Consider the following 71,535-nt stretch of genomic DNA (forward strand, 5'->3'; position numbering starts at 1 on the left):
TGATTTTTTTAATGTCCGATTTTAAAGCAGCTTGATCTTGCAAGAGACATAGGGCCCCCATCCTCAAGGATAAGAATCAGGCCTTTTTAGGCACAGTTTAAGCCCTGCAAAACAGAGGAACCTCAAGAAGTCTCGACATCAGGGTTCTGAGTTAGGGTTGGGAGGTGGTTTTTTTGCAAGTTTCTGCTACAGGTTCTTAAGAAAACAGCTATGAAGATTGTCCCACCAGTTAGTGCATCTGCATCATCTCAACCAAAAAAAGTAGACAGACTCTCTAATATATGCATCATTTCAAGACATCAGCACCACTCACACACTATTCACAACTGGTTAGAAAGAGCACGGACTATGGCTCATCTCTCACCTGTTCCTCAAGGATCTTAACCACCAAGAGAATTTAACCACAAAGACAGACAAACCACAGAATGAAGTGCCCTTACAATAGAAACTAGGACTTTGAGATAATGAATAGGGATAGCTACACATCAGCCTGGGGAGGAGGGGGGAACAGAGGAGGTCAGACTGCAATGGAAACAAATTCCGTTAAACGAAATAATACTGGAGATTGTCATTATAGTGCAGCTAAGACTTGGCAAATGAAATACTTAGAGCATACACTTGCAGGGCAGCCCTGTTTCTGCCACATGAATAAATATCTAACAGTGTTTAAAAACAGTATACAAAAAAAGACGTCGGGATTTTCAGAAACGGTGCATGTTCCATCCCCTGTAACTGCATAGTAGGTTCCCTCACGTGAGGTATTTCAGCATCACCGCAAACAAAAACAATACTTCTGCACTCCTCTTCCACAAGCGCAGTCTAATTTGAGCTGAGGCCGTATGACGATTATGCAGTGACGCGGGATGCAAGCGTTCTGCTCTACCCTTGTCTCTCCAGACCACAGTGATCACACCGTGCTGTGCGGGATGAAAACGTGCAGTCAGAGCGGTAAAGGCTCAATTCAGTACCCACTGTGCGACCAGATACAGGCACGGACCTCTTATTTCAGCCACTGCACATCTCCGTTTTTGTTTTGGCTTTTTTTTTTTTTTTTTAAAAAGACATGTTCACACGGAGTCTTCCAAAAAGAAGTTTAGTTCATGTGGCCAGGTCAGATTACTAACCTCAAATTAACTTCAGAATATTTCCTTGGCTATCTGTTGATATATAGGTTGTCCAGCAAAATAAATGCATGTTTTCCCATCATCAATGGCAACCTGTATATTTGTTTTTGCATTACCAGCAGAGCTGTATGGGACAGGCATCTCTCCTATCAAATTATACATTTCAAAGGCTGCTAACCATCCCATACTTTTTTCCAAGGAAAGTTATTTTCTTGTGTTGCATATATGTATTTAACTGTAGTCATTAAATACAGGATGTTGGCTTCACATCCCATCTGGCCTTTTTAGAAGCATCCTTTGTCATTCTTCAAAGAAAATAACAGCATCTTATTAGTGAAACCCAGGATCACAACTTCTTCTGGTGATGTGCAACAGTCAATAGTGGATCTTACCAAAGGGGTATCATTAGTACCGCTGCAGCATTTGACTGTCTCTCCTCCAAAACGTGGATGTGACCAAAAGAAAGAGCAAACCCAGAAGAAACTGGTGTCTTCTACCATCTTCAAGAAGACGTTTCTCCTCTTACATTCCATCTTTGCTGCAAAATCACTGTAGCTTTGTTAGCAGGGTTTGTTTTGGGAGGGCTATTTTGTTTAAGAATAATCATATCCCCTGCAAATTCTGCTACGTAATGATAATTGCTGCTTGTTGTCAACACCCCTGTTGGCATGTAGGCTCGCGTACTCTCACAGCCAGCTGTCATGGAAGTAGTAAATAAAGCTGTTTTTCCTTCAAAGACTCAAGCATTGTCCAGTCTGTGACTATACCAAGAACATCTCTATAGCTTTTCCATGCCTTCCAAAAACTTCCACCAAATTCTTCGTTTTGCTCATGCTTTCCTTAGAACATCCGAGGATAAGATGGGTTTTGCTTAATTATCCACTCAGCATGAGGATTGATGTGGTACAAGTCTAAGAGGTAAGTGTCTGGGTCCAGGCAATGTTCACCTACCAAAACAAGAGATTGAGAAAAAAGGCATTTCTTACATCCTTAGTTCTATGGTTGCTAGAGCTTTGGTTTTTTGTGTGTTCCTCCCCCCCCCCCCCCCCCCGGTATTTGTTCACATTAATTTCAATATTACAACCATTCAGAAGTGTTTCCACAAATCTGGAAAAGTTTAGTTATTTATGTTAAAATGAAGGTATGTTTCTTTATACTAAGCCCAAGCTTTGACCTTTGTGGAAAGGTACTTTAACTTTAATACCCAATAACTTCAGCACTTGAAAACCATCATGGAATATGTTAGTGATCAAATCCAGAGACTGAATTATTTCCAATGACAGAGCTTTTCTTCTACAGATGCTACTAAGAGAAATACTAAGAGAAATACTAAGAAGCAGCCAAAGCACTCCAGTAACCGACAGAAGCAGCTGTAACAGGGCATAAGAATTCCTTCCCATTTTCAGACACCCCTAATCTGCTGTTGCAATCATATTATTTAAGCCTCCTCTCCATCTGATGACATTACCCTATTGACAAGTGGAAATCAGTGACTACTGAACATCAGTAACTTGTTTTAACTATATGGTTTGAGAAACTCCCACCCAAGTTAGTACAGATTCTTTTGTCAGAAAGTTGATGAAGGCAGGCGGAATTCACACCTGGAGCTGGCCGTCATCAGTACAGATGCCATATGCCAGCATACCACACTTAATTAAAGCCCAGATAAGAAGCACACAATTAGAAGCCTATAGTTGCATAGGATGAAGCTGCCCTTTACTTAGATGAATGTAGTTTATGGTTTTAAGTTCCACACTTAATTCCAAACATGAACCTTTATTGTTGAGGGAAGAGGGAATTTAACATGGTACTTTTGTTTGTTTTTAAGATGGACAAAGTTGTGCCCGTCTCTGTCCTCAAGACTTTTGGGCTCTTGAGTTTCCACCTTTCTTGACAGGCAGCTTCTGAATAAGATCCATTACTGTTAAGTATTTTTGGAAGTCCAGGCTTCAACCTTCCCACATACTGGCGCTATAAAGGCTTTGCAGTGATGGCTGGAAGACACGTGAGCTTTGACAGGTCCTCTTTGCTGTGGGCGAGGTTAACCCACACTTGTTCATTTGTCTTTTAACTTTTGGAGCCCTCTCCAAATCTCATCCTTTTTTTAACTCCCTGATAAGAGAAGTTAAGCATGAAAAACTGGATATTAGTCCTTATTTTCAGTTATCACCCAGACTTACCAATATTGCCTCCCACTTCATACAGGAGCAAGTTTGTGCACTCCATTGAATTGTTACTGCAGAAAGAAAAACACAGTGAAGTTAAAGCTCTGCAGAAGGCAAGTTATATAGTTTAGTAACGTTTCTTCCCCAAAATTGCTTATGGTTCAGAGGCCAGCAATGGTCAAGGAAGCTACAGACCATAGCACAGAGACCTTGCTGATCCTCCTGAACAGTGCCGCTGTTGAAAAGGACACCCAAAAATCAGAAAAAAGAAAACAAGGGAGATATTTCTTGCTGGCAGCGAGAAGCACACTATACGCAAACACTAACTTTTCAATAGGAAGACAACAGGCATAAACACCAAAGTTCACTGGCAGCATTCCTCTAGCACTCATGGCCTGTTCAAGATAAGCTCATCTGCAGGAAGACTTCAGCAGCTGTAGTAGCTTGGTAGTGAGATACTAGTTCCCAGCTGACCCGTATTCAGCCAACTTCCCATCCACCCTCCTTGTCTAGACATCTTCTGCCCAGGGACACACTCAGGAGATGCACTAACACTTTACCTACTAAATACAGGCTGCAGGCATGCTGGCAGAGCGGGGCAGGAATTCTTTTGTTCATTTTTTGGGTTATTTCAGCAATTCACCACTGGACCACAGGAGGGAACTGCAGAACTTACGTTAGGAAGCCCCTACATTAATATATGCATGTTGCAAATACTACTCCAGGCAAGTAATTTCCACAGGTGATGTTTTTCTCCAGGAGAGCTAGAGAGGGTTTGTTTTGCAGGGTCAATGTTATTGCACTGTCCCTTCCCTCCAGCAAGGCTGCTAAAGTCCAGCAAACCAGAGGGGACTACCTGACCTCCTGCACACAGTGATGGAATCACTCAGTTGATCTAACATTTGCTTTGCCCCACCCAACACGCTATTTCCAAAACTTAAAATACAGGAGCAGAGAACGGTCTCCTAAGAGCTCACTGTGCCACCACATCAGCTCTGCCAGAAGACAGAAAACAGCAACTACACCACCTGCTACTTCTTTCTTTCTTTCTTTTTTTTTTTTTAAAGCAGAGAAAAAGCCATTTACCACTTGAGGAGGTTGACAGTGTTAACAATATTCCAGCCATTCTGGCACAGGTTCTTTTGAAACTGCCTCAAGACATCAGCAACTCTGGTTGCATTGTTCAAGTGCACCTCTAGCGAATCCTTCAGGAGAAGCGAAGAGTGGACTTTCACAATCTTGGAAGGCTGAACAAGGCAGGCAAAAAGAAGAAAGTGCTTAAAGAAAGACTTCGTTATCAGCTAAAACATCAAGTTTCAAAATAGATCAGAGAGAGTGAAGAAATAAGCCTATCCAGCCAGCTGTTCAGAGAATTTAGATTTGTTTCATACCCTATACATAGTACTGACTGGAAGCTTATAGAAGCATCAAGGTGAGTGTTATAAACAAATCATCTGTGCTTCGGTCTTGTGGCTGGGGAGAAAAGCACCGCTCTCCTCTCTGTCAGCGTGCGCTGGTGCTCTCTGCTGTTCAAATACAGCACTGGCACTAGAAGCGACACAAGCTTTGATGAAAATAGGATTTGTCAGGATAAATTTTGACAAACTGGTTTGCGCAAGTCTGATAGACTTCTCTGGAATTAAACTACTGGAAAAGGAGTTTAGACAGTTGAATCGCAGACTACTGAATTGCAGAAAGGTAGTTTCAAAAAAAGGAAGCGCCGAGACATCACAGAGCAGAGTTCAAGTGCTATTTTCTCAAGATTGTTTTCATCAACTCCTTCACGAAGTAACTTCTCGGAACTTTTGTGGAGAACGTTGAACTGTTCTAACGGGGTCTGATCCGCAGCAAGTTAATTCTGCAATCCCAAATCTTTTGCAAAAACAGCGCCGAACACTGAGACCATTCGGAAGTAGCATTAGCACTGTTCTAAGCATTGGGTCATCTGTTTGCCTGCCTAAACAGCAGCTGCCCTCTCTGAAATGAGAGCACCTTCAACAGTGACACGGAGCCTTAAGAAGCCAAATTTTAGGCAGACGTCATCTCAGTATCCTAACTCATATAGAAAGGCGGGGGACATACTGGCTTGTGAGAACACAAACTCTTCTTCAGTTCTACAGATTTAAGCTTTCAACGTATTACTTCTATCTGCAGACTCCATCTAGCTCGTGTCCTTAGAGCATCCCAGTTGCACCACTGCTGCTATGCACTACTTAAAATCCAGCACTGCATGATGTAACTTGGCTGCCACAGACCTACACGAACGCCGACAAACTGAAACAGGCAGAATGACTGCAAGGACCTTTTCCCAACTTCAGTACACAAATAGATCTGATAGTAACATCTGTTTAAAAAAATCTCAGTCTGCACCAACACAAGGCGTAGAGCCATTTCATTTATCATGGAAGTTAATTCTCTCCTTTTAAGCAGAAAGAAACTCGTCCTCAAACCCTCCCATACAGATCAGCAGCATTATGGAGCAAAAAGAAAATGAGATACAAAAATGTGCTTTTACACTACTGTAATAGCCTAAATTTTTGCTTTAAGTTCATGAAAATAAGTCTGCCTTTATCATGGCAGACATATCTGTCTAAACGTGAGGCATCTAAAGCCATGTGAATTCTGCTCTTCACGTGAGGTAGAGACCAGCATTTCTGCTTCTGGTCTCTTCTCCCTTCTCCTGCAACAATGCAGCATCTTAACCAAGTGGTTTGTAGCCTGAAATTTATTTAGTGCACTTGCTGTTGGGATTGGTGTTTGCCACAACCTGGCCAAAACAGTCTGGGAAGCTGTTTCTTACGGTTCTGCAGATTTTTCTCCCTCTTGCTCTGTAAAGAGCATCACTCCTCACAGTCTTCCAAGTTCTCATAAAAGCACTTACAAAGAGAAAGTATTTGACACTGTTAAGAAAGAGCCCAGTTTTTCCAAGTCCTAACTCACCTCTGCCTGGTTCTTTTCCACCTTGTCTTTATCAGCATGAATCTTGCGCAACAAATTTTTAATTCGCTTGTCACAAAACTGGTACCTTCTGCTATTGCTCTCATTCAGCTTTCTCACTTGAGCTACCAGAAAAGAGGAGACCTGGGAAGGGAAGAAGGAAGAAGACAGGAATTAAATCAAGCAGAGATGAGGATGCCATTTAAGAACCTAAACATCACTTCATGAAGCTCCTTAAATAGAAAAAAATACCCATATACCTTGAAAACATACCTCATTGGAACAGACTGCCCAGGGAAGTGGTACAATCCCAGTCTCTGGAAGTATTCAAAAAACTTGTGGATGTAGTGCTTAGGGACATGGTTTAGAGGTGGACTAGGCAATTAAGTTAACGGTTGGACTCGATGATCTCAGAGGTCCTTTCCAAACTTAATGATTCTATGATTCTAAAACAAGTAGTCTTGGAACTCAGCCAGAGGTTTTGCCTACAGACATTTAGCTCCTCTGAAATTTCCAAGACTATCCCTTCCCCTATTCCAGTTCCAGGCAGACCAAGACACTGCTACACCATACCACAAAAGACACCTGCGCAACTTACTGTCCAGAGCAAATCCTGGTAATGGATCATCATCCGCACAACATCAGCCGCCCCCTCTGCCAGCTGTTTCTCCTTCCCTTCGGGGATCTTGTTTGGCAGCCCCTTGTGCATGAAGAGGTTTGGGGCCATGACTGTGGAAACGTTCCAGAGGTTCATTTTGTTGTTGTTCTCCCTGGCAACCACTTTGCTGAGAAATTCAAGTAGAGCCTAAACAGAGAGGAAGAGACTTAAAACATCCATTACTAATAGTCCTCAAGAAACTACTGTGGCAATTGCTGGAGAGATCATTTAATTCGCATTTTTTCTTGATATCCATGAGCAAATCCTATTTCTCCCGTCAGGAAGTTCAGTGACCAATTTCTAATACTGGGATAGCAACAAATAACCATACTAAGCAGAGAGATAGTTTGTTCAGCATTCATGAATCAGGAGAGACAGTCTGTGTGGGAAGTAGATGAGCTCTTACTCCTTGGCAGGTGGCAATTTGCAAAGTCCAGTCGTAAAAGTTACAGAATCCAAAGATGACCCCCTCTTCCCCCAGTATGTCCTTCAAAGCTATTCCCAGATATGGAAAAATAAACCTTTTTGGATCATCTCTTCTGCCTCACACCTCCACCAAAGCCATGGCGCATGACAGATCACCTACGTCAGCCTTGCCTTTATTACCTGGAAGCTGAACTACTCAGGTGGAGGAAAAACACTGCAGCAGCAACAACCACCACAGTTCTTACAAAACACAGAAAGGCAGAGGTTGTGCACTGCCTGCAAAGCTGATCCCATCATCATTTAATCTTTCAAAAAGCAGTGGTGAAAGGATTTGAAATGCCTCCTCATCAGAAAAGGGTAGGAAGCTATAAGCTTAGTAGCTTTTTTTATATTTTTTTTTAAATTGAAACTATCCTTCATAGATGATGACAATACCACAAACCATGAATCAAAAGACTGAATTTCTTTCCCTATATCTTAGCATGCCCACAGACAACATAAAACCTGTACATCTTTCACTCCATAGCAAAGTGCTTTAACTCACTAAAGAGGAAGAGCACGTTTCTGAACAGGCTGCTCCAAGACCCCATGGATTCCTGCTGCTCTTAAGTTTGTACCCAAAAGGCAGACTGTGCTTACAAGCTTACGTTCAGCCTTGAGGTTTGCCCGCTGCCCCCATCGTGAGTTTCCATTCTCAAGTCAGTGAAATGAAATCAAATAGCATGATATATGTTATTTACATAAGCTGACAGAGTTCCTCGACTAAAAACCTGGAACGAGATCATGTTTTTCTGGTTAAATCCAGAACAGGTAGTTACCTTTAGAGTGTTTCTGTTGGGCTCTGGCAGAATCAGGATCAGGAGGTTTAGAGCTTGCAATCTTTGCTTCAGGTCTGGAATATCTAGAGAGGGAGAGTGACAACAGGACAAAGGATTCAGGCTCACGACACTGCTCTTTTTGAGCATGGGAATCCCCCAAGGAATAAGGCAATTACTTATTGTAGTGTTTGTCATCTAGGATTTGAGACCTTGTTTTACAGAAGTAAATCAAGCTCATACAGCCCTTATGAAGTGAACTACCTATGTTTTAGAAGACTGGCTGATTTGTTTCAGAGTACACAGTCTACCAGCAAGTCTGATGCCCTTGAAGGACATCAAAAGACCCCATTATTCCCCATTTCTTGTAGAAAAAAAGTTGTGCACTTGGACAGTTAGCTTAACACATTCAAGCCATCTATTGAGGTACAAACCTCAAAATAAGGCGCTTGCGGAACACTGCATTACCTGCAGACAAGCCAAGACTGGGCACCCTGGCCAGCTGCCACGGCTCAGCCTGCACCTCATTATTTATCAAGTTGTCCCAATTCATGGTAGCAACCTTGCAGCCTCAAATGACACGACATAATTTAAGACTCCAGGACAGTGTTCCTACACAAAGATGTATGCAACCAAGCACCAGTGACTATGACTCTCAGGCTAACACATGATAGTACATATAGCACCCAGCACACTGAGGTGGGCTATAGTTCGTATCATGCTCTTTATTCCCATCGAATTCACAGGCTCCCAACAAACCTGACAGGAGAGCCAAAGACCAGCAGAGCTTTGCAAGAAAGGCACAAACCAGCAAACTGATGTGAAACAGCCAGGGCAGGGACTCACTTTGTACAGCAGCAAAAGCGGGGAGGTACTCTGCCGTCAGCAGTGGGGCTGGCAGCTCTCTTATGAATCTTTTCAGTAGCCCAGATACATCATTCTGGTGGACTTCATCCCAGCGGAAAAGGCCAGTATAGAAGTCCCTTTCTAGCTTCTGTTCCAGACTCTATAAAAAAGATGGAATTTATTACATGCTTTAATGAGCAAATACAAGGGAAATTCTGTAGCCGAGCACTAGGAGGACAATCCATCAAGTCACAAGAGCACAGAGACCCTCACAGCAGATGCTCCCAGATTTCCCAGCAAGGGACATTTCTAGTTGTACTAGGAAGGGAGATGAGACAATTCAGGTTATTTAGGTCCTTGCTTCAGCAACATGCTCCCTGATCACCTCCGATACTTTCGAACGCTACTAAAGAGCTCATACCTTGATTCTGGTCTGGGACCCAGAAACTCTCAAAATGCCCTCTGTTTCAAGTCCTCTCTTTTCCAAGCAGGACAGCAGCTATTAAAAGGAGAAAAAAAAAAAGCTCTTAGGCACAGAGGATGAGAAATCAGCCCTTCCTTACCACAGGCTTCCTGACTCCAAGGATCAGAGGTGCAAATGAAACCAGAAGGGAACTTACTGCCTGGAGTAACAGAGGGACCTTGGTGTTGGGGAGCAGTTTTTGGTCATTTTCCAACAGGGTGTTGAGTGGAACTCCAAAGAGCCTTTTCTCTACAACAGAAACAGCATGTTATAAGTCTGTAACTCCACTAATACAGATGTCAGGGATACAACCACCACTCTAGACTAAAGAGGGAACATTTTAAAAGTGTAGGTACTGGAGAAAAAGAGAAGAACAGTTAACAGGACAAGTGCATTTGACAGTCAGAGATAAATGTAGCGCTAGGTCTTGATGTTATGATCCAGTGACTTCCAGGAGAAATTCTAATGAAGGAAAAACCTGTCACAAGGTTTCTTATTGAAGACCCTCTGTTCTAACATTTCAAACACAAACCTATGAGAAGGTCAATGTAAAAAATGCACCTAAAAAAAAAAAATCAAGATGAAATACAACTAACCGGTTGTTTTCAGTTTTGCTGCCTTGTTTCTCTTCAGCTCAAAGCCCAGAACATCACAGAGAGCTGTTAGTTCAATAAGGGCCAGTGTGGGGATCTTCTTCATGTCCTGAGCAGATAGATCTCCAATCCTGGTCACTCCTAGTCTGCCCTTGGGGATCTTAAATTTCTAAGGGAAAACACACACACACACACACACACACACACAAAGTTCAGTGCAAGTATCATTACTAATCCCACTGGTATCAAGTTTTGCTACATTTTTATCATTCCTTACCATAATCAGCCACCTATTCATTCTCTTGTTTTCAACATCAGACAAATGCCCCAAACTACTCCTACTTCTACTCAACCCACAGCTGAATAAATATTTTCCCTTTTCAGCATTGCTCTCTAACTGCGTTGGAGATCCCAATTTATCTAAATTAAAGACAGCCTGATACCCACCCTAATCTACTTGAACTTTGGAAGCAGTCCAGTACATTTGCGAGGAAGAAAACTGTTAGCACTACAAGTAAGAAAGTCCAGTTATTCTCCTCTTTTCAGTGGAAATGGCCCAGATTCAAATCAAAATAGCTAGTTTCACACATGAGCACTACTTCTTTTGACCCTTCACTACACAACAGTTATCCTTGCCCAACACCGCAAGGATAACTGCGTTACCTGTCCAAAACCACCTGCCTAATATAGACCTGTTGCAACACTATCCACAGAGGACATTTCCAAGAGCCAATCATACAGTTGAATCAAATGTCTTGTACCCCCTCTACACAAGGAGGGAGCTAATAAATTCTAATAGGAAAAATTCCTTCAGTGCTTACAGTTAGGGTGTTTCCATCCTTTAACCTCCTAGATTCAGACAGGAACGATCCCTTGAGCAGGACAGCCGCTTGCTCCGAGTAGGCAACATCCATGTTGAACACCTCCTCTTTTCCAGGGTTTCGAACTGTGCAGGAGTAATCCTGGGTTTCTGCTACAGAGGAGAAAATGTCTTGAATTTCAGAAAGCCAAAAGGATGAAGCTTAGAAAACAAGTGTGCTAAAAGAACAGTTTGAGACAGATTTGGGGACCACCACTTTTTAATTAAAAACTATATTAACATTAGAAAAGAGTGTTGTCGTAGCACAGTCCTGAGACTGATCAGTAGGGCAAGGTTAGCTTAAAGCCACAACATCACAGCTACAATCACCAGATCACTGGTAAGACATGAGCATGGCCTTAAATTAAATGACATATCTGTGGCTAACTTCTCTTCACACAATTGCGTATGGCATTTATAGGATTTCACCATATGATCTTTGCTAGAGTGATTTTATTTTGATCTTCTAATTGCTTTCTTGAAGAGTTACAGTTATCAGTTTGAGTGGCAATTCCTAACAACAGTAGAGTCTGGAAAAAATTCCTAAATCCACAACTGTGGATAAGCATGTATTTAAATAAAAACCACGAACGAGGCCAATGTTTCAGAGCCCAGATTAGTATAATTTCCCTTCCAGATCCTACTCCCCTTCCAATCCTACTCTACATTTAAAAACTTCCTTCTTACTTCTCTGTACATTTGAAGTCCGTAGATTGTGCCACAACTGATCTGGGCTGGGCTCCTGCTTCTCTGCTGCTGTCTCCTGAAAAATAAACCAGAACATGTTTACCTGCTCAAAACAGAAGTTACTATAAGACAACCCGATTTTGTCAGGGAAAAAAAAATAAAACAAAACAAAGACACCTGGCATTGTCTGCTAGCCTAAGAAAATGCTGCTCAAGCTCAGGGCTGCAAGACTACTATGAAATTAAGAATTGTAATTAGAGGATTTGGCAGGCAGGTGGAAAACTATCTCATAGACAGCATTTGTGCTAAATTTGCACATCTGTAAGCTAATTCTTCCTCTCACACAATCAGCAGCCAGCCTCCCTCTTTTCGTTCACGCATTGAGGGGCTAACAAACAGTGGACCAATCAAGCTGCATGGGATCTACCCATTGCCTGCGATCACAAGATCTTTCACAAGAAAGAACACACTAAGTAGACAGCAGCACCTAAGAGCCTCCCTTCACGGGCTTCATAGTAACTTACCTCTTCATGTCTAGAGAGAGAAGTGAATCTTTACAAGTATAAGGAGGCACTTGGCAGGCAATTTTGTTAATAAAAACCTTACTTTTGCTAGAACTAGTTAGAATATAGGAAAGCTTATTCTATTACCAAAAGTTAACCACTTTCCGAGAACATGCTTATGACGTGGAGTTGCGGACCAAGGACTGAAAGTTAAAAGGAACCTGTGCAAAATCACTGCAAATGGACAAAACAGTTCATCTGCACAGAAGATGCACTATAGCTTTAGAGTAGGTGAACAGCTGATAAGCTTGCCATGAAAGCAGAACCAATTCATTTCGCATCTGGCTTATTCACATATCATACACTGAATAATGCCAGAGCACCTTCAGACCCAGCTGCTGTGTAAACAGGCCATACTGAACAGTAACATAGGGGAAATATGTAGAAAGGTTCCGATAGAAATGCCAACAGCTTTGATGCCTGCGAGTAGCTCATGACAGAGGTGGATAGGAGGTGAGCTGCAAATCCATCTTGAAACCGATGGACATAAAAATCCAAATTACTCTGATGCATCGCTGCTTGCACTCTTACAGGCTGAACTGCTTCCACTCAAGTCACAGCTGAACTCAATTAGCTTTAAGCTTGATTTGCAGAACACAGTTTTTCCATAGGTAGAGCCCATTCAAACATTCTGCTCCCAGTGTACCGAGAGAGCGGTCAGTAGTGGGAAGCATCCAAAACCTGATTGAGCAGTACTGGATCTGGGTTCCAATTCTGGGACTGTGGGAAAAAAACCTTTACCTTTCTGCATTTGTGTTTCCTTTCTTACAAAGCGGATATTTCAAATATCCTTTTTGTGCAATAAGGGATTTATCACGTTTTGCTACATGCCTCAAACAAGTATTATAGCAACACCAGGCCTGTTTTGGCATATGGTACCTGAATACGTCCTTCAGAGCCCCAAAATTGTGCTTGGAACTGGGACGACACAGCAAACCAGTATGGAAAATTAACCAAAAAGCCTGCTTCTCTCTGGGATTGCTCCAGGAATTACTGAAAGGTAAAGGATGACTTCTGCTCAGTACCTACATCCAGTGTCATATCCTAACATCTCAGAAGTTTACCATTTCACATAGAAATCACTCTCAAGTTGCCTAAGCTGAGCATCAGTCACTTGCCACGAAATAAAGAGGGCAAACACCTCCCCTTGTGTACACTGTAAAAGACAAGCAAGGAATACAGAAGTTAAGCTCATGGCTACTCAGCAAAGAAGGAACAAACAGTGAAATGAACTAATTTAAAATACATTTTCTTACTTTCATTAAAAAGAGAGGGGAAAAAACCAACACTGTTTTTTGTTTCAGTGACCTCCACTAAAACTGTAGATCTCAGAGGCAACTGCAAAGGTTTAAAAAAAATTAAACCAAAGAAAATATGAATAACTCCAGCAGTTATTGGAAAACAGTCTAGTGATCTTGCCCAAAGTAATAAGTGAATAAAATATTTCATTTCCAATTAAACTAAGGCAATTTAAACAGGCAGCTTTAGCATCTTTGTACAGGCCTTCATTATATCAAATTGTCTCTTTAAAACATCAGATTTGATCTCAGTTGCTTATCAAATGCAAATTATCAAATACAAATATTAGTGACCTAGTGAGTGGACACATAAGATTAAGAGCTTAGAAATCTCCACTCCTATATAGTAGAAAGTAAAATTATTTTAAGAGATATAACAGGTTTCTATTTAATCTGCAAGTTTAAAATCTTGATGAATTTCAATTGAGGCACTTAAGACAAGCTTGCAGCATTATTGCTTTCAGAAATATCATCTTTTTGTCACCCATTTGTGCAAACAAAAATGCTCTACAAAAGCAAATCAACCATGACTGTCCGTCAGTGCGATTCACAGTAAGGAAGCAATCTGCACCTCAGCACTGGGCAGTTACAAAGGACACAACCACAGCAGTTTCCAGTGATGTTGCAGACTGGTAGTGTCATTCCCTTAAGGCATTCAAGGGATTATTTGGGTATAATTCATCTCATTATAGTAAAAGATGTTTTGAAGATGCTCAGGCTGAGGAAAAGGAGTATTCGGTTCTGGTAGACAGCAAGGGTCCCATGCTACTGAAAAAGGTAAATAATCTTGTTTAAGCTCAATACTTTCTGAATAGACACTTGAGCAAGCAGGGAAAGCCACAAGGAGCCCTGATTGGGATACTTTCCAGCAGCCCCTAGAAAAAATAAGGATACTCTGCCTTGTTGTCACAACCAAAAGAGGAGCAGCACAGCAGGAAAGCAGCTGGAAAGTTAATGGTCATGTATTCTCTAGCAAAAAACAAAGGCAGTGGCTATTCTTTCTCTAGAATTACCAGCTATACAAGATCAGCTTATCAGAACTGAACTTATGAAGTTCTCTCTTTTTTTAGTTAATAATGATTTAACATGTCACTGGAATAAAGAAAACACAAGAGGACCCCAAAGGATACCAGTGCTCCAGGAGGCTGCAGTGCTGTAAGCACTATACAGAAGTCTTCCAGCAGTCTCTAGGAAGCTTACGGATCTGCAGGTTTTGTAGCAACTTCTCAACACTGCTAACTGGATGCAGAATTTCTACAATCTCAGTTTCATTTCAGCTCAAAAGATGAAGTCATCTATTTGGAAATGAAAGTAGCCCTAGACCCAGAAAGCCAAGTCAGCTACCGCAACGCAACAAAGTCTTTCAGGAGATCCTGCCAAATCAACATACCTCAGAGTTGGACACTCCAAAAATGTCTCGGACATCCCGCACAGGATGCTTGTTCTTCCTCCTCCGAGACCGGGAGTAGGTATCCAACCGCCGCTGCACAGCAGCGGCCTGGGTCTTGGTCAGGGTGGAGAGCAGCACGATGTTGTCGTTTTCTGAGGCGCGGTCCCCGAGGAGGTCGGACAGACCTGCGTCCTGGAGCCACTCGGCTTCAGCTTCTCCCTCTGCGAGGCAAGGAATGAGAAGGGCGAGTGAGAAGAGAAAGGATAACAGAAATGCGAGCGCTTGAAACACTTCAGAGGCAGAAAACCAGAAGCCTGAGCCATCCCCTTTCGGGGGCGGCAATGGGACACCGCTGGAAGGGAGCTGCATCTTTGTTAAGAAGCCACAGCTGTTCTCAAAAATCTTATCCCTACTCCCAGGTACCCAGCTGTGTATTAGGGTGAAATCAGAGGCGAGACAGCAATTTAGGCAGCTACAACTGCCTACATACTCCTTTCTCCCCACCCTAGGTGAGGAAAAAGAGAAGAAAAAACTACAGAGGCGTGGACATTGCCAGGAACCTAGGCTCCCTCAGAAGCTAAGCAGAAGGTGGGCACAAGTGTGACTCTGCATGGTATTTAGAAGGACTGCAACAGGAACTGAGCCCAGTGGGGGGCTTTACAGGACATGGGAGGAAAGTCAGATGCACTTGCTTAAATCTGCCTTTACATGGACTGCCTGTGCAAAGGGGAGCTCTGGCAGCAGGCAACAGCACACGGCAAGCTCAGAGCGGATGGCACTGCCTCCCCCTGCAGCACACCCGATCCTCCAACATCTTTGAGAATGGACAAAAGGCCTGTGGGAAGCCACAACATACAACACCGCACATTTGGCTTTTGTACTCTTCCCAATTATTTGGCTATTGCTTTTAATTTTCATTTATGATATTGATGCATGCCTATGCACCAACAACTTTTTTTTTTTTTTTAATATCCAGACACTGATCTGGTAGATTCAAATGTATTTTAATATACTTGCAGAACTATTTGTATGCACCATCCCTATTCTTTACCTTTTCAAGTGGATTGGTATCCATACAGTCATTCAACAAAAGCAACAACGTTATTCTTACTCTGTGCATTCGCTTTACGTCTGTGCCTATTCAAAACATCACTAAAATTAAAGACCATTCCAGTTCCAGAATGAAGTGTGAGAAGCCTGAAGACAGTGCAGCAGCATTACTCAAACAAGCTCAATTCCACTTCATTCTTCAGTTTATATAAAGTTGCACTTCAAACACAGAAGACAACTTTTTCCTTACGGGATGCACCCTTTGTGCAAGTGAGAAAGTGCCCTGAGCAAGGCAGCTACTTGAAATCCAAGGATAAAAGAAGCAATCTAGCAGGTGGCTTCAACTTTAATACAGCGAACACCACAAAGCCTTTATCTTTTCAATTCTACATACCACATTCATTCACTGCAGGCAGCTCCAGCATAGCTCTACCAAAGGTTATACCGGGAAAAAGAAAAATCACAACTGAACTGACTGAAACAGAACAGTTCATTCTCACTCTTCCTTTCCTATGCAAACTGATATCTCCTCAGTTATCACAGCTGCTCAGGCAAAGTTTTACTATTGCTGCATCAATAATAAAAAAAAAACATGCAGCTGCTCTTGAGAGATTAAATTTAATTTTTCCAGGGAAACTTCTGTGTTCATGCAACTTGCAAAAACATATTGTGACTCCATTGAAACTCTTTTCAGCCTTCAGAGCATGCTCTTTGTGTTCTTAGGCACTGTAATGAAACAGAACGTTTTTCAGCATCACACCACTATAAATAGAGCTGGACTTGAAGTCAAGGATTTCCTTTAACGAATCTTCTAGCAAACTGGCTAGCTTTCCTACATGGTCTTAAGTTTTGGTGATTTCCCATGCCTGGTTCTACAGAAGCTAAGAGGTGAGAGCATCCCCCCGGTACTGCTCGCTTGGCTACAGCTGCTCACGCACTCGTGGTCCCGTTCAGGACTCCTCGCTGTACAGCTGTTGGTCCTACATCCGTGGTTTCACAGCAGCACAGCGCAGAGGATTTCTGGTTTATTTTGTCTCTGGGAACTAAAGGAAGTTAAGTGTATTGCTTGCAAATTTTGAAAATACCCAATTCCAGTCATAACAGGAAACTAATCTAATACACAATACTAAACAGCAGGCCCTAAATCGGACATCCGCGTGAGCCTGCTGCCCCATCTGATGCCAAAGCACCAGATTTTAATTCCTCTATTTAATATTTTTGGCCCAGTTATGTTTGCCAGTAACGCAAAAGGAAACCAGCAAAATAGGTTATTTATGGGGAGAAGGGGGAAATCAGAGAGAAATAGGTCAGAACTGAGAGGTCCACAGAAGCTGAGCTGCAGGTTTAAGCCTGGAGAGCTGCTAAGATTTGCCTTGTGAGCTCCAGACAAGCAGCATTTCAGGGGGGCACAATTAGGAATAAATCTGCAAAACTAAAGAACACCAGTTCCAAAAACTTACTTGAAACATAAGCTAGCCAAAAATAGTGTTCATAATAAAGCATTTAGTTTCAAAAAAAAGCTAAAGGACAGCTAACCATCCTACATGATTACATGCTATAAGCATGCTAGCAGATATTTCAGTGGCACTACCACACAGAATGCATACGTTATCTGCTGTACAGTCAGACTTTGGAGAGAGCTGGATAAACAGGAGACAGCAAGGAAAGGACATTGCTGCTTGTATTTCAGGAAAAAGCTACTTTCTACCTTCAACTGTTAGTGAGGCCACAAGTATCATCCGTACCTTTCTGCCGATCCAGTTCTTCTGCAAAGTTACACACTGGCCTCCCACTAACGCTGGGTCACAAGCAGCTTCCCATTACACCACCCTTTACACAGGGCTTGCACAGGAGACCAGCGTTCTCCAACTGGGTCAGCATTTTTGCAATGCCTTATCTACATGTAGCCTCCACACTGTCCCTGTACTGTGATTACGATCAGCTATTTGTCAGGTTGAGCCACGCCGTCTCCAGACGGAGGTGTTAGCTGCTGCCCAAGAGCAGCTTCTCAGGCTTTATGCAAAGAGCAAAGGTGCCTTTGGCTCCCAGGAGCCCTGAAGCCTCTATGCTGCTTTGCCACCTCGCGGTGCTCCAACCATAAATTGCGGAGACACAAAAGCCAAAAGGCACCAGCTGAGTCCAGCTTCCTGCATCCACACCATCTGGAGTTTCCCCTTGCTACTTATGCTTCCAGCACAACACTGATTTGACTAAGCTCCTCTGCAGAAGGCACCAGGAGGCTGAGCGTGCCGCACCTCCTTCCCCAGCCTGCCGGGAAGGCTTCACTGCTCGGAGCGTTGTTTCAAGTCTGTCTGGTTTCAATGGCCAATTAAGCAGTCAGTTCTTGCCTGCTAGATTAATACACAGCATTAAAAGACACTTTTCCTTGTGTCCCTGCTTACACACAGTAACTGAATTGCCTCTAGCATATCAGTGTTTCGGATATCCCAGACAGCCTTTCATCTCATGGCACGGCCTCTTTTCCAGAGTCTCCTTCCTGGCGCACTCATTTTCTGAGTCACTTTTGCATCTCTTCCAGTTCTAAAAAACACACTTACATCTTTTATGCTGAGACACTAACAGCAGACCTTAATGTTTACCGTGTCTTGCCTACTACGGCAGACAAGGATGATGATCTCCCCCCCCCCCCCGCCCCCCCCGCTCTCCAGAGCCCCCTCTATGCGCCCAGGATAGCTGTTTACCCTTCCGAAGCACAGCAGCACACTGGGACTTTCACTCAAACATTTCCCCATTAGATACAGGGATCCTTCTCAGTATCAGGCCAGCAAACCCCACCATTCAAGAGGATGTACAGCCAACTAAATCACATTCTTCAAAATGGACCCAGGAAACGCGTGATCCTGATCTGCGGCATTGCTGGGTACTTATCACCATTTATCATCCCTCCCCCAGGATGTTGTACCTCCCACGTCAAAAGGCAATCGGTCCAGGTTCCAGTTATTCCAAAACACCGGATAACATCAGTGCTACAGAAATCCCATTAGAAACACCCCATGCACATGGAACAGTCTTCAAAAGAAAGAGGAAAAAAAAAAGGGGGGGGGGCGGGTATAAAAGGAAAATCTTATGTGGATGGACTCAAGTAATTCTGGATGTTTATTAGGGTTTCTTGAATAGTGAATCAGAGGGGAAAAGTCTGCCTTCCACAAGAGCAGCTCTCATAAAAGCCACTATGATGAAGTCTCAGAACCACGTACACAAACAAGCCTTCCAAACCACCGTCAGCTCTCACAGCGTGTGTACCATACAGCCACCTGCATGGGGAGTGAGAGCCCCCACACTTAGTGGGGGGCTGCTTGAAAAAATCTGGAGCCTTGACATGCTCCTGACTGAGCTTTAGAGTCAGCTTTGTTTCGGAAGCTGAAACCAGGCCAGGCCAGCACTCCTCTTCTGCAGGGCATTATCCGCGCCAATGAAAAATATGCATCTCTCTGATTTGACTGGTAATATTTTAACCATATCCCAACATGGTTCTAAATCATTCAGGTACATAAGCACATTTTCTCTCTAAGACAGTCATCTTCCTCCCCTCACTCCCGACATTTTTGGCAACGTACCCTCTTGTGTTTTGACATCTGAAAGGCTGCATTCCTCTTGCTCGGCTTCAGTGCTCTGTTTAATGTTCTCTACTTCCAGCCAAAAACTGTCCATTGACAAGTTGTCCAAAGACTCTACCCTGGAATTCGTGCCTTCTGACACCGGGGGTGCCAAAGGACTCTTCGGAGGAAGCTGGCTCATTTTGCAAGGGCAATTTCTGGTACTGAGAGAGGAAGAGATAAGAGGAGAGAGGTTAAGCTACACGTATTCAGATACAGCATTCACAATACAGCGGTCTTCATTGATTAATGACTGCAATAAAAGCCAAACAGAGGTAAGTGCTAGACTTCCTTTGGTTAGTGCTTAGCAATAACCAAGTTGCGATCAAATGCCCTAGAGTAGGGGAAAAACTGCTGTTCATACATGTGAGAGGATGAAGTATCAACACAGGTTTTCCGATGCTGTCCTTCCAGAGACCTCCGAGACACCACCTACCACTCCCACCCTTGCTTCCAAGACTCCCCTGCAAACTTGCACAGATACCCTCTACATCTACAACCAACCAAGATGTTTCAAGCTTGGTGCACGTGTGCTCCGATTATCTGGCATGCACTGCAAGCCCAACAACGCCCAGCCACAGCAGACTGTACCCAGCAGGCTTGTCCTCTGCATGCAAAAACCGGCACAGCTGTCTCCTGCATTTCAACTCATGCAATAAACAACTCAGATGTTTGAAGCCCTTTTTTCCTGCTCAAACCAGATTTTTCAGCTGTGAAACAGCACAAGTGTCCTGGGAAACCCAAACATACAGAATTTTCTTACCACCCTGCCAATTAATTCACGGGCAGCTGAAGTCCCAGACTGGCCTTGTTCAGCTTTCAACTTCTGTGCAGAAAGCTGCGAGGTTCTTATCAGTTCATAAAATAATGCCTCTCCTAAAATGCATTTTAATTTTCTTCAAAGGGTTACAAGCCATTTAAACCCTGCTGTATATCTTTTGAAAAAGACTTAAAAAAAATTGGGATAAGTAGAACCTACTTATGAAAACACCTCAATGGTTCAACTTATGAATACAAGAGATCGCACACTACGCTAACTCTGGATGGTTTGAAAAATACCTGTGAGCAGCCACCACCACCAAACACAGATGAGAATAGTTTTCTAGTTTCATGACAAAAAAAGCAGATTGTGTCTTATGCCTTGAAAACCATGACAACAGAACACCCACAACATGCAATTTAGCCTCCTAACTCTAGAAGGACTTAGAAAGTTATATATGGCAAAATATATGGAAAATTTTAGTTCCTTTCATTCCGGAAAGCCATTATTAGCCGTTCTGGCACTAACTTGCTTTTGTTATAAGAAGCTTTTCAAGTCATAAAGAGTTAAATTTGAAGATCTAACAACTACGAGGCATATGTTGTAGGATATTCTGCACTTATATTTACACATGTGCATGCATATTATGCTCAAACCTTTTTGTAACATGCACATAGGCAACCCTTCTCTTCTAAAGGTCAGAACTAAAGCAATAACCATCCTTCCAGGAACATCTGGAGCCAGCCATAGCATTGAGAACAAGAATAAGAAGGTTTTTGTTTGTTTTATGGCAACACGAAAGTTAAAGATTGAAAAGAGCTATTACGCCACCCAGCCCACCTCTGACAAGGGCAGAGGTGATCTGCTTGTTTAATACCTGTCCCCACCTTTCCCCCCCTTTCTTTCCTGCTCCTGGATATCCAAACAACAGGCCTCCAGTTGAGATGCCACTTCACAGCCTAGTACAGCACTGAAATAGTCAATCTAAGACTTTTTAAAAAATATTTACTTATTTAACCTCCATAGTTCATGTCCATCTCTCTCAGTTCTACTACAGCTACCATCCCAAATCATTATTTCCCCTTTCAACTTTTTACTTGTATCTTTACCCATTAGGAGTTAAAAACTTACATCCATCCCTCACGTTAACTCTTCATGTTTACTACTCCTCTCCATTTACTCACATTTGCTGACAGCCTTCTCGTAAGAGGATTAGATTTAAACAAAGCCACCTTGGTAGCATCAAAAAGACTGTTTAATACCTTGCTGTGATATTTCACTAGAATTCTATTACACGCCAGTCAATAGAAATCATCACTTGCAACATGAAACTAGAAGGAGGATTTTAGATTATCTCGAGTGACTTGATTTTGGTCATATCGGTGCCAGAAACATTGTGGCAACTGAATTTGTACTAAAGAGCAGTCTCTCATCTCAACGCATAACACTAGACAGGCCAAGGAACCATCTTACATGCTCTCCTAATTGCTCTACTAAAGGCACTCAGCAGGCACACAACTACTCTTCTTGCCCTAGGTTACTGCCCTATACTACTGTGGGATCTAGGTAATACAGATCAAAGAAGCTCTAGAAAGTACCTTTTCTTCATGTTCAACTTGGTTTAGAGCTGTCTCATCTAACATCCCAGAAATCTCCATGGATTCACACCACAACAAAACTTCTATCCATGTTTGAAGATCCAGCAGAACCTATCCTAGACCCGAGCAGCAGCTTGGACCCAGCACACGTGCTCTGCAGCAAGCCTGCGTGTCGCATGTAGCTATGACAATCCCTTCCCCACACCTGCCCCAGGCCTGCTTGGAAAAAACCCAAAATTTTAAGCCAATGTAAATACAATCCTCAGCTCTTTCAAAAGGGTGGCTATTGACTTAGATGTTCTGCATGACTTACCCAGTACCAGATCCTGAATGCAAGTTTTAGTCCAGGAGATACTATGACCAAGTGAAGTAATATTTATCTAAAGCGTTAGGGCAGATTCCTGGTGTACGTCTAAGAAGGGTCACAACATCCTTACAGTCCAGATTTCAAGCTATAGCCTTGCCAGCAGCTATTTTTGATCTACCAGCACCTTCAGTCCCTATCAAGACAACATAGTACTGGTGCAAGGATATAGTTTTGCCAGACAACAGCAAACTGTCGTACCCTTATCCGACTCTGACTTCTGCTTCTGTACCACCCGTAGTTATTTTGCTTCAGTCCACAGCTGGAAATACAGATGACCTAGTAGTGCTTGACCCAAAAAGCTCCACCACCAGTCACGTTATATGTCTATTCTAAGAGAGCCATGCTTGAATTACTTGTGCATCAAAGAGCTCAAAAGCCATCCTAACTTTCTCAAGAACCTCACAGACTGATGCATTAAACCCTATTTCACCAAGGTGCAGGATGCTAATGTCACATAGCAGCTCTATACAGCACTAGCAGGATCCAAAGCCCAGCTCTACAAGTCCTAAGCTAGCGCTGTTTTTCCTGTCTCACAGGACAACACCAAAGCAAAGCCAGGCCTTTAAATTTAGAAAATGTTTTATTTTCTGGTCTACATACTTTTTTTCTTCAACACACTGCACAGTGCTTTACAAATCTAACCACCCAGGTGGAAGGTTAATTTTAGATTCAGTGTACCTAAGAGATTGTTCTTCCTCATTGCATTCCCAAGTCAACGGAGGGCAATCTGTGACGTATAAACATAGCAACAGTTTAGATTGAAAGTGTAGATTGTTGGCTTAAAATGTTAATCGCTCAGTTGCAACTGGGCAAAGAGTAGGTGGAATAATCAGGTTCACACAGTTGCACTGTCAATATAACAAAAAGCTTAAGATTATAAAGTTTTAAAAATTAACCCAAGAAAAAGCAAACTGGCAGAAAGATCTAGTTAAGGGCAACAATAAAGGAATGACTCTGTGCAAAGACTGACCATCCTAATGAACCATTCCCCTCTTGTTTAAGAGCAGAGTCAGTTTTAATAAAGCTTGAGATACATTCAGCTGACTGCCCTAACACCTTCAGTCTAACCCTGACTTAACAATATTAACAGCAGACTTATAAGAAATTAGACTAGCATGGACCTTATATGGTCTTTTCTTATTATTTCTGCTGTAAATCCTCTCCGCATAGAGCAGTGGTAGCCCTGAGCAAGATTTGCATGCCTGTATAGTGCTGACTGAGTGTTGGTGGCTCACTGGTCCTGGGCTAGAATATAAAGCCTCTGAGTAGTTTTTGATCTGTTCCTAGATACTGTCAACACACGGGAAATATATTGCAAACACGCATGCAACTCTTGGCCCTTTTGAATATCAAAATACAATAAACACTGCTGCTACGCACGTGTTCGTTCCAGGATTGAATCATTCCCGCCAGAGAGCTGCTCAAAGGATCTGTAGCTGCCTAGACTACTTCACTGCTTGCTCAACATCCTTCCCGCATTGAAATACCACTCTAGCAGATGAATAAATAGAGGTTTCTTCTCAAGAATTTCAAACAGAACAGGAGGTGACAAGTGTAAGCCAAGAAAATGGAATTCCTTTAATACTGTTTTCAGAAAAACTAAGATGAGAAAAGGGCAACAAGAACAGAAGAATTAAGCTCTACAAGGCAGTCCTTTCACACACAAGCACCTAGTTTTTAAAGACATTTCCAAATACCTGGAGCAAGCACAAAGGCACACATGAAACAAAAGCAGATGGAAGGGGTTTGAATTAACCTCCAGAGCAAGTCAGGAGCAGCACACCAAGCCACAGCATCACAGCAATTCAGACCGCTAGCATGAAACGCAAGCTCTTTTGAAAGGGAAAAAAAAAAGTGAGAAATTATTCTATCAACTGGTTGCAGTCTTTTGACAGATAAAGACACTAAGTCAGAGAACAAAAATACGTTAGCGTCACAACACACGCACATCTTACTGGCTTTCAATTTACTTCAAGGTCAAAACCAATCGATGGGTACAAAAGCACAAGATTAAAAGAAACAAACAAAAAAAGTCCATGGAGGAAAAAGCACCTCTTCACTTTGCTTCCAAGTTCCTACCCTGAGCAAGCAGCTTAAACCCAAGTGAAGAACTGTGTAGGTAAATCTAAAGAGAAAGAATCACCTCAACATCAGCCCACCACAGTTCATAACATGATAGGTTTTCTTGTTTAAAATCATGTAACAGGGTAAAGGCATCCAGAAACAACAGAGAGGAGTATTTGACAAGCTGGAGAAAATCCTGAAGCAGTAAATCACATATCTATAGCTATATCTATATAAAATATATATAATTTTGCTTACTGAAACTATTGGAAGTTTAAACTTCAGTCTTTCAAAGATATCCATGGTAATATAAGAACAACTCCTTGTATGAAAGAAGTCAATCTACTTATTATCAGAATTTTAGATGAAATATTCATAATCAGCTATTTTATTCAGCCACACAGAATTACACAAAACTCCTTTCCCATCACAGATAGCAAACTTATCCAGGAGATGCCTTGTGGACACAAGCTGCACAACTTTTCTACCAAAGGTCTAAATCAAAAGCAAGCTTTATTGCAATTCTTTAAAGCCTGGTTTTGTTTCTCCTACAATCCTCCAAATTTTGTACCTGAAGTACAGACACCAGACTACCAATTCGCTCCTCCTCCCCACAACAAGCAGCAAAAGAGCAATACTGAAGTTTACCCTCAGGAGGAAATGAAAGGCACATGGCTGGTTCAAATTCCTTGGACCAAACCGTAGAAGTAAAGACAGACTAATTATCAAATTACTGTGGCAGGGATGAACAGTAACTTACCCGATATACTCTGACCATGCTTTACTCTCCCTGGCTTAACTAAACCAAAGCAGCTAAAGAGGCAGAATTAAAGCAATCTTAGAAGCAGGCTGCCACTGCTGGCATAGGTCTTTGCATATCTCTAACCATAGGGGATTTGCTCGTATACCTAGTAGTTTCACTGACAGCATCCCCTACAAGAAGTCACAGTGCCTCTAGCCCAGGCTATTTTATACAGCACTGCTGCCAACCACCACTTATGTTCGCATTAAGGCGTTTCATCAAGGACTCCACCCCCACGGGACAGCACACTTGAAGGTCTGTCTCTATAGCACCAGCAAGAATAGCTCAGATGTCACTACTACAATTTGCTAATAAGATTACAGCTTGTTTTCAGTAACACAGCAATCAGTTCATCAAGATCTTCCATTATGCAAGCAGCTCGGGGAGCAGCGTCACTGAAGGTTGTTTTGAAGAAGCCTGTTCTGCAGGCGATAAAGAGGACGTGCCAGACAGTTCTGCGTGCGTGGAGTATTTCCTACCCGATCCAGCTTTCCCTCACCCCAACAACAACGAGGCGCTCCCCAGCTCCTGTCCTGGCATCCCTAGTGACACCAGAAAGACAAAACAGCAATCCTTTCCCCAGTGCTATGTGGAGTGAAAAACTTGAATCCTGATGCTTGTGTGTAACACACTGCTTTAACTTAGCACCTCCATCGCTTTCTGTGGTGGACCCGAACTCCAGAAGTTACCTCCACCACAGCGCTGGGAGCTTTAAAGCATAGGTTACAACTTACCTGACAAGAAGTGTTTCTATCCAAGTATTTGAGGGCAAAGAAACCCCATCACAACATCTGTGTCTCAGGCCTTCACAGGGAGTAGACTTGTCTCCACTCTGTCTAGTAAGGGTCTAAACAGGCAAGATAAGGAATAGCGAAATTTGCCTGTAATTACAGATCTACCTGGAGGTGTCTCAGACCGAAACTCAGAGCAGAACAAACACCGGATTGATAAGCCTATGCAGATACAGCCAAATTAAAAATATTCAAAGCCGTGTTTAGTTTAGTCTATTAGCTGGGTGTCTGTCCCATCACACTAGGGTTTGTTTTGGCCTCAGAAGACATAAGCCATGCTGCTCTTTGTACATGGTTTTTGTTTCACTGTAAGGTCGCTGCCGACAAGCCCATTGCTCACTTTCCCTGCGTTAGCACAGTAAGCCAAACAGGAAAGGCCTTTCATCGACATGGAAATCCGGCCGCGAGAAAGGGGTACCTGGCCAAAACAAAGCTTTAGGAGTACCGTGATCTTTAACGCAATGGTGAATTGATAAGCCTGATCTCCTGGATGATTATATGAGAATCATTAATTAAAAGGTGGTGTTCTCATCCTTATTTTCATCTTCACACGCTCCACTGAATCCATGTTCATCTACACACACAAGCAGCTTTGTCCGTCCAGCAGCCACAAAGATCCAGTCTGCCATTCAAGTTCTACCTATTGGCATGACACCAGGATGCCAAAACCCACAGACCAGTTAGCACGGGGCTGCAAAACCCACAGACCAGTGGCACTGGCTCCCACATCCTTGTTCTTACCCTCTCCTCAGTACAGAAGCTGCCCTGGGCTCCCTCCGGCTGCCGCAAGGCAGAGCCTGTGCACAGGATTCCCACGAAGCGGCTGGCACAGACTCACCGCCCTTTAGTGATCTGGCTGTCACAGCCCTACAGCACACACTGCCAGGGATCTTACGGAGGCCAGAATGAGTCAGTACCTCCCAGTTACTGAACGCATCCTCAAAACACGCTACCGTTACGTCAGATGAGACACCCGTACTTTATTGCCATCACCACTGTGACTTTAGGCAAGATGCTCAACCTCTACACACCTCAGCTGCCCAGCTTAGGGACAAAGCGGGTGAGGGACCATATGGCTTTCAGAGAAAAGACTGCTAGTGTGTTTGAACCCTTTACAAAAAGGCTGTGAACTTATTTTTTCTGTGATTGTTCCTTAACACAAAGGCTTTTTACAAAAGCAGATTCACACATACTAAATATTTGTCCTACAACTCCTTTAATGTTGAACTTAGAGTAAATCAGGATGATAGAACTCATTCTTATTTCTTCTTGTAGCCCATTCTACCAGCTGTACTTAAATCACAGCAGAGGATGAGTAATTATAAGTTGTTGCTCAGACGTATGGGAACAGGCAAGAGATTTTGAAGAGGTCACAAGAGTAACCTGCTGACCAGCACAACGTAAGGAGGTGTCGAGAGATGTGCAGGAAGCCAGCCATGCTTCATGCATGAGAGGCTGAGGGATGCAGGAAGATGGGAAGGCCAGTCATAAGCTCCTTGCTTGGATTTCTCAGGTAAGAGTTATTACACATAAGACAAAGTACTTGGCTATTACATTGCCGTGAAAAGCCTCCCCTTGGTTGAGATTTATAACTAATTCTATAACTAATAACTGGAGTGCTGCCCGCGAGCCCAGGGCCACCGACCCCAGCCACCCCATGTACCACAAGCTTTACAACACCGAGAGGAGGAGCACGAGGCAGGCAGAGCTGGCTCAGCATCGGCTTTTTCTCAGCGGTGCTTTGGAGGCAGACCACCACCACCGCTGGGTAAGCCGGTGGGTGTCTCAGTGGGAACCAACGAGCACGGCACAGTTACTGCTGTAAAAATAAAGTCAGTCATGTCAATTAATTAGAAAAGCAGGATGGTTTGGCATATTATCACCTTATTGTATAGGCATGTTTTAGGCCCATCCTAGCAGAGAGGCTTAGTTACACATGTACATACGGGACGCCTTTCACCTGCCGGTAAGTGCCGAACGAACAGATGCAAACTGCCACTTGCTAGGAGTTAAGTATTTTGGTCAAAGCTAGCGAGCAAATTTGGAGTTCCTGCTGTAGCACCTCTTCAGACCTGACCACAGAGGTGTTCTGGCACCAGTAAAGACACTGGAACTCAGCTAACTTGTTTGGCAAAAACCATAAGCTGTTACTGAATATTTTGATTTTTATCAAAGAAACCCCGCAATACTCAAGGTGCTAGTCTAGTTCTCTGACACATGGGTGATTTTTAAAGTAACTTACCATATTATTCCTGTGTCATTCCCCCTAATAATATATATATATATATTTTTTTTTTTTTTTTTTTTTTTTACATCTCAAATTTTGCCTGGAATCTTTTAAAGATTTCCTTTCTTGCTTCTACATGCAAGGTCAAAGCAGACTAGGAAAAATGAGAAGTCAGATGGAAATGTGAAAACATGAGCTATGGTTAGAAGTAAAACCCCTGTGAGTACATTCACACAAAACCAACAGGTTTCAATTACTGCAGCAGGGAGATATTCTGAAACTTGGTGCCACTTCTAAGCTGATGCAAATACACGTTAGATGAAGTCTTAAGTCATTTAATGTCATTTAAGCACACAATCAGTACAGTGTTTGCCAAGCAAAGTAGTTCAATTTTCAGTTGTATCCTTTAGTATGCGTGCTTTGCGCAATATTTATACATACACACTTCTTACCTTCATACCGTCCTACAAATCACTGAACGGCCCTCAGACCCCACAAGCTGCCAGGGCAGCGTGACCACTGAATCACAAGGAAACACACAGTCTGCATTTTAGCCCCCCTGCCACGCACGCACCCCCCAGGTCCCACTTCCACAGCTCGCTGCACTGATCCCAATTGTAGAGTCAATAAAAATAAAAAATAAATAAAAAAAAAAAAAAAGAAAAACGGAGTTTTAATAGGTTTCATTTCATGATCAAGGCAGTCAAAGCACAGTTTTAAAGAGCATATTATAGTCTTCTTGTCTCTGGAAAATTTTCCTTGTTACCTGCCCCAGGTATCGCCCTACCTCTATGCCCTGCCTTCGAGAAGAAGAGCAGCGATCACCCTGTACAGCCGTACCCCACGACCGCCCTCCGTACCTGCCGAGGCTGCCGGGCTGGGCGCAGCTGGCTGGCTGGGCAGGCGCCAACACCACCCAGGGCCTGGGGATCCCACTTCTGGTGACCCCGGAGCCGCGTGTGCCACGCTTGTCCATGTCCAGATGGGGAAGAGAGCGGCAGTCAGTCCATCCGTGTCCCTCTGCTGTCGAGCCGAGGAGCGGTTGCCCAGCCTCGCCGCTGATAACGAAGAGCCGCTCCTCATCACCCACGAGGTGCCGATTGGGTGTCCGTGAGCATCCTCTCCTCCCTCCCCGCATCCACCCGCCCGGGGCAGACCAAGCAGAAGCCACAGTAAATCCACCCGTGCCTTCAAGGCAGCGGTGCCCAAGGCTGAGCCGCCCACGCCTGGGTCGCAGGCTGAAGGACACAACCCACAGCCAGCACCCAGCCCTCGGAGTAACCAGAAAACAGCAAGGAGTTATTTCCAAGCCTCGGCTGGAGCTGAAGCTTGCTAAACATTAACTCAAGCCTCGGCTGCGTGAAAAAGTAACTCCCATAAGCAGCACTGGGAAGGAGGAGTCAAACAGCTTATTCGCTCCTCAAAATTGTACTTCTCTGAAGTACGAGAACATCAAGAAAAGCACAAAGCATCTGCCCGGGGACTCAGGGAGGGCAGCAAAAAACCCAAGCGCTTACTAAAAAAGCAAATTCAGCATTTCCTGCCATAGCTGAGCAGTGAGTAAATCCCAGCTGTAAGTAACACACTGGTGTTGAAAGAGCAGCGTAAACCCGTAACACCCACAGAGAATATTTTGCAAGATCCAGATCCTTCATTAAAATCTCATCAACAAGCAACACACGAGCGAGCAAAGGGTTAAAGCCATCAAAGTTCCATCTCCCTGCTGTCCTAAGAGGTTTTGTTCTTTCCTTGTTATTCTCTCCACCAAACCTCCTTTCACGGTGTTTCTGTAATCTCCCTTTCCTCTAACATTTAATATTCATAATTCTGAAGTTAAAGGGACAAACAAGTCATTTATTTAAAGTGTCCTTGATGAAGACATGCAAAGCTTCTCCAGCACAGGTAATAACTCCGCTCCTTGTTTCCAATATTCCCAGTAAGACTGGATCTATGGCTCAGCCTGCTTTGCCTGCAACGGCTTAAAGGGCAGCAGCAGCAATTTTAGAGACAATCCCTCATAAAAGCATGCAGAAGCTGTCTCAGTTTTGTTCCTTGCCCATGAATACAGCTATTTTTCCAGCCACTGCTTTAGTCCAGCCGCTTTCACCCCACCTTGCGAACACACAGCCGATCTGTTGCAGAAGGAATGCTGCCCGACTGCCCAGACTCCTGCCACGATCCCCCTTCACACCCTTCGTAGAGCAGGATTAGCCCAGACTCTGTCCCAAGCCTACCTGTAGGCAGAGCCCTGGCTGCGTCCAAGAGGGATCCCTGATTAACAGCCTCTGCGCTACATTAATGACATCAGTTTTCCATGGGTGAGGCACAACCCCAGCCCGCAGCCTTCGGCTATACCCCAGCACAGCTCCAGTCCCCTGGGGAGATGGAGGGAGGGTAATTTGGTCTGGGACTCTTACAACTCCCCACACTAAGTATGCAAAAATATTAATGGGGTTTTTCCCCTTCCCCCCCCTTCTACTTAACCCAAATTCTTGCAAAATTTTACTCCTCCCCCCAAATTTGAGACACTTAAGTCACATGAAGCAAACCCAGAGGACAGCCTTGCAGTGAGAAGGCACCACCGTGCTGAAGGTGGCTCTTTCTCTGAGTAACCGAAGGCGCCGGTGGGAAAGCTCTGATGTACAGCTGGAGTTAGAGCTGGCTTCCCCTGGCTCACTCCTGGTCCCGATAGACCCTCAAGCCTTGCATATACATTGGGTATTACGTTTCTTATTTAGGTTATTCACTACAAGTGGTCCTAATAAGCATCATAAGAGATCAAATTCAAAACTGGGGTTATCTATATAGCTTCTCCTCCATCAGCTCCGAACCAAGATAAACCGCAGATTGTACCAGTCTGGAAGAATCTCAGCTTGGGAAATTCAGTTATAACAAAAGCCCACCCACGAGCCACAGCTTTTACAACAGCACTGAATTATACATAGGCGGTGTGTTATAAGAAAAATGCATGCTATACTAAAGAGCTTACCAATGTGCAAAAAGTAAATCAAAACAGTTCTGATGCTTTTATTCAGGTACCTGGGCAATGGTTGTTGCAAAGCTACATTGGACAGAAGCCTACGCCATCATATGTGACCACACAAACCGCCCAGGGTTTGAGACATGGGAGGGGAGAGCAAGGAGGGACGACAACAAAAACATCTATGAGAGGAGATGTGGCTGCCCTAAGCATCGCTGTTTTTCCAAACTCAGGGAAGTGTTGTTTCTCCCCAGGGAGCACCCAGCCTTTCCAAAAGGCTTCCCACCAAGCGCACCATGCCCCGAAACAAGTGGTTGGGCTCCAGGCCATTCCTTCTCCTGTACGCAAAAGCACATCTAAGCCGCCAGTACTGCAAGTAGATGGGCACAACAGCCCACAACTACATTTCTTTTATCCCTCACTACGTTCCTTCTCATTACATTTCTTTTAATAGCTTCAGCCAGCTGCTTGTCCTTTTTGACCAGCAGATTTTCAGACAGACAGGTGGCCAGTTACTCGTACGAGTGAGCTTCATCGTTGCAGGTTTCTAACGCAGCAGTAATAATTCAGCCAGGCTTGTTGCACAACTGAGGCAAATTCAAAGTATCCAGAATGAAAACAGAATTCTTTAATAGTACATTCAGCTTTAATTACTCATATAAAGCAGTACATAAGCATTACTGAAAGTTTAAGATCTCTGTGGGTAATAACAGCTGCACTACCATCTACAGCCTTTCACATATTCACTCCTGTCTGGACTTCAGTTATTCATGGCATTTGAGAGGAATAACCAGCAAGTTTATTTCCTAGCTTGTCAGAAAAGAGGTGGAGGAATAGGACATGAGGCCAGCTGAGTCTGCATTTTTGGACAGAGTGAATCAGGATAAATATTCCAACTCTAGTTTCGAGCTCTCCAGCATGTTTCATGCATCAGGACAGTCTTCCTGGCGTCATTAGAGATGAGCCAAGCTCACTAGGACGAGATAATCTGGATCACAGGAGCTGAATCTTAGTCAAATATGGAGACAAAGAAACATACCAATGCTCTCAGCAGCCAATTAGTTCAAATGAATCACTGGTACAGACCCAGCGCTGTTATCGTCACAGCTTTAGTCCACGCGTTATTTCTGAAGGTATCTACACATCCTGCCAAACCGACATGACTTGGCTTGCTCAGTAAACCTGATTTTTTCAGGACCAATAAGGAGAGGGGAAAACATCCAACATGCTTTTGGATAAATGGGAATTTCAGCTGGGCAAAACACGTGCAGGCTGGAGACCTAAAGACTACAGGAATCCTCTGCCAGACTGCAGGACCCCACCAGCCTGGGAGACCTGCCTCTGAACACTGCCTGACGGAGCTCAGCATCAGTGCCTTCAGGTCAGCTTGAATACAACGTTCATGAGCTGCATCACAAGATCTTATGGCAGCATTACATTTTTCAAGCATCCCCAAAGTAATTTGTTACCATGAAAATCAGATGCGAGTGAAAGACACTGCAGCATGAAGTAGAGTGGAAAAAGCTGAATGTAGCTGAAATCCCTAACATGCAATTCTTTTTTCTCCAACAGGTTTATTTTTACAGAGTACATAACCTTAGGAAAGCCTGAAAATAATTTATCCACCCTCCACCCCACCGTATATTAAGAAAATCCTCGAGTAGTGTTACCTATCCATCACGTGGACCCATTAAGATTAAGAGATTATTACAGTTTCTGGAGTCACCGAGGCAATGAGATTATCCAAGTCCCAGCTTGTTCCCAGTCTGCCAGGGAGGCAGCACCCAGGCTGTGGCCTGGGGCGAAGCGCTCGGTTGCAATCACGTCTGGGTAACAGGCACCGGCTCCCAGCAGCCAACCCACAACACCGGCTGGCTCTGCTCTGCCCTGAGCTGAGAGATCAAACAAGCATCTCAGCCCAACAGCTATCAAGAAACAGCCACAGCAACACTCAAACCCTACGAAGTGCTTCTGCTCGTGACTTTACTTCATGAGACGAGACCTAATTTGTCATGCGACTGGGAGAGATACAGGCATGCCCATGGGAGCTAGGGTATCACCGCAGTACAAGTGGAGAGGTAAAGCATCACCTTCCCCAACTGCCCACATCATCCCCTCGACCCTCCCTGCTCTACCCACACTTAGGGTGGCTCAGACCCAACGATGAATGGTCAGACCCTGCTTACTGTAAACCCCAACCCGCCTGTAGCCACAAGCTGTGTGTCAGAGCACATAATCTGCTTTACTGCACCCAGGAGTTGTAACAAACAGCGGATTAGGACTTCAGGCAGTGGACAAACAGCAACAACAGATGCTTCCTAAACTGAGATTGTTTGTACATAGATGGCTATTAATCCCACATTTAAGAAAAAAGAAAAAAACGTTGGGTAAAGGAGGAACCCCTGGTATCGGGCAGGATGCGATGCTGTAGTAGAGTGAGACTAGCAGGCTGGCAGTCAAAGCCAGAGCCACTTCATCACATTACCATCAAAACCAGCAGCTCTGAGCAGAGATCTCCACCAGACACGGGCCAGTGGCTGGGTACATGGCTGCCTCCAGCTGCCCGCCCCGTTTGATAATGTCATGGCTTGGGGGAGTGAAGGAGGAGGAAAAAAAAAAAATAATCATATGGTCTTTAGACACAGATGTATATTTAGATAAGTGAACTGTAAAGTTGCTTAAACCTAATTACTACTGCAAATGTAATTTAAACCACCCAAAACATTTCCACTGCTCAAGGAAGAGCTGTAACAATAGGAGGAAGCGCTAAGACACAGCAGCTATTCTTCATACACAAAAACACTTATTCTGATGAATAACCAAGACTGACTTACTAATTTAAATTGAATATGTTTCTGCCTCCTGTGCATTTTCAGACTGTATAAAATTAGAAGTCTTAGTGGTTTCTGAGGATGACCTCGTTTACCTCCCTATTCAAACACGTGCCCGACATCGACCGGGTGCTGTGCCTTGCAAAAACCGTATCTTTCTTGCTGGACACTCAAGGCAGAAAGAAGCGACAGGCACCAGATTAATAACCACCAAGCTGCTCGTTCACTTCCTTTAAACACAGGGACCTATTATCAGTGTCACCAGCTGACAAAACGCTACACATCATTTCTAAGGTGTGACAGAAGAGAGGCACATGGGACAAAGGATCAGCAGCCAGTTCCCTCTCTGGCTGCAGTGAGTAACCACCATCTCATGCCAGCCCAGCTGCATCAGTTCAGCTCACGCGGGACTGGAGTCCCTGCTGCAGAGCTCGCCCCCAGCACCACCTTCACGGAGTGCTTTGCACCTCTTTATTTTTCATAGGAAAAGAATATGCAAGAGCTCAAATTCCCAAGCTCACGTCCCAGCCCATTTCACAAACCTCATTTTGATTTTTGGAAGTTGAATTTTCTGTTCCCTTCTGGGAAACGGATGAGGCAACAGAGCTACAAATAGAAAGAGTGTCAGGTATGGACTATCTTACTCTGCTGCCCCAGTTCGCAGCCCGAAGACGTGATAGATTGTCATCTTGTTTATTTCCTGCACCATAATCACAAGCAGCGGGATGGGCTCCATGGGCTGAACTCGCCATGAGTCAGTGTGTTTTCTGGCATCCCATAGGAGTTACTGCGCAAAGAATGCCAAACACGCACTCTTGAACGAGCAGAAGTCATGCACGTGGTACGGCCCCACGATCAGGGTAGAAGCAAATGGTTCAGAGCTACCAAGGCTATGAGGCAACTGAACAATAGCTACTGATAGCTTGACTGAGATAAGCTAGAGTTTTAGCAAGGATGGTAAGACAAGAGGAGGAGAAAAGTGGGAGTGACCTCATCACAGCTACACAACTAAGCTATTTATTAAGATTAAAAGTGAAACACCTAAAGACCAGGGTTTGGACTAAGTACAAATGCAGTTTTCAAAGCAATGTCTTGTTTAGGGTTGCTTTGGATAGATTTCAGATAGATTTTAGTATCTTATAGTTTTAAAAATCTCCCTAGAAGTTTTTATATTGGGTCAGACTAGCTGAAACTACTTCAGAGAGTAGGCTGGAACTCCCTCTGTGTTACTGAAGCTTGTCTTGTTGAATGATTACAATAAAAACTAAATCCACTTACCTAAATACTCCAAATTCAAGATCCAGAGAAAAATACTTACCAAACAGGTCCCCACACTTTGTCCCTACACACGTGGATACAGGGCATTTACTTGGGAATGAAATGCCACTGTGCTCATTTGTGGATAGGACATCCATCAGCCTCTGGGCAGGGGAACAGAACGATACCTCCCTCTCAAAGGGAGTAGCATTTGTACAGATCCCAATTGCTCAATCAATTATTTCCAAAATAAAAAGAAAATTTAATACAGCCTAGTAGCAGAAGTTCTTGTTTAGCAGTCAGGCAATAATAAGTGCCAATTATTCCACTCATAAACAACAGTTGTGCTTGTACTCAAAAGTGTCATCATTTATCCTAACAGGCTTCTGTTCTACTTTGTCATCTCTTTAGCAGCCCATCAGGAGGAATCTAAACTTCTCTGTGTGTGGAGAGATTACGAGTGGCCCATAATATATATTTATGGGCATTCTCCTCATTTGTCCTCTAGAAGAGAGCTGGGACAGAAACAGAACTGGGCTGCTGCTTTAAAGGCTTAGAAGTTTAAAAAAAAAAAAAAAGTCAGCTGTCACTATTTTTGCTATGCTGGCACCCTGCTCTGAAGTCACCGCACAGAGCTTGTTTGTACTAGTTTCATCTATAAACGATGCAACAGCTGGAACAAAACTGGTTGAGATGCTGAACCTGATTGCACAATACAGCTCATGGCTCTTACAGAGCTATTAGTAGTCAAGAGTTTGTTAACTCATTAGGAGAGGGCTTGTTTTTCCAAAATATTCATAACAAAGTTTAATTACCCCGGGTCTTCAGGAAAACCAGAATCAGAAGATTGCAGGCATGACTTAGGGGCCAGCGAGGGGAATGGAAGAGCTTGCTACGGACATTTCCAGACTTTGTAGTGCAGGATTTAAAGGAAGAACACAGGGCAGGCGAGGTTAGCGGTGCAAGATCATCTCAATGGTCGGTCAGAGACTAGAGTAGTGCCTATAAATCCCCACACGCTGTTTGCTTTTGTATAAAAATCCACTGCTCTAACTGCAGGGCCAAAGAGGATATCGGACATGTGAAGTCTCAGGTATCAATGTCAGGTGATGTTGCAAGACAAATTTTTATTCTTCAGTTTACACCTGGTGTGAAAGTTCAGTGCCATTGCAAAGGCAACAAGACCACACAGAGCATCCACTGAATAAACACTGTTGAATCCAACAAGCTAAAAAAGCAGAAATTCAATTCAGACTTGCAGGTGAGTTGAAAACTACAAAGATTTTCATAAAAGTAAATCTAAAGACATACACAGGAGCAGATGAACTACAGCAACTATGTTTTACCCCACAGCTCTGGTAAGTCTGATGAACTCTTATAACCAAACTGACATTCAGGACAGTACGTTTTAACCAGGCTGGTCTAAGCAACCAAACTTTTGTACAATGGACATTTTCTGACACAGGTATCACCGGACTGTGGCTGCTGACTCGACTCTTGCTCATGTTTTGGCCCAACACACAGCTCATGCTGGTACAGCTCAGCCTAATCTATGCTGGGAGCAGGACCACTGTGCAAGAGCTACACGTATGCCAGATACAAAGGAGAGGAGAAGATAAGACCTGCTGTCCTTGCAGCTGTGCAAAAGCAACTGTTGGGCAGTTTCTGATAAGACTGAAACTCTTCAGAGTTAACCGGAACAACGCACAGGAACGGTAGAGACCAAACTTCCATGACAGAAGGTGTAAGTACATCACCTTACCCAAAAAGCTTTCAAGGTGACCCATCAGCGTCCACACTGTTGAGGTTCCCAGGCTTCCAACTGTGATACTTGCACCACAACAGAGGAGGATGAGCATTCTCACCATCAGCTGGGAAACTGGCTTCCTCATAAGCTCGTGAGTTAGTGAATTTGTGAATTAATGAAGCAATGAATTAGAGAATTAACAAGTTACACCAGCCCATCGAAAGGGGACTGAGCCCTTGTTTGATTTTTACCTAATGAGCTCATGTAATAAAGTTGGATTCACAGGGTACATCCTCCTGTAACTCCGAGAGGTCCAAATGAACCATGACACTTGACTCGGTACTATTGTCAGAAAAAGTACTCGTGTAGGGTTAAATGACATTCATAGATCCCCAGCGAGCAACCAAGCAGCAGCTTCTTGACCTTTAGAAAGACTAGTTTTTCTTTGCCATCTGCTTTCTTGACAATGAGGTAATGCTAATCCACTACACAACTGCACAGACCTCACTAGCAGAGTTCACAGAAAAGCCTTAAAGAAGCAATTCCTTGGTCCTACTTATAGATTTTCCCCCCAGTTAAGTTTTCTTCCAGCTAACACATCGTTGCAGCTACAATAAGCTTCGCAAAAAGTCATTCTCCAAAAAGCTTTTTCCACGATGCACGGTGGTATTTAATAAAGCCTTGAATTCTCCTAATTTACCTGGCAGCTCTGTTCTTGCTCCGAACTCTTCCTGGCCTGCAAACATCCGGCAGCTTCACGCCTGCTTTACGCTGGCCAAGAGAGCGTAGGAAGCACAAAGTGAATGAACTCTGAAACTCTTGGATTAGGGATATCGTTAGAAGGATTGCTCCCAGGAGGTATCCTTCCTCTCCCGTTAGTCAAAGGAAATACCGCATCTAAATACAGCTGTTACCTTTATCTACTTTTACCCTTCTCATGCACAAGCTGGAGCGAGTCCAGGATTCTGGAATATTTGACCAAAACAACTGTATCTCAGATCAGCTGCAGGGATGTATATATTGCAGTCTCATGTCTACCTTCCGCTATGAGGCATGCAAGGATTTCCTTCCACTGTGTTATCCCTGCTGTTTTCAAACATTAACATTGTCTGAGCTTTACCTTGACCGAGAAAAACAACTTTCATCAGCAAAGCTGCATTTATTTGTTACCTAGAGAGGATATCCTTCCAGTTCCATTATATATTGGCCACCTGCTATGGACCTTGCAAGAGTTACAGGCTCCTGTTCACTCAAGAGCTTATACACAGTCCTGTTTTTCCTCTAGAATTCAAACAGCACCCTCAAAAGAAGAATCACCACTTTCATTTCCAGTCTTGGTCACTTGATTAGAGTTGTCAGAAGTACGATCAAGCAGGAGAAAAGGAGGTTCAAGCACTGGCAGCATGCTCAGTTGCTTACAGATACACAGAAATCTGAGCTCCCAGGACTCCAGCATAACTGTTGATGTGGCAGCAGCACTGAAAAAGTATTAGGTTGACAGCACTTGAACAGTAACCACCATGATCAAGACAGCCTCACACACAAGCTTCAAAGCCATCACACAAAAGTCCTCTTCCCGCCCCAGACTAGCAGTGCTACAAAACAGTCCCCACCAGGCAGGCTTCCTTCCTCGCGTGCATGCTCTCCACGTCCACCACAGGCTAAGCCCCGCAAAGGTTCACCAAGAACTGAAGATTAAGGAAAAAGACATCTGTCATGCCACCTCCTCCAGGAAACAGGCACTTAAGAGACCTCAACTAATTCAGAAACGAGACCCTTCAGAGAGAAGAGCACAGAGGGGAGTGAAGAGTACTCTGCATTTGTGCGGTTACCCTGTTCCTTAGTTACAGCGATGTCTCTCCCATGCTTCATTAGGTGACCCAGGCAGGGATAACGGAGAAGTATAAAACAATAACTCTTGCTCAGGAGCCTGCTGTCACTGCCTCAGCAATACACAGGCTGCCTACTACGCTACCACTGAACCATAAGTGTGTAATGGTCGAGGAGGCTCTTGCCACTGCCCTCACCACCTTCTTGGCAGTCCCTTCCCAACACACACATAACAGTAACATGTGTCGGTACCAACCTCCACTGCTATCAAAGTCCATCATCCTAGAAGGAACCTTCTATAAAAGGGCAAAAGAGGGCAAAGGGATAAGTACATTAGTGCCACAAAATCAACAAACAGGAATTCACGCACTAGAAGTGTGCCTGGGTCTCAGCCAAGTTGTTCACTGAAACGCTGAGGTCACAACTATACGTCGTGTTCAGCGCCGTGTCCTGTGCTCAGGCTCCACCATATGATGGCAGCGTGTATGTTCACATGGACTTCTCACAGACCGTAAGCCACAGCATTCAATTCAAGTAGCCAGGGACATTGGAAATTACCATAGATGGGAAAAAAATCATATTATATAAAAAAATAAACAACTCTCAGACAACTAGTGAAGTAATAAGACGCTTGCCAGGCATTATGCAATAAGATTCAAGGGTCCCAAAACGTCCCCCTCTAAAAATTTAAAAGGGCACGAAAAGAAAGACCAGAATGTTACTTATTTTAAAAGGTCCTGCAGTGGGGGTTGCCCTATTATTTTTCTGTATGACAACAGCTAAGTTCCCTTCATACATAGCCAGCACAGAGCATCGATGTAGTGAGAAAGATCCTCATTTTTACAAGAGGCCCAAATTTTGCAGACAGCTTAACAGTCCAGGCACTAGCAGCCCTGGGGCCGATGGAATAAGCTATGCAGATGGAAACAATTATTTAGGAGGGGAAGGACTCCCGCATGCATGGAGCAACATCTCGCTCAAACTGAAGCCTCCCACCAACACATTCCAGACTCTTGGAGTAATCCACTTTGGGGAATACGCTTTAAGCTACATCAGCTTTTGTATTTCTTTCTCCAGGCTTCTTCGCAATCACAAAACACACTCCCCTGCAAACTGACCTAACGGTCTTACCAAACAGCAACAAATACCAGAAAGTACTGTAAACATGTGAATCTAAAACCTATTTAGAGACCTAACGTTTACAAGCAACAGGTTCTGATTTCAGACACAACACACCTGGAGGGACTTACCCACACAATTAACAATGCTGTGGTGAATGACTTTAGGTAGAAGTCCATGGCATAAAATCATAAATAAATCATACAGGCCACATTTGATATGTAGAATATCAAATTTAAGTGCCTTATATAACTCAAAATCATGTTTCTTAGAAAGGAACAGCATTACAGAAAGGAATAGCACTAATTGATTAGAAATATCTAATTAAGGGTAATCCTTTCAAGCCAGCTGCATAAAGAATATTTCATATAATATGTTACAGGAGAAAACTAACTCCAGCAGGTTTCAATTAAGGCTCACTGCCATACAGATTTTACATCTGCAGCAGGAAGGCTCAAACACCATGTCGCAACTAAGACATTTTTACGTCTCCAACTGAAAGCACTTAAACTGCTTGGAATAGAAGCATATGTGCCATAACACCCTCAATTAAGCAAACATTTTGCTGAACTGAGAGCCTAAAAGACATAAAAAGCTAGAATATGCTGTATTCTTGGTCATGCATTGTAGCCTCTAACTTTTAAAGGATAAAAAAGCTCAGAACATATAGCATGTAACCGTTAGTTCCCTCCCCACCCAGCCAAAGCAGAAGAACCCAGTACAAGTCACGCAGTGATTTTTAGCGAGGCGCTAAAGGAGTGGGGTTCCTCTGCTCTGTGCAGGCAGAGAAGGGCCCTGTTCCCCGGAGCAGTTTACACGCGCTATCACAAGCGCGTGTGAAGGGCTCCTCAGGTCACCACCTCATCCAACCTCCTGCCTAAAGCAGGGTCAAAACAGAAGCCAGACCAGGATGCTGAGGGCTTTGGCCAGTCGGGCCTTGTAAGGGACTGAGGCAGCACGACCTCCGTGAGCCCCCATCTCAACACTCCCCGGTACTCGCAGAGAGTGATATTTTTCCTTAAGGCAAGCAGGACCCTCACCCGTTTCAATTTATAAAGCTTTGAAAAGTGACACAATTCTCCATCCAGCTAATCAAAGATGCTATGAACTGGAAAACAACACTCATGGGTTTTTCCTTTCAGCATCAAAAACACCACCTCAAAAAACGTCTTGATTAAACCAAGATGCTGCCGTTGCGCCCTCTTGGGGCACAAAGGACCACGAGCCACATCTTGAGCATTATTTTTCTACACGCAGCTGGACCCAAGAACCCCGACTCCTCTTTGCTAATAACAGATGTTGGCCAAGTTAAATCATCCCACGACTCCTCCAGGAGAAGGATGCAAACAGCCACAGCTCACCCAGCTGTTACCAAGAGAGGCCCCGCTTACAAGTCAGGGATCCCAACATGCTGCAAGACCTTATCCCGAAATGCTTTGACATACTGCTTTTGGACATGTTTATCACTGAAATCCATCAAAACACATTCGGTTACTTGAGTTTACACTAGATTAGAATCTGGGTCTTTTATCAACTTCTTCCAAAGTTTTGAGCTCAGAGGAGAAAGAAACGGCTATCTACATTTTTCAATGTACAATGCTTCCCAGTGGAGTCTTAATGTTTAACAAATGCCACCCGTGTAACATGCCTGCAATGTAAGTGATTTATAAATAAGAAGGTGGGAAAAAGAGATATTAAGTGATGCGCAAAAGGTCCCAAGACATCTATGATACAGTTTGGTATATAGAAATGCAGGCTTCTGTCTCCCAGGAGGCTTAACCTCAGTCAAAAGAAATTACCAAAAAGAAACTACCACTCGTGCTGTGCTCCAAAGTGTTCAGTCCAGGTTTTGGCATCAAACTTCTGCAGCTGAGAAAACTACATACGTGCTACAATAAGAAGCACCCTGGGATGGAGGCTGCTGGGAGCATATGAGAAATTATGCTTTGCCCCAGGTGAACAAGAGGCCTTACAGGTGAATTAAATCCAAAACTACAGAAAAGCCTTCATTAAAAAAAAAAAAAAATCATCTATTTGCAATCACTGCAAACAATCACACTGGAAGGAGCTATACTACAACATCCAAGCCTGCAAGCTCTGACGTTCCTGCTGATGCCCAGAAAACCGCTTTCGCACACAACAGCAAAGGGGAAATTAGAGCACAAATTCACTGGTGCTATCCAGGTGCTTGCAGACTACAAGGCAGCTGAGAGGTCACGCTACACACCGTGTGAACTCCCAATGCTCAGCAAAGATAGGCACCAGGGCAGGTGTTACAGCCAGATTAAGGGTAAGAAAGGTTTTAACACAGGTGGACCACAACACGAAGTCTACAGGGTTCAAATCAAGTCTCCCTGTCTGTAGGTCTGGGCCCGTTCTCCAGATCAGGTTCCCACATCACCAACCTCTTGCGAGAAGCACGGACCCACAGCAGAGTCAAATTGGCATTTCCATACTACTTTTAGCCAAATCCCCACATAAAAGTTTTATTCTTAATACCCAAATATTTAGTCGTCCAGTATTTCTCGTAGCTCAGAGATGGGAAAACCAAGTATGAACCACTACTGCCATCAGCATAGCTGTGGTACTGGGGAACTCCGCAGGAGCTAGTAACCCCCAAAGTAGGTTTCTCAAGCAGGTTCTGTGTGCTGGCACCAACCTCCCTGCTATTACGGTGACACTACAAGCAACAGCCAGCCCAGCCAAGCTAAAGCTATTCTGAGTATTTACACAGACTAAAAACTACCCACAGCATATACTTTGGTATCACCAGGCTTTAAAACATCACCATGCAGTACAAGAAACAGCAATACTCTACGAGACCTTTAGATAAGTTTACCTACTCACCTCAGTTCATATACTTCTTTGCAGTGATGACCCCTGTAAAACATTTTTAATTTGAATGGTGGCATTTTGGCAACTGCCTCCAGATAACAAGGTTTCTTACTGAACTGAGATTAACAGAGTCCAACATATTCAAGTGGCCTAAATAAGTGAAATCCCATAGAGACAGGACGCATCCCCAGTGATTCAGCTGCAAGATTAAGTCTTTCTTGCCACCGTGATTCTAAGTGCACATAGACTGGGTGGAGAAAAGACCTTGAGACTACCAGAAAATGTTCTCGCTGGCTTAGGGAAGGCAGCTTTGAGGTGTCAGCAGGGGGGCTGGAGCTGAAACAATACCCGCACCCCCCAGCGGGGCAGGGGAAGCCACCTTCTGCAGGAAGAGCAGCGGTTCGGCACTGAAGGTGCCCACACCTCAAGCGCCCGCAGCCCCCCGCCTCGGGGGCGCCGCCAGCGCCTCCCCCCCGCCGCCGCGCAGCAGCCTCCCCTCCCCGCCCCGCCCCGCGCCGCGCCGCGGCCAGGGGCGGCCGAGCCGGAGAAGAGGGCGAGGGGCGGGAGCTCCCCCGCCGCCTCGCTCCGCCGCCCGCCGCTCCTCCGAGCTCCGCCGCTCCCGGGCGCGCCGCCGCCCCGCAGCCCGAGTCGTTACCGGGGCTCGCCGGCCAGGACTCACCCCCGGGGCAGCGGCGAGGCGAGGGGAAGCGCCCCGCTCCCTCCGCACGGCGCAGCCCGCGGGGAGCCCCCGGGCCCGGCCCCTGCGCCGGCTCCGGGAGAGGCGGGGCCGCTGCCCCAGCTGCCAACGGCGGCTGTAACCGGTCCCTCAGCATCTACCTTAAACGTCCAGCCCGGCCCGCTCCCCGCTAGCAAACGGGGGAAGAAACGGGGCGTCCCCGAAGGAGGAGCATCCTAGCCGGGGCAGAGGGACAGACGGAGATTCCCTGGGCAAACAGCTGAGGAACGACAAATATTATTTTTTTTTTTTCCCTAAATAAAGGACCTACAAAAATATAGATGTGGACAAACAAGTTTTATTTAAGAGCATACTGTTCTGGACAAATATTTGGACATGCGGACTTCAGGGGATGGGGAGGGAAAGGCAAGTAAACATAAACAAGGCGTGCTCAGTCATTAGTGCGGGGTAGCGTAACCGGTACGCAGTCTGCCCATGCAAGGCTCTGGAGGGACACAGTTACTTCACACGAGGAGCAGAGACAAACGTTTTCGCAAGCAGCAATGTACTTTTTGGGATGGGACTTCAGGTCCTCTTTAAAAAAAGAAAGTTTGTTGAATGTGTGCATCAACACCAGGGGCAAAGAGCTGTTCTGTTCATAGCCTGACAACCAGATAACCCCTTAGGCCACAAAATTATGGATCATCCCAGCCCCACCAACCTCCTTGTGGTCCCACCAACTGCATAAACCAATCTGTCGATGAGTGCCTCTTTGGGCTGGAATCTAACCTTTATCAGCCTGTCAGCTGTGCTAAAAAGGCATATTCTGGACAGAAACGAAGGGAATGCATGCTCAGTATCTGCTGAGGGCTTAATTATTTCTTGCTAATTGGAGGCAGGCTTGTTTCATTAGATCTGAGCACTGAAAAATTGTTTCCTACTTTGAGAACTCACAAGTTGGAGATCAGAAAAGTGCTAATTGCAGCATGAGTAAAATAATCACTGGGCTGTACTGCACTTAAGCTCCACTAAGAACCGCAAGAGCTATTGCCTTGGTCTTATTTGTCTGAAATCACAGATTAGTAGTGGTGAACAGAGAGCATCACTGGTGCCAGCGTAGCATTTGGGCCTTACAAAAAAAGGCAAGCCATGCCTCTCTAAAGTGGGAGGGGAGCAGAGTACGCGCCCAAGCGCCAGACAAGAGGCTGGCTGCTGTCACCCATTTAATACTTAGCCAGTCAATACTGCTCACTCTGAGTATTGTTTCCTTTCCTTTCCTAAAGCAGAGTTTCCTTTTCAGAGACTTAACCTCCCTCTGCCACGCTGTAGTAGCTCTCACTGATGGTGAATGGGACTGCTGCTAATGGTCTTGGGACTACCTGCTTTATTTCCACCCTGAGGTGGTTCTCCGAGCTCCATTGCTCTGTTCCAGTTTACTTATATCTCCCCCCCAAGACTGAAGCTAACAGCGCTCTGCTCTCCAGCCTCAGGGAGCCCAGGATTTTCACAACTTTTTCACCCAGCAAAACAAAGAGCTGAGCCATGTAGGTAATCAGAGAGGAGGGCAGCAGTTGAATCCTCAGGACATTAGAGATCTCGAGCAACTGGCAGACAAAGTTCCAAGTGAGAGAAGAAAGCATGGTGCACAACAGCTGGGGAAGAAAAGGAGGAAGAAAATTGTCATGGCAATGATGTTTTCAGAAGAGGTTCAGTTTTCAGTAGAATATAAATAATGCAAGACCATGAGTGCTTGTTGCCTTCCCTTATCCACCCAACACAACTAACACGCCTTTCAGCCTGAGTATTATGTCCTGCAAGGGACAAGTTTAAACCCCAGTTCCTCAAACTTCTCTGTCCACTTGTATATGTGAACATATGTTCACTTGAACAACAACAATGAAAGAAATCTTACTACACTGGCTTGGTACTGCTTTGGTGGTGTTAATGAGGTCAAAAATACTTTGACTTGAGATATTACTGATTCCGTGCTAAAGCTCAGATTCAAGGTGTGCTAGTCAAACAACTGCAGCAATTTAAGATGATACCAGTCCTTAGCTATTCCAGCCTAATAAAGGTTACTGCTCCAGCAAAGCTGGTGGAAGCAAGTGTGGGTGAGTACCTCAGTTGCTGCAATTCAAAAATTCAAGCAATGTAAATGAGTAGACAGGACTGTGAATAGTGACAGTGGAGGCACAGACCAGTTTTCCCTTCTCAGCCCCTTCTGCAAAGCAACATACAGTCAAGACACAGGGAAAGAGAAGACACACAAGACACTAAGCTCCTCCACTGCTTCAGATATATCTTTTGGGATTTGTATAAAGCCTAAGAGGATTGGGACTGCCGTGTTTGCAAAGAGACTTCTGGCTTCAGCGCTTATTGAGCAAGTGAAATACATCTAATTTTTAGTCACATACTCCACTGTAAGAAATCTGAAGCAGCTTTTAAAAATATATAATATCAGCCATACATACCAGGAGAGTTTCTATATAAAGTTGAGCTAAACCTCTTATCTTAGAGGAATAGGTAGCAATTTTCAGTGTTTCAAATTCAATTCTCAAGAACTTTTAAAATATGTATACGTATCTTTAAATATATATACACACATACTTATAAAATACACATATATAATAGTTATTCTGTACAATATTGTATTACCTTTACCTTGGCGACAACAGGAGTCATTCCAAATAGGGAAGACAGAAAAAAAAAAATCTTGTTAGTCATTAACCAAGCAGAAACCAATCTTGCAGCTTTCTTTTACCCAAGAGGCTGAGGAGTCAGGCAAAGGTAAAAAAAAAAAAAAAAAAAAATCAGAGCTGAGGCACAAAAGCAGCAGATATGCAAAGAGGTAGCCTGGTCACGCTACTCACCATCACAGTGTTGTGGAGATTGCTCTTCTCAACATGGGAGGGTCTTATCTTCTGGCTCTGAGACCAGCTGTCTGAGATTGCAGCAAGATTACTTTGCTTTTGGCTGTTTGGTTTTGAACTCAGGTAAGCAGGCTTGGGCCTCAGTTTTCCCAGAGATCCACTGGATTCCGTCTCCTCTTGCGTTTCTATACTGGATGTATCATTCTGGTTTTCTTCCTCTGTTGGTTCATCCTTAAATTTAGAGTCAGAATCAGGCTCATCAGAAGACTGTTGCTTTATCTCTTCTGCGCTTGGCATCTGTACTAGAAAGAGGTTTGAAAAGAACATGTAAAATACCTGTATGTGACGACTTCTCCCTAGCTGCGCACCTTACATGATCCATCCAAAAGCTAGACAGGTTTCTTCTGAATCTTTTTCAGCTGAAATAAGGGATTTCCAAACCCAACTAGGCAATAAGAAGCCTGTACAAGTGTTTGATTTTAACCAATTAGCTCTTAATCAGGAACTATATTAAAGGAGGAGCTGAAACACACCCTTCTTTTTACTTGTGGCTGTGGTGAACTAGTAAGTAGATATGACTGAATTAGTTAGGAAGTTATTAAAAAGAGCAGTGTTTCATTTTTCTCTTTTAAGAGTGATTGAGAAATACTTTAACATTCTAATTCTATAAACACACTAGTATGTAAAAAATTTAGTAATATGTCTAGTCTTATTGATTAAAATGGAATTTAGAGCATTTGTGGAAATCTTTAGAGGCTTGGTGCTAATAGCAATCGCTATAGGGCCAGAAATTGTGAAGGTAAATGCAGTACATGTAACCTGAAAATCTTACTTAAGGCACCAAGATATTCTAGTTACTCTGTCCAGGCAAAAAGCTGATACTCAACTTCAGTGTAAGCATGTGGCACAGCTACCCTTTACCTATGCAAAATAGATATTTTATTGTGCTCTTCAGGCATCAGCAGTAAGCCATGCCTATGCTGCTCAGGGTAGCTTGTACAAATGTCACAACCTCTTATGACCTGTGCTTTTTAATTGCTATGCTTGCATACCTGCAAGAGTGCACTTGAGTGTGTGGAGGGAACATACTTTACTACGGCAGCAAGCAGAGGCTGTTATGAGCATCAGCTGTGTGCTAAGCCTGCAAAAAGGGAGCTGAAAGTCAAAAATTCAGCATGCACACACATGTGGGACAGGAAAGGAGGGAGGAGTACAAGCCTCTGCTGTGGTGAGCACCTCCTGTTCCTCTGCTGTCTGTGGGTATTGTCTCATTGCTGCTATTCCTATGGGATCTACTATAGGACTGGATACCACGTTATTAAGTAAGAACAGAGGGCACCAAACAGAAGTAAAAGCTTGCTGAAGTGAAATTTTGTTCTTATTTTCTTTCCTACAGCTGTTCTGCAAAGGCAGAATCACTGCTTTTGAACTTATGATTGATTCCTCAGCTGGGATTGCTTATGCTCCAGGATTAGAGCAAACTAGCAAGGCAAGGCTTTATCCTCCTGAGTACATCAACCAGCCTATTATTAGCCTAAACCAAAGCCTGTTATTAGTTACTGACATGTTAGAAATGACAATCACTGGTGGATCAAAAAGAGATGCAAAATACATAAATAAATGAAAATGCATGCCCTGCTCTCTTCAAAAATTTTCTATCAGCCTCAGCATTGATAAAAGAATCCCTTAACAGTTCCCTGGTAACATTCCTCCCCCCCCCCCCCCCCCCCCCCCCCAAAAAAAAAAAAAAGTGCGAGAGAACTATAATGCCTGAGTTTTAAAGTATACAAAATTAGAGGGTGAGGTTTGCTTTCTGGTTTTTTTTTATAGACACTTACAAAAATTACTTGTCCTTTGCCTTTCATAAGTTAAATTACCTCTGAGAAAAAGGGAGAGGGTAAGGAAGAACAGCTGGCAGCAGCTTGTCGTCTTATAAGCATTTTTAACAGAAAAGCACAGTAATTTGAGTTTGGTTTTCCACATGCTACCAACAGTACTAAAAAACCCTTTAGTTTCCTTCTGTGACAAGTGGCATTAGCCTAAAAATAGCTAGCAGAGTGCTTTAAAGATGAAGCTAATAGATAAAGCCTTTATGCAGGAGCATTTTATCTGACCGACTGCAGAGCTTACCTTCATTAAGTAGAAGCTGTAGCCAGATAATCATTATGATCAACAGCGTTACAAACGGCAAACAAAACCAGAAGAAAAGAAGAGGAAAGGTCAGATCATTCACCAAAGGAACCAGAGGATACTTCATTGCTTGCTTCAGCTTACGCTAAGTTTAGAACAGCATGCCTGCTCTGCTTTACTACCTACCGTTTAATAACTCTTACTGCATCACTGTGTTAATCGCAAGAAGACAGCTGATATACTCGGCGTGGGTAGCAAAAGGGACAGCCCTGTGCTATGCAGGGAGGGAGTAATAAGGATTAAATACGGGATAAGAACAACTGAGAAAACATCTGATTTGATTCTCCTTCCTTCGGCTGCTATTGAAAGGGTAAGGTACAAGTTAGGAAGCTTTCAAGGCTTATGTTAAAACAATAGTTAAAGGTATGTTTATGTCTTCAGATATAGGGGAGATAACCAAGCACTTCAGCCACTTTGAAAGTGGGTAGCCAAGGTTGCTGTTGAGAAATCAATAAAACGGAATCAATCCTGCAGAGATGTGTAGAGGATCACTAGCTAAAAATGTCTTCTCCCAGGCTCTCTTATTTGACATGGAGCACAAATATGTCCCATATTAACATGGACTCTATTTTTAGCCTACTCTCTATGTTTCCATCTATTAGTTAATCCATGAGGAAAATAAACCTTTGCTTTTTAATTGACTTTCTATCTCCCTTCCCTCCAAGGGCAAGCTAGCGTGTTTCATAGGATATGTGTCTATAAATGTATTGCTTAATAGTAAAGGAGTTCAGTAGTGATCAAAGTAGGAACAGATAGGTGACTTTGGTAACTTGATATTCATCACAGTGTGTGTTTCTCCTTCAATAAAATAAAACTGTTATGTATTGCTTACCTCACAGGGGGTTGTTTGGCTAAATTAATTGTTTATGTAGCTCTCAGTAAACCTTAGAAGAGAGCAGCTATGTAAGTGCACATTATGAGTGACTGCATGCATTTAATGTTCCTGCTTGTGTGCATGTGTTTGTTTTTATGTCCTAACAGCCCCTTGAAATGAGCCTTTTAATCCCAAGATCTAAATGAACTTTGCAAATTCTTATTAATTCACATTAATAACACCCCTGTGCGATAAAAGAAAGCTATTATCCCTGTGCGTTGGGTAAACAAGTGAGAAAAGCCATTAATGACCTGAGCTTCAAGGATGCTAAATATTCGCAGTCCCCATTTCACACAGCGGGGGTTGCAGGTTGGGGGCATTTCTGAAAATCAGGCTGTTAATGGTTTGTCTACAAATGCAGTGACAAGAGTGACAGAAAGGAGCAGAATCCAAGTTGTGACCAAGTTTTAATGGTAAAGTCACATCACCGGGACCTCCCGGGTCCACCCGGGCTCCCCCCCGAGCCGAGCTAGCAGCTAGGTTTGGCGAGCGGGCCTGTCCTTCCCTCGGCCGCCATGGCGGGACGGCTCCCGCGCTGCGTCCCCATCTCAGGGCACGGATCCGGCAGACGCCCGTGGAACAGGCCAGGACGCCAGGGCTGGCCCCCTCTTCATGGCGGGGAGATGTGCTCGCTGACTGCCGACGGGGCCTTGCAGCCCAGGCTGCGGAGGTGACCTCCCGGGGCGGTCTGGCACAGGCCAGGGCCCCGCGTTTCCCCTTCCAGGCAGGTCACGGACCCTGGGGAGGTCTCAAGGCCCAAGCTGAGCTCGCAGCGGCGGAGGGCGCGGGTGTCCCGGCGTGAGAGGGGAGGCGGGGGTACGGCCCCCCCGCTCACACGGCCTGGTCGCGGCTGACGGCCGCAGGCACCGGCCGGCGCTGCCCCTCGCCCCGCCGCGGCCCGGAACGTGTGGCGGTGCCCGCGTTCCCGGCCGGAGGCAGGCGGGGAGGGCGCAAAATGGCGGCGGCCTCCCGGGTGTTCGCCTTCCGCGACGCGCGTTGGGTCCCCGACCCGGTGCTGGAGCCCAGCGCGGCCGTGCGGACGCCGCAGCCGGTGCCGCTGGTGATCGACAACGGCTCCTTCCAGACGCGGGCGGGCTGGGCCTCCGCCGACCCCGCCGTCCCCGCCGAGCCGCTGCTGCGGTTCCGCTCGCTGGCGGCGCGCAGCCGCGGGGCCCGCGGCGGGGCCGGCGCCGAGACGCAGGTGGGCAACGACCTGGGGAGCCCCGAGCCGCTGCGCTGGCTGCTCCGCTCGCCCTTCGACCGCAACGTGCCCGTCCAGCTGGAGCTGCAGGAGCTGCTCCTCGACCACGTCTTCCAGCGCCTCGGCGTCGCCTCGCAGGTACCGCCGGGCCCGGAGGGGGGGCCGCCGGGCCGGGGTGAGGCCCTGAAGCCGCCGGTGAAACCGGGCTCGGCCCTGTGGGGGGTTTGGGTGAAGGGAGAGGTTGTGCCTAGGTGTGTAGTGGGAATGGGGGGGTCCAGCATCGCCCCTGGTTGTCCTGGGGTGTTGTGTTCATAGAATCATGGAATCGTTTAGGTTGCAAAAGACCTTTGAGATCATCGAGTCCAACCGTTGCGCTGCCAAGTCCACCACTAAACCATGTCCCTGAACACCACATCTACCTGTCTTCTAAATACCCCCAGGGATGGGGATGCAACCACTCCCCTGGGCAGCCTGTTCCAAAGCTTGACAGCCCTTTCGGTGAAGTTTTTCCTAATATCCAACCTAAACTTCCCCTGGCTCAACTTGAGGCCATTCCCTCTCATCCTATCGTTTGTTACTTGGGAGAAGAGACCAACCCCTGCCTGGCTCCAGCCTCCTTTCAGGCAGTTGTAGAGAGCGATAAGGCCTCCCCTCAGGCTCTTCTTCTCCAGCTCCCTCAGCCGCTCCTCGTAAGACTTGTGCTCTTCCCCAGCTTTGTTGCACTTCTCTGGCCATGCTCCAACACCTCAATGTCCTTCTCATAGTGAGGGGCTCAAAACGGAACACAGGATTCGAGGTGTGGCCTCACCAGTGCCGAGTACAAGGGGACGATCACTGCCCTAGTCCTGCTGGCCACACTATCCCTGATGCAAGCCAGGATGCTATTGGCCTTCTTGGCCACACTGCTGGCTCATCTTCAGCCAGCTGTTGACCAGCATCCCCAGGTCCTTTTCTGCTGGGCAGCTTGTTGTCCCACTCCTTGCAGATACTCATGGCCCGGGTGGACAGGCCCTGAGCAGCCTGCTGTGGCGACCCTGGCTGGGCCAGTGCTCCCCAGGGGTGTCTTTTGAACCCCGCTATTCTCTTAATTTCTTCATAGTTTCGTGGTAAAACAAAAGCGGGAGAATACAACTACAGGGAGAGAGGTTTGGACTGCAGCATCTTGTCAGGCTGTGGTCGAGAACCAGAGTCCAGGATCAGTTTTTGAGTTAGGTTGTATAGCACTCTTAGCAGTAGTACTTGTTGACTACCTGTTTTGTATACCCAACTGAGTTGAGAGTTGCCCCTCAAACCATGGCGCCTTTTGCCTGCGTGACAACACTAATTTGAAAGCTTTATCTAGTGTTGAACTAGACTTCCACCAGTTTTCACTCACACTTCACCTCATCATTGCATAGATTTTGGTTACTTAGATTCTTAATAATTTATATAAGCTTTTAAACATCTATTCTTCTCCACCCTTAGGAGTTCAACCAATTCTTTGGTTGAATTAATATTGGAAGCCCTGATGTAGACAAGACTTGTTTTTTACCCTCTTAAACACTAGATATAATTTAACTTACCTGATGACTAGCCTGCGCATAAAGTGCTTTCTCATTGCTGTTTTGGAGGGGTTCTTACTGATGTTCAAAAGAAGAAATGAGGATAAGTATCCCTGGATTTTCCCTTCATACTTTTATTATTTTTCTTTTCTCTTGTCTCTTACAGGGTTGTGTTGATCATCCAATTGTTTTGACGGAAGCAGTGTGCAATCCTCTGTATTCGAGACAAATGATGTCAGAGCTCCTCTTCGAATGTTATCAAGTACCAAAAGTGTCCTATGGCGTAGATAGCTTGTACAGTTTTTACCACAACAGAAGGCAGAACTGGCCCTGCAGCGGTTTGGTAATATCTTCAGGTTATCAGTGTACGCACATTTTGCCAGTCTTAGACGGCAGGTAGGTTCTTGGTGTCTTAAGTACAGTGCAGCCTCTCTGTGTCAGTCATTGACTTTTCAGTGGTGCAAATACCTGTTCCTCTAGCATTCAGTGTTCCAACTCCTGCAGTATAAGCTCTTATCAGGTCTTAATTTATGCTGAAGAGAAAAACTAGGTCTGCAGGTTTTGTTAAGTTTTGTTGAATTTTGAATGGAAGAAGCAGTGCTGTCCTTGTATGTATCATGTTTTTAGATCATGCATAGATCCATACTTTCAAAAGTAGAAGGGGCTATCTGCCCCTAGTAACATCAGACATTAAAAACCATATGTTAGGTTTTAAAGCAGCTTTGGGACAAAAGGAAATGCTCTGTGAGATTTCTGCAGTTCTTGGGGCTTTTATAATTCTGATTATGCTGCTATGTTGCTCTATTCTTTTTTTTTTTTTTTTTTTTTTTTTTTAAAAAATCCTTACTGCAGGAAATGGCTTTATGATATCTGGCAGGTGCTTCAGATTTTCAAGGGTTGCACCTGGCCAGCTGTGAAATGTTACAAAGGTTAAAGGGGCTACTTTTAGCTCCACTAACTGTCACTTCCCTTCTTAAAATAGAAGATTTCCTTGCTGTAGCCAAAATTATATAATTTTTTTTTTTTTTTTAAAGCAGAGCAGAACCTTTCAGAAAGTATCTGCTAAAAACAAAGCAGTGATTGTGCTTGTTGTCTGAGAAAAGCAGATGTGTTAGATTCTCTGATAACTGAATCTTGAAATATTTATCTGTGAATATTCACTTGTATATTTGACCATATCGGAAATTAAGTAATACTGGGGAAAGTAGGAGGTCTGTTTTATGCTGAACTTGTGGATCTCTCCAATCTCAGTTGTCTCTCTGAGTTTTCAGGTTGGATGCTAAAAACTGCAAACGTATTAATCTTGGAGGGTGTCAAGCAGCTGTATATCTCCAACGCCTCCTTCAGCTGAAATACCCAGGACATTTTGCTGCCATCACTCTCAGTCGCATGGAGGAAATACTGCATGAGCATAGCTACATTGCAGAGGATTATATAGAAGGTAAAACCAGCTGTAATTCACCACTAGATATTCATCCACACTTAGTTTTGTCCTCTATATCCCTTGTTTTCAAGTTGGCTGGGATTCTGGCAGAAATACTCTACTACTAGTTTGTTTTCTTTGTAGCTGTCTTTCTGGTGATCTACCTCATGGGAAATTCTTGACAACAGTTTTGAATTTAACATTAAGATAGAAACAAAATTAAATTAGAAAAGAAAATCTGTATTAGTTCAAATTTCCCTGTGAATAAAAATTGCGATTATTTCACAGGAAAAAAAAATAAAATGAGTTTATTTTATTAGTTACTTTATACTTCCAACAAAATATTAAATTGGTTAGGATGCTTTCTGCATCTGGCGATGTTTCTTACCTGCTTTAAAGTTTCCAGAATTGCAGAGGATGCTTCTCATGACTTTTTGTGAATTAAAGAAGTTTTAACATTTCTGTGGTAAAGGTCATCTTAAGTAGTGGCCAAAGAAAAGTGTTTTCTTAAATTTGTGACTTGTGAAAGAGCCTGCAGGAGTCCTTAGAAATGTGTGAGAACTCTCCCTTACCTTGGGAAGAGAGAAGAGACACTAGCGTGCACTTCCCACTTCTTAGTACATTGTGTTTCCTGCATGCTGGAGATCAGAGCACTAAGAACCATGTGCACTGAGTATGTGGCTGGAAGGTAGTGCTCTGAGGGGGTAGCTAAACACGGGGGCAGCTGCCAAGAGGTGACAGAATCCTAGACTGGACCATTGTTGCCACCTTTCTTCTAAGTCTGAACTTAGCGTGGAGCGTGTACAACATACGAATCATCGTTTTCAGCCTGGCAAAACAGTTATTTTGCTTTCAAAACGTTCAGAGCTACAGAAGTGGCGGTCCCCAGAGTACTATGAGAACAACATGCACAAGATGCAGCTGCCTTTCTCTAACAAACTGCTGGGAAGCACTCTGACATCAGAAGAAAAGCAGGAGAGGCGGCAGCAGCAGTTACGTCGACTTCAAGAACTCAATGCACGTCGTCGAGAAGAGAAGCTGCAACTTGACCAAGAGAGGCTGGACAGGTTACTGTACATACAGGTAATCAAGGCAAAGTTTTCTGTGTGATCTTTTGGGAGGAGGGCAGGCTTCCCTCAGAGCTTTATCGGAAGGTCATGCATCACTGTAAAGAAGCTACGACTGTCCTGTGTGTTTTCTGATAGGAGCTTTTTAAGGTTACTTGCAGGATAAAAGGGAGAGATTATTGATGCAGAGGATGCTTCCAGGTTCTGAACAGTACTTCTTTTGTGAAATATTTTGAATGCTGCCAAAGTGTGCACATCATAATATCTAGTAATGAAGGCAAAGGGTCTGTACATGCACTGTTGACAGATAGTTGATTACCCTGTATTGTATCAGCTAACTCTGATCTGTCTGTAGGAACTTTTAGAAGATGGTCAAATGGATCAATTCCACAAAGCTTTGGTGGAGCTGAACATGGACTCTGCAGAAGAACTTCAGTCTTACATCAACAAATTGAGTCTGTCTGTTGAACAAGCGAAGCAGAAAATCCTACAGGCAGAAGTCAATATTGAAGTAGATGTTGTGGACAGCAAGCCAGAGGTACAATGTTTTCACCAAGTTAATCCTCTTATCATCTCTGAGAGAATTAAGTTTCTATGCTTGAAAATGTGCGCCTTCAGACTTTTATTGACGAACTAGGCTTTTCCTTTAACACACTGCAACTCATTGTTAATTTGGTAACTTCTCTCTTTTCCAGCTTTCCTATGCAGCTAGAGAAAGTGACGGTTTTGATTTTATAGGGTACGCCTGAAGTCAGTAACCCTTCTCGTGCTGTTCCGCACTGTGCTCTGGGACATATCTTCTAGTTTGATTCCATATAGTTCTAAGCATAATCTCTAGGCTTCTTGACAGTTGTTGAAGTATACAGTTATACAAAGTCAGTAAGTTTCCTTAAGTTTCCTGCACATCTTAAAGAAATTGGAGAAAAAGAAAATAGCCCTAGTGGCTCAGAGAAGGTACCAGTGAAGATACTACTACTTCCCTTTGTACTTACTCCTGGCAGCGTATGCCAGCCACTGTCCTTACTTAAGGTTGACTTGCTTAGAGGGTTGTAAATGTAGCAGCTAAGGTAACAATTTTGTTCATACTTTAAACCAACCTCTGACTCTGCTGTTGCATTAATTTTGGTGAAATAAGTGGGCCTGGTATGTTAAAGGGTTTTTTTTTCAGTGTCTGACAATTAAATGACATGGAGTTTTAAGTACTGAAATCTCAAGTGGTTATAATGCTAAGACAACCATCCTTAAATGTCTCTAGCCTTGTATTAAAGATATAGAAGAACCTATCAAGGTTTTTGTTAAAAACGGTATTTGTTTTCCTTTCTGTTCTTCCCTTTCAGGTGCAGAGAACTTTATGGTAAACAACTAACCCTTTGCCTTCATTTTGGCTATCTTTTTTGGTGCAATTAAGCAGCATGTTCTATTTTGTTTACTTAACAATGAAAGGTTAATTGCTGCACTTGGTTGTTGTTGTCTTGAAGAGGAGAAGCTCATTTGTCTGCTTTGCCAGACTAGTACAGGCCCAGCACTGCTGCAGCTGCTTCTAAGAGATGGTCTAAGGCTGTTCATGTATTTATTTGAAATTGCCTTTCAAGTCTCATAAGATAGAGCTTTTTTTAGTTATATCAGTATTTGCTCAGGAAAAGGTAGAGAAAAACAGAAAGTTGAAGCATAGAGGAGAGTGGTACCAGATGTAGGAGTTCTTGTGTCTTATATGGAACTTGAGATGTAGCCAAAACTAGCAGGTGAGCTGGTATCTTCTTGGTTATATTTTGCCTATCCTTAACAGGAAAGTTTGTGTAAGAATCAGAATGACTGTGTTTGAGCAAAACTGAGGTAGATCATGGGCTTACCATTGTGGTAAAGAAACTTCCTGCCTTCTGTCAAAAGAAAATGTGCTAGAAAGAGCTAATTGAAAGACTGTCGGCGCCTTGTAATTTTGCCCAGTTGTTGTGCCTAAGTCCCAACACGTATGTTTTGGATCCCATGCTCCTCCTCTTTACTGGGTGTAATCTCAGACCTTGGAATGAATCGGCAAGCCTTTTTGTTTGGTCTGAGCTTTGTGAGAGAGCCTATAGTTATCACCAAAACCGTTTGTGAAGATAGGCCATCCCTCTGTGGCCGTGTAAAGGAGACTAAAAGCTAATCATGTTGTCCTGGGGTCTGTGCCAACTCTTCAGCAGCGTTCTATGTTTCTTTCTGTTGCTAGGTTTAAGACATAAAAAGAAATGGATATAAGAAAGCATAAGTGTTGGAGATAACTTCAGGTGTCTACCATTCATTGCTCTAACAATAAACAGTGCTTAAACTTCAGTTTGAGTGATTGCTTGGTTTTTAAGTGGACCTAAGCTAGATACTTCAGAACGTTTAAATGATCGAGCTTTATCTCATCCTGGTATTGCTTGCTAGACATTGCAACAAATGTTTCAAGTTTAAAATAACAAAAACAAATCTGTAGCAAAAAAATCCCAAAGGTAACATTGTAACACAAAAATAAAGGCAATAATTAAAAAGCTGCTCCTAGTTCACAAGAGTGAAGTAACCTAGGATTTTGAGTGATGCTTTTCATTAGGAAGGGGCTTTGAGAGCATCGTCGCATCTGTGTAAAATATATGGGCTTTTGGTATATCCCGTGTGCAAATCCTAGGCGGTTGAAACTGTCAAAAATTGTGTGGTGCCTTTGTAGCTAGCAAATATTTGTTTTCCAGTCCCACACAAGCAAGGCAGGGAATTTAAAGGTAATTACAGAGCAGTTAGAGGTGCTGGGAATGCACCAAGCTTTAACCAGTTTAAAAAGCTATTTTAATAAGTTTTAGTATGTTGTTATATTTAGGACGTGGCTGGCAAGGATCCTGGCAGTCAGCCTGTTGACTAAGGCCTTTAATTTCTGAGGTGGCATCATGATGTATTTATTGAAAGTGTTTGATTTTTTTATACTTTGAGTGAATGTCTGGCTTAAGTCCTGTTTTCTAGGTTGTTCACCATTTTGATTTTTGTCTTCAGTTCTGGAGAACAGCATATTTGGGTTCAGGCATGTTAAAGAGTTGAGATTTGAGGGAATTGGGGTTGAATTTTTCAAACGTGTCACCAGAATTGAAGTCATATATGTGCCTAGTGTGCCTGAGCTAACCCACCTTAATATACCTTCTCTGTTTCCAGACTCCTGATTTGGATCCATTAGGCAGTGAACAGTCACTGGAGGATGTGGAAAGTATTAATGAGTTTGAACCTTTATTTGCTGAGGAACAGCCTGAAGTTGAGAAGCCTGTTGCTGCAGTGCAGGTTTGATTTCTGTGTCTACACCTCGTGCCAAAGGTTGCTGCCTCCTGGATGTCCAGCTAGTCTGCTAACATTTCCCCACATGCCAACATTGTTTGCCTGCTCTTGGAAGAGATGCTTAAACTATCTGAATAGGACATTGAGAGATAACTCCTTGCAATCTTAGCTGATGGTTTAGAGCATGAATATACCTGCTTGGCTCACTCTGCAGGCCATGCCTGTTGTAGCCGTGGTATTAGGGAAACAAAGTTCTGCTCAAGTTTTTTTGTGTGTGATCTGTAGCCCAATAGTGCATCCCCATGAACACAGCTTTCAACTTGTGAGGTTGAGCCTTAGGATTGAGTGGCACCAAACAGAATAAAGTATAGGAAAAGTCCAGCTTCCTTGGCCTTTGGGAACCTTTTACAGCATGGCCCTTCCTCTGTGAGAGCATTACGATCTGTTTTTTGTACAGAATTATTTGGAAACTTTGCTTATTCTAGAATATTACTATTCTTTAACATAATTTCCCACTACTTTTCAATCTCATCTTTTTAAAGCCCGTGTTTAACCTGGCAGAGTACCACCAGCTTTTCCTTGGCACTGAAAGAATCAGGGCTCCGGAGATTGTCTTCCAGCCCTCCCTGATAGGAGAAGACCAGGCTGGTATAGCAGAAACCATGCAGTATGTCCTTGAGAGGTGAGTTTACAAATCTACTTGGCAATTACTTCAAATGAGCTAGTCTTGTTTTGATATCAGCTTTTGCAATACTGGTTACTCAACAATAATATGAGAAAATATGTTTGAATAGTTCTTTTTGGTGGGGTTGAGCATTGCAGGTTAGACGTGTCTTCCTGTTCTCCACGTGTAAACTCTGCTTGTCTTAAGTCAGTGGTCTCCAAACTTTTTTGATCGATTACCCCATCAGTGAAAAATTTTTGAGCGCACACCTTCAATATATGTATATTTATAAATCACATACAGGTACTACTGAACTCGTATATTATGCACATTTTAAAATGTACACAAAAATAGAAATTAAAAAAGGATGAGGTAAAGGTGAAATAAACACTATTTTAATGTATTTATTTATTAATGGTACAAAAAATATCTTCTTCCTGCACCCCAGTGGATTGTCTTGCACACACCCCACGTTGGAGACCCCCGGTCCAACTTGTTATATAGGGAAACAACAAACCCTTGTAAGTATCCATCCCTTGAAACAAGGAGCTGGCAGTCTCTGTTTTTGCGAGACCAATATCAGGGGTGGCATTTTTAAGTTCTGATATAGGCACACTTGCTGGACAACTATTTCCACACAGCTTAGCATTAGTAAAATGTCACCCCTGACTGTATGAACTTACGAGATTGCGTTTTCTGAAATGTAAGAATTCCAGCTGTACTGAGTTGTTGATCCGTGGGGTACAGCACGCAGAGTGCTTTAAGGATTTTCTTCTGCCACCCCCTGAATTTCCAGAAAACAAAGGAACACAAGTTTTCCTGCTAGGGAAGTGAAGGAAGTTTCTCAAAGTGAATCCTGAAGAGAAGGTATCACCCTGTAGCTGTTCAGTTCATAGGGAGAGATGTCCTTGAGAAAGACTGAAGTTGTTTTTTGTTCCTTGTAGGTATCCAAAGGAACAACAAGCTATTCTTGTCCAGAATGTTTTTCTCACTGGTGGAAATACAATGTACCCTGGTCTGAAAGCCAGAGTCCAGAAGGAACTCCTCGAAATGAGGCCGTTCCAGTCGTCTTTTCAGGTACATGTATTGACATGATGGTTACGTGAACAGTCCGTTCATCGGTGTTCAAAAGTAATTCAGGTTGGGAGAGGTACAGAGTGGGTGTACTCAGAGCATGGGAATGGAGAGTGGTTTATGACAAGACACTGAAAACGGCTGTTTTGACCTGAGAAAATGAAAGTTAAGCGAAGGTACCATTGCTCTTTCTGCAGACATTAGAGAGAGTAGGGTAGATGCGTTGGAAAAGGAAAACCTGCTTCAGCTAAAGGACCATGCACGCACAAGCATGTTTGGCTGGAAATTTGTGGACTGATTTCTTAAGATTGGGACAGTTACTATCTGGAACAAGTAGCCTTTGTTAGGAGTAGTTGCTGGGAAAAACTGCTCACTTCAAACTAACTTGCATGTTCAATTTGTTACATGTGATGACTGGGACAGCAGCAAAAGAGATTCAGTGAGTATCTTACAAACCTGTGATCCTTTGCTATGTTTTTGGTAGCAAGCACAGTACAAACCGGGCAAGTCCCAAAGTTTGCCATGCATTTTGTAAGGAGACTTGCAAGAGTCTCCCTTGCTGTTCTGAAACCACCTTGTCTTCTCAAATCTAACTTCTTGAATAGAAAATCAGGTTATAAACTGAGGGGAGGAAAAAAAAATCAGTACAAATATTATCTTGTGATTCCACAAGCCTTGTTTTGTACAATTATTGTATGTAGCTGAGAGCCAGGTGTGACTGACAGAAACACAGTTACAGCCGTATGCTCGGTAGTTTTAGGGAGGATATTACTTGCTAAGTTTTGAGTGTGTAACTTGTGTCTGTAGGAAGAAAAAACACATTTTCTTCGGCTTTTAATGTTGCTGCTTGTAACTGAATAAGAGCTTCCTTCTTTCCATTAAAATGTGGTCTGTAGCGTGGTCCTATCAGAAATCTGTCACTTCACAGATATCGCACATGGGATTTATGTGCTGTCTAGTCTAGCAAGCCCATAGCTGAACCAGGAAAGCAGTTCATGCTACAGTGATAGGAATAATTTAAATGGAAGTATGAATCTACACCAGTGGAAAAAGTATGTGTGGTCCTTTTTTTCCCCCATACAGCAATTTCTTAGCCTGCAGTATTCCTCCCTGCTTGAAGTAGTTTTGCTGGAGCACTTGATACTTGTTTTGCAGTACCACCAACTCTTCCAGCATTGGCTTCCAGCTGTGAGGGCTGTTGGTTGTGAATGTGATACACCCATGTCCTTTCTCAACCTGTAGAAACACAGCAGGCTCATGGAGAATTGATCTCAAGGTGAAAACACACTTCAAACTCACTCCTAGCATTAATCTTCCCCAGAGGCACTGAATAACCAGCTCAAACTTCTGAAATTCAGTGGTTTGTGTTATATAGTACTGTAAGCAGGTTAAAAAGAGCTTTCCTCTCCTGTGTTGAGTTGACGTTGTTGTTCTGTTTTCCTTCCATCCAGGTTCACCTTGCTTCCAGTCCTGTTTTAGATGCCTGGTACGGGGCTAGGGATTGGGCAGTGGAACACATGACCCGTGAGGAAGGCTGGATAACCAGAAAAGACTATGAAGAAAAAGGGGGAGAATACCTCAAGGAACACTGTGCTTCAAATGTCTATGTTCCCATTCGCCTTCCAAAGCAGGCCCCACGGACAACAGAGGCGTTAGCACCTAGCAGAGCGCTGACATCCAGCACAGGCAATCCTTGTGAGCAGGCGTAGCACCGCACCTTTGTCACAGGCCCTCGGATGGAGATAACAGTGCAGAGAACAGAAGAGTTACTGGGTTGCAGTATGAGCTGCGCATGGAGTGCAGGCTTCAGCCTAGCCTTGCTGGCTGCTCAGAGAGCACTAAGCATCTCATCCCGTCACTTGAACGAGGAGGACAAGCCACGCTGGGGTGTCAGCTGGAACGGTCGTAGCACCTGCAGCGCTTAGTGCTGGTCACGCGTAGCACAGGAGTATGCATCAGCAAGGAGGAACATAACAGAAGTGCATTCCAGAGAAAAATACCATCTTATAAACTTCCATAGTAAGACTCAGGGTTTTTTGAGAGTATATGTTTTACAGCTTTTTCAAAATTTAATTAAAATTTACTGGTTTTATACTGCTTTTATTGCATGATGGAGAAGCTGGGCTTGTATCGAGTGAGTCAGTCCAGCAGGCGTCTCCCTCGCTCGTCGCAGCGAGCGTTTGTCAGGACATGTTGGTCAGGACGTGTTCTGCTGCCGGAGGCCGCAGGGGCTGATCTGTGCCTTTCCTCCTTAGGCCTCCGGCTCTCGCCTCTTGTTTGATTTCCTTCCTGCTACACACTTTCTGCTAAACCACTGCTGAATAAGCGATGGGATGTCAGATACTTTTTTTACTTCATTTATGTTGTAATATTGATGTTTTGGTTGAAACTGGAGACCTGGTCACGTAAAGCACTGTCCAGCTATAAAGAGAGAAGCCTCCATAAAGCGCAGTTGAGAAGGACTGCCAAATCTTGTGCAGTCCTTAAGTAGTTTTACAAGAGTGGGTGGCTGAGCAAGGCTGCTCTTCACTGGTGGGACCTCTTTTATCAAAAGTTGTTTTAGCAATAAAGCAACCTTTTTGCTTTACCACTAACTGATCTGTTTCAGTGATTTGACCTCTTTGAAAAGTACAGCACCAAGGATGTATTGGATTGGTTGTACCTTGCTGAAGAATGCAGGTTTGCAGCCAGGCCCCTGTCCTGCTGCACAGCATACTCTAGCTTAAATTTGATGGGATTCAGTTCTCGCACGGAACAATTCACTATTGCTTTCCCAAAAGAATAATCAATACTAAATGCTGAACTGAAACCTAAGCAGACTCTGTCAGTTTGGCAAGAGCTGTAAAGCATTAGGCTGGAAAAGGTAAGACTATGGGGAAAATACCCAGACCATAACTGGTATAAAGAAGGTGAAGAGGCGGTGGCTTACTGTCCCCAAGGGCTGCAGAGCATCAAGAGAAGTTGCCATCTGGCAGGTTCAAAACAAAGGACATGAGGTGCTTGTTGGTGTTTGAGGAGTGAGGAGTTTGTTGTCACAGGATGTGATACACACACTTCTGGATTCAAAAAACCTGTTATCCAGATCTACGATTTAAAAAAAGAAAAATCTGCCATCAAACACGGAGGTCTCACCTGTGTGCAGGAGATCACGCAGTCACGTATTCCTTGGCAAGCGTATGAGGGAATTGTTGTTACAGACCTGCTCTCGTACAGGGTTCCTGTGGCACCCAGCACTGGTCGCTCTCAGGTGGGATACAGGTCTTGGTGGGCCTTTGCCATGGTCCTGTCAGGCTGCTGGGCGGGCGGGGAGGAGGAGAAGGGAGCTTGCTGCCTTCAGGTAACCTCAAGTTTGGACTATCGATCCTATTCCTAGCTGCCTGGAGGCGTACTAATTTTCAGGACCATTAAGGCAATTCTATGGATGGTAAAGAATGTGGAAAAACGTGCTGTGCTGAAACACAGCAAAGTTACACCCCGACAAAGTGTCTTTGCTGATCTCTGTTGGTATCAGTGACCTGGCGTAGAGCATATGATGTGCCATTGCTATTTGACCCCTTTCTGACGCATCTTTAGCTATAATGGCAGAGTGGCTACTCAAGATACAGAAATTTGTTCTGATACTTAGTTGCTAAAGAGATAAGAGGGTGTTGTGCATAAAACTCTTCCAGAATGAAAGCCTAAAAGGGTATCTGTAGTAGATGGTTATATTACTTTGGCCAAATTGTGCCAACCACTTCACTTGCATTAATTCAAAGCAGAGCTGTCTAATTCTGTACAGAGATGCCAGATCAGCTGCTTAAACAGCTTCAAGGAAGCATAATTTTATAATCTTCTAAATATTAGCTGTTAATTTGTTACTTTCTCCCCACAGTAACTGGAGTAACGAACTTGGATAACATGATCACAGTCACAGGCTCTTCTGAATGTGCTGGTGGACATTCAGTTGCTTGGAGCAGCGTCATGAAAAGCAGGAATGTTGCAAAACAGGATTAATTTTACCCATTTAGGTTCAGCCCCCGATACGATTCGCTGCGGTGCTACGTGAGCATTGGTGCTGGCAGGAGAAAAGTGGAAGGAGTGCGTGGTGCTGAGGGCATGAGAATGCAACGGCGTTATTTTTGACAGTCGTGTTGGTTGGAGTCCTTGTGGAGCTCCACCATTGTGACACTTGTGGCAAGGTTTTCCCATACCCACGTGCAGAATTTGGTTGTTTTCAATGTAATTGGCACAGGGCTCACCAAACTCAGGAGCTTGGGCTATTTCATCTGTGCGTTGGCTTATGCCACTGAGAGGGCAGCAGGCCAATAAGGGACCTGCTTGGCTCCTTTTTAATGGGACTTATGGTTGTGTGAGGAGCAGTAGGAGGAATTGTTACAACGAGAAAACTGTTTACTGAAAAAAAGATCGCTCTGTGGACAGGAAACTTGAACTGAGGCTGTGAGGGCCTTTGCCAAGCGATCGTAGGGTTGCTGTTGAGTGAGGTGCTGTGCACGCAGCCTCAGAAGCTGTAGCGTGTTTATCCTGGCGGGTGTCCCGCAAGCTGACGAAGTGCAACTGCCAGTTCAGAGATGGTCAAGTGGTTCCCACTTGGTCCTCAGTGTATTAAGTTAAAAGCAACCTGTAACCTTATAATACAATTCAGTTATCACCTCATTCAGGTCAAAGAATACAAAAGTACAAGTTGCAATTTAACAGGCGTGGTGAGCTTGGTCTATTTAATCTAAAAGAGAGCTCAAACTGGGTTCCCTGTTTTGCAGGGTCCTTAAGACCTGCTCCGAGTGGAAACACCACGTCAGTGAGAAGCCCTGGAGACTAAACATAGATCACGTGTTTAACGTCCCAGATTTCCGTTTGAGCTGCATACGAGCCTTGCTTTTGGTCTTCAAGGCTGCTTATGTTTCCTGTGCCATAGCAACTTCAAACGCTAACCGTTCTTCGCTAAATCTCCACTAGGACACCAAGATTAGAACTCTTTGCTCCAGTTATTAATCTCCAAAATACTTAATGTGCTGTGTAAGACAGCATTTCAGAAGAAAGAGAAGATGCCCATGAACTGTCACTTAAAATTTAGGATTATCCCTCCAGAGACAGCCTGCAATTATCCGCTAGCAGCCAGTCATAAACCAGAAGTTTTGAAGCTTGTGTGGGATGGGCAGGGGAGGGGAGAGTGCTGTAATGGATTTAACATTATCCCCAAAGTCATATGGTGGGATTTCCACCCCGGTTTGATATGTCAGGCACAGAGCAGTTGTGCTGATTCCCATTGCTCACTCCCACTGCTTTGTGCAGATAGAAAGCTGTTCCCTGAGCATCAGCTTCAACAAAACTTCTCAGTTTTAAATGGCTCAAACCCCCGGCATAGTTTTTCAAGAGTTCTTCAGGCTCCTTTCGCTCCCTCTTTTCAGATGCTGAGTTTCCTATATTTAGTTGGCAAACACCTTTTCCCTGCCTTGTTCATCACATGAGCCCAGCCCTACCTCTTAGGGCAGCAAAATGCCATCGTTTCAGGTTTCTTCCTTTTTTTTTTTTTATTTGTATTGGTTTTTTTTACATCCTTGGGGATCTTTTCTTTCTCTTTTTGAGCAGTGGGCTTGGTTTCCATTTCCTAATGCAGCAGAGACTGTGATGAGAGTACTGCACTGAGAGTCGGGAGGCCTGGATCCATTTTCATGTGTATTTACTCACAACAAGCCATGGCTGTTTGCTCTGACCTCAGTTCTGTGCCTCAGCATCTATGACAGCACAGCGAACCTGAGAACGGTGCTAGCAGAGAGTTCCACAGAGTGCGTAATTACTGTAGAAGACAGTAAGGGTGGTGGGAAGGCTGGAAAGGGGTTTGTGGAGAAGGAGGGGAGGTCAAATAAAATCATGGAGAATGGGTCCATCTATGCTTAATGCACAATGGGCCAAGTGGAAGGTCTTCAAACTACTCATTGCCTGAAGCTGGAAGAAGCATATAATATGGTAAGAATCGCTCCATGCCAGTATGCTTTTATTCTTAAGCAATTGCTATTAACCACTGTCAGTTAGAATAACAAGCAAGCTGGATTTACGGTCTGACTCAGAAGCTTTTATGCTCTTAAAATCCCTGGGTTTAGGCAGGACTATTTTTTTAGCTTTTTATTTATTTCAGGACTGAGGTGAAGCATGAAGCAGCTTTTCCCTTCATCTGTCGGGAAGTAAATGTGCTGTGCTGATGGGGAAAGCATCTTCTATGTTGCCAGCGAGATTCTGTGAAGGCATCCAGGTTCCTGCACTTCCAGTAGCCATGGTCAGACAGTTAACATCCAGAGGATGCTCATCCCCAGGGAAGCCCGATGCACTTCTCTTGGCAGGTCTGTCTGGACAAATGAGGTTTAAAACATGCAAGGTGGAAGTGTGGCTTTATTCAAACCTATGTCAAATGAATTCCAGAGGAGAAAAACCTTTGGAAAGCATCTAAGCCCCTCATGTTTGAACTACTTGGGAACGTGGTGGATGATAAAGTACTGGATAGCAGGAAGACTACGGTGCATTGGGTGCCTTCCTTAGATGAAGGGCAAGGGTGCGTGGTGCACCTCTGGGTGGGAGAAGTTTTAAGGGGTGATGGCAACCTGCAGCCCCAAAAGCCCCATAGCTGCTGCAGTGGCATGCAGAGGTGGCACATGGGGCAGCTGTGTAGGCACTTTCCTGAGTGTCCTGATGCTCAGGAGGGCTGGGAGGCTGTTGGCTGCAGCTGAGGCTGATTTTCCTCCTCTCTAAACTATCACCCTGCTTCTGCACCTCTTCCTGGGGTATCCGCCATGCTCCTAAACGGCTCTGTGTGCCCAGTGGGAAACTCCCGTACGAGCATGGGAGGCTGGGGACTTGCTGAGGCTTGCTTGGAGATGAGTTCAAGTGTTCTCGCTCTCTTCAAAGGAGAATGGTAATAAATAAGAAAAACTAGCCTGCCTTGCTGACACTTGTTTCTGCATTTGACTGGCAGCCCAACTGCGTCCAAATAAGAAACAGCCCTGTTGGTCTGGTCTTCCTGCTCTGCTCTGAGGGCTAGCGGGGATTTTCATAAGGTTCCTCCACACAATTTTAGAAATAATTTATGTCGCTGCTAGAATGATCAGAAGTCCCCTGGGGCACACGGGCCCCTATTCCTCGGGGGTGGCCTCTGCTGTCCCCCTTCTCACCTTGAACTCTCTTCCAGTGTTTCGTCTGCTATGCTTAGATAAATCTACCTGATCTAGAAGCCATCAACTAATACGTTGTCAGTGCTCCAGAGGCAAAATGCCTTAAAAAGGTCCAAAACTGTTCTCTTAAATGTATCCGCAATGACGTGCCCCTGGGATTCCACCATGGATTCTTACCGCGCATCAGGAGGATTGTCACAAGGTAGATGCCATCTGCTAGCGCTGGGATTGAGCTATTAGTAAGCTTCTTGCATAACACCTTGCATAGCTTGTCTAGTATTAGGAACAGAGCCTCTGATTTCTGAATGTGACAGGGTTGGGGTTTTTTTGTCGTCCTTAAACTTAGTTTTATGTCCCTTGGGTTAAGCGTGTGCATTAGCATGATGCTTCTGGCTGGCACTGGGAAATATATTTCAAACTTTGATCCTTAGATTACTATTTTTTTTTTTCCACACTACAGCTTGGTTAAAATATACCCCACTCCTCCTCTCACCCCAGATTCCTGCCACATACCTGGCATTCCTTCATCCTTAATGAGATGAAGGAGTGGGGGATTTCACCCTCCTGGAATTTTAGAGGAATACTAAGTGGATTTCTCATGAAAAGCATCATTTAGGATACAAATCTCCCCGAAAGATAGTCCCCGCACGGCAAACCTTGCTTTTGCTGGTAATGGCAAACAGAGTTTTTAGTTCCTTGTTCAATAGCTACTTTCTGCTTGGGCCTTGTTGTAAGTATTGCCGTTGATGGAGGCCACGTTGGAGCAAGCTCCTGGTGTGGCGTGTGAAGCAGAGAATGTCCTTGAAAGGGAGGTAGGGACACCAGTGCAACTCCTGGGCTGTTGGCACTTGAAGTTTTACTGGTTGCTGCAATCTGGCCACACTCCCCATAGAGCAAAGGCAATGTAAAGGTTGTCAAGTCAAAATAGTTTTGTTCCAGGCTTAGTCCTTAGTTGACTCTAATAAATATAAAGCTCTATTGGATCAAAGGTTCTTCCAGCCTGGTCCTAGTAGTGACCACCACAAGATGTCGAGGGAGGAATATAAGAATAGGAGCAGCAGCAATATGTGTGTAAAACAGGAAGAAGACTGTAAATAGTTACAGCTGGTTAATACTGCGTAGCCAGGGAGGCATGCAAATGGAGTGCTCCCGGAGTCTGTCTTGACAGAGGATCCATCACCATCGCAGGACTCTGCCCTCTTACACGTGTTGGAACGGACAGGTTAAGTTATCCAAATTACAGAGCTCTGCAAGGATGTGGATTTTGGAGTAGCAATATCACGCTGGACTGTGAACATCTGCTTCAGAGGCACTGTGCTATGCCCAGAGCTGCCGTGTGGCTGTTCCTGAGCCTGCAGTGAAGCTGCTATGGCAGCCTCGAGCCGTGCTCCCGCGGTGAAGGTCTGGGGCAGGGCACTGCATCGGGCTCTGCTTTGGGAGAGGGGCTTTACTGCAGCTCCCTGGGGCAGATACAAAGGCACCAAGAGCCCTAGGCCCTCTCATGTGGGGGCCTTGGGTTGCTTTCATCCAGCTCCGCGGTGGCAGAGGGCCATGGGCTGTTCTCGCTGCCGAGGAAACAATGGAGAGGAAAGCTTTGATTTCACCAGTGATGGACACCCTCCTGCTCAAGGGTGGTGCAGATGGAAGGAACTGGGGGCCAGGGGCTCCTTTTTTTGCTTTTATCCTTTGTTAACCGCTGGTAACTTCTTGTTGTGGGAACTGCTGTGACCTCTCTTTAGGTTTTGTTTATGCACTTTGGCTGACATTGTTCGCAGCAGGCCTTTGATATTCAGCCCCAGGAGCGTCCTCTGGCCTGGGAACAGGAAGAGTTGAGCCCGGCTGTCCGCAGGCACGCTCCAGCCGGGGAAGAAGGGCTGGTGCCCTGCTGTGGTGGCACCATGCAGCGATGGACCTTTCCGTCGCCTGGGGAAGACAAAGTAGTCACATGCTGTTATGGACTGTCCCCAGGTTGATGACTTGTGCCCAGCATCTGCCCTCCTCGGCCACAGCAGTGTCCCATGTCAGCAGCAGACATGGCCGATAGCTCTTGCTCCGGCAGGGGCAGCTGATGGCGCTGCACTGCCAGCGGGTGGAGAAGATGCAAAGAATCTGGCATTTATGGGAGTTCGTTGTGTTTTTCTAGGAAGAGAAGAACTGGGAGGTTGCAACGCTTTTGTACTGGGTTCAGGCTGCAGATTCGTGCCTGGAAGAGCTGGGAGATGCCCAGCACGTGTGATCTGGGGCAGCTTTGCTCAGGCCGCGGCGTCCTGGAGGTGCGCCGGCCACTCCACCGACCCCCCTCATCAGGGCTGAGTTGAGGCTGGAAGGGATGATTCCCCAGCTCCTGAGGGCTTGCCTTCCCCATGTGCTGTAAAACTTTCACGTCCATACGTTTTGTGATAGTTCCTGTTCACAGGAGGCTTTGCTTCTGCCCCTCCCTGCCCAGATCCATTTGTCTGGGTATCGAACGAAAACAACTTTTATAATGATGCAAAAATGAGGGAGATAATTCATATTTATACTACCCCTGAGCCCATTCTCTTGAATGCATTTTAAAAATCCCAATGCATGCTGTTTTTCACAACACAACAGATTCCCCAGGCAGCGAAGATGACAATTCCCAGGAGCCATAAACCCCTTGAGCATGTTTACCCAACTCAAAATGCACTTTATAATATTATATCACCTTCAACCTACTCTGCTGTTTTACATGCTAGGATTTGAAATATGTATAAGCGCTGGTTGTGCTGCATGCCTTACAGAGAGGTTGGAAATAAGTCTTTAATTGCAAATTTAGTGAGCTATGGATGGCAGTTTTTACAAGCAGTTGTCATTTAAATCACAGGAGCCAGCAGTCACGAACAATTGATTTTATCAGATATCAAAGTACACCCTTACAATCTGAGAAGTAGGGCTCATGGAGAGGGGTTTTATCTCAAGCTCCAGGCTTTTATGGAACAGGTTTAAGTAGACGGTCACCATTTCAAGGAGAACTTTAACTTTCAAGTACTCTCCAATACCCTGCTGCATGGCCTGGCGGCAGAGGGCCTGAGCTCCACAGAGCCACGCGGGCAGTGGAGCTGGTTCACATCTGAACGTCCCTATTCTGCAAGAAGTGGATATTAAGAAAACAAACAAAAAAACCCCCTCCCAAATCCCCACTGTTCTGATTTTGAACCAAAAATAGGAATTTGGTATTTCCCACAGAAGGACCCCCCCCCACGACTTGTTCTGAGCACCTATACTGACAATTTCCTATTTTTCTTCCTTCTAGAAGGATCTTTGAGCAGCTCCAGCTCCTGAATTGAAGGAAGTCTTTTCCTGAAATGCAGACAGAAATGCTCCAGGGTTTTCTGGCTCAGGAAATCGGTCCTCAAATCTGAGGCTGACTTCTTTGGAGCCACAGACACCAGAAGTCCCCACCAGGCTGGGAGCAACCCAGCGAGTCAAGTCCTGCCAGAAGTGACAATTTCCATTGCTCCAGTTCTGCAGACTTCATGTCCTCGGCGTATTTGTGCTTCACAGACTTTGTCAGAAGATGCTCAACCAGGCTGTCCCTTCCTTTTCAAAGAAGGCACCGTGGCTTAAATCTAGGCGAAAAAAAACCCCGAAAACCTAGTTTTGTTTCATAGGCATCCTAAGGACTTTCTTGAAATTAAAGCAAAAGTATGTATATTTTGAAAGTGTTTTGCTCCTTCATGTTTCTGCTTGAAAATAAAAAGGTTGTAGCTCTCTAAATGTGGCATCAGTTTCTTCCGAGATGTATAATTTAAACATTTTGAACTTAAGTGCAAGCCTTTAATGTCATAATTTCTTAATACCACTGCCATAACTGTTTAGACTTATAAGCCATTTGATTATAGTTTTATGTTAAATGAGGAACCATAATTAATATGATCATGTTTAATTTCTTCCTTACTGAACATAAAGACAGAATAATTTCTCCAGAGAAAAAAGAGTTTCCTCAAATGACTAAATGGAAAGATTTTTAAAAATAATTTAGCTTTTCGAAAAAGAAGTTTAAGCCGTTAGGTAGGATCGACACAGGATATAAAATGCAAAATGCCTTGCTTGAGATGTGGAGAGAGAATCCCAGGGAGCCTCGTTTCGTGCCTGCAGCGTCTCCCTTCCGCGGCTGCAGACGAGGTGCGGTGGGAGCAGCGGGATTTTCCCGAGTCGTCCTTTTTCCTCCTCCCAGCACCATTTCATGGAAATCACAGAATGAAAAGCCTTTGGTTGTCAGAGCTCTCCAGAAGACATGCTCCGTTTTTCACTACTCTCTCCCATTTTTGCCGAAGCTACATTTACTGCCCATTTTGGGAAGCAGAAAATTTGTAGAGAAGTAGAAATGACGCTGCTGTCATGCCCAGCCCCTCGGCATGTTCTTTTCGGAGCGGCTCGTGGCTGGTGCACGTGCACCATCGCAGCGAAGGCTTGTGAAACGCGGGGGCCTGAGCGCGCGGAGGCATCTTCACCCACCTCCAAGTACCTGCACATCAGCATCGAGCACATCGGTGTGGCCACCTAAACCGGGGATGCTCTGGGAAGGTGCACTGGTGCATCTTTCCAATTCGCTCTTGTACAAACTGGGGAGATCCTCCATGCCAGCCACACTGCCTGCAGGTGAAGCAACCCGTGCGGCTGGCACCGTTGCCCATCCGTGCAGCGCCCTGGTAAATCCCGGGAGGTCCACAAGCCCAGCAACGATACCCCATCCCTTTATCTTCTGTACAGCACATCCTCGGCTGTCACGTCGTGAGCCTGGGAGCGTTTGTCTTTTCCTGGTGGAAATTCAGTGCTGATGACTTGGGCAGGAGCAGAGT

At 44.4% G+C, this 71,535-nt stretch overlaps 2 protein-coding genes across 6 annotated transcripts; one reads left to right on the forward strand and one right to left on the reverse strand.

Moving 5' to 3' along the window:
* Positions 1 to 1,809: 1,809 nt before the first annotated feature.
* ARHGAP40 (Rho GTPase activating protein 40) lies at positions 1,810 to 29,076 on the reverse strand (the record flags this gene model as incomplete). The annotated part of the gene is made up of 15 exons (XM_082325660.1): positions 1,810 to 2,071; positions 3,305 to 3,360; positions 4,376 to 4,536; positions 6,230 to 6,370; positions 6,825 to 7,031; positions 8,129 to 8,211; positions 8,972 to 9,131; positions 9,393 to 9,470; positions 9,592 to 9,683; positions 10,031 to 10,196; positions 10,849 to 10,997; positions 11,574 to 11,649; positions 14,825 to 15,045; positions 19,453 to 19,655; positions 28,961 to 29,076. The coding sequence occupies 15 exons, from the start codon at positions 29,074 to 29,076 to the stop codon at positions 1,965 to 1,967; spliced, it is 2,016 nt and encodes a 671-aa protein (XP_082181786.1). The 3' UTR covers positions 1,810 to 1,964.
* Positions 29,077 to 49,804: 20,728 nt separating this feature from the next.
* ACTR5 (actin related protein 5) lies at positions 49,805 to 70,331 on the forward strand. 5 transcript variants are annotated; one of them, XR_014229663.1, is made up of 12 exons: positions 49,808 to 50,648; positions 52,218 to 52,447; positions 53,323 to 53,492; positions 54,340 to 54,557; positions 54,897 to 55,079; positions 57,698 to 57,820; positions 58,357 to 58,496; positions 59,423 to 59,555; positions 61,004 to 61,571; positions 64,310 to 65,516; positions 65,686 to 68,985; positions 69,987 to 70,331. XR_014229663.1 is itself a non-coding variant. In XM_082326045.1 (10 exons), the coding sequence occupies exons 1-9, from the start codon at positions 50,265 to 50,267 to the stop codon at positions 60,792 to 60,794; spliced, it is 1,668 nt and encodes a 555-aa protein (XP_082182171.1). In that variant the 5' UTR covers positions 49,805 to 50,264; the 3' UTR covers positions 60,795 to 60,828; positions 61,004 to 61,088. The 5 variants fall into 5 exon arrangements, 2 of the variants coding, with proteins under 2 accessions (XP_082182171.1, XP_082182170.1); XR_014229664.1 differs by having other exon boundaries at positions 64,310 to 65,335; XR_014229662.1 differs by having other exon boundaries at positions 64,310 to 68,985.
* The last annotated feature ends 1,204 nt before the right edge of the window (positions 70,332 to 71,535 follow it).

This window comes from Platalea leucorodia (assembly GCF_965183815.1).
Source record: "Platalea leucorodia genome assembly, chromosome: 13".
Taxonomy (NCBI): Eukaryota; Metazoa; Chordata; class Aves; order Pelecaniformes; family Threskiornithidae; genus Platalea; species Platalea leucorodia.

Coding starts and splice junctions, on each gene's coding strand:
- ACTR5 (XM_082326044.1), top strand. CDS start 50,265: ATGGCGGCGGCCTCCCGGGTGTTCGCCTTCCGCGACGCGCGTTGGGTC. Junction 57,821..58,356: donor AGCCTGTTGCTGCAGTGCAG/GTTTGATTTCTG, acceptor ATCTTTTTAAAG/CCCGTGTTTAACCTGGCAGA. Junction 58,497..59,422: donor ATGCAGTATGTCCTTGAGAG/GTGAGTTTACAA, acceptor TGTTCCTTGTAG/GTATCCAAAGGAACAACAAG.